General features: G+C 45.9%; 1 protein-coding gene and 2 pseudogenes across 1 annotated transcript; 2 read left to right on the plus strand and 1 right to left on the minus strand.

The window, feature by feature from the left end:
- Positions 1–6,489: 6,489 nt before the first annotated feature.
- Positions 6,490–31,325, plus strand: LOC125546761 (WPP domain-associated protein-like; annotated as a pseudogene).
- A 1,246-nt stretch (positions 31,326–32,571) lies between these two features.
- On the minus strand, positions 32,572–34,164 carry LOC125543500 (uncharacterized; annotated as a pseudogene).
- Positions 34,165–49,384: 15,220 nt separating this feature from the next.
- On the plus strand, positions 49,385–51,749 carry LOC125546760 (uncharacterized). Its single transcript, XM_048710902.2, has 5 exons — positions 49,385–49,516; positions 50,340–50,450; positions 50,556–50,841; positions 50,939–51,153; positions 51,243–51,749. Exons 2-5 carry the CDS (start codon positions 50,343–50,345, stop codon positions 51,495–51,497), a joined length of 864 nt encoding a protein of 287 aa, XP_048566859.2. The 5' UTR covers positions 49,385–49,516; positions 50,340–50,342; the 3' UTR covers positions 51,498–51,749.
- Positions 51,750–72,089: the final 20,340 nt, after the last annotated feature.

Consider the following 72,089-nt stretch of genomic DNA (forward strand, 5'->3'; position numbering starts at 1 on the left):
CAAACATGGGTCTCATGACCCAACATACAGAGCATACAAGCATCAAGCGGAAGCATAAACATGTCTGAGTATAGACAACTACAAATGAAAAGCTGAGAAGCCTGACTATCTACAAGACCCTCCCAAGGGTACAAGATCGTAGCTGAGGTAACAAGCTAAATGTCGAAGTCCACGTGGAACTACTAGTGAGACTGAAGTCTCTCTGCAAAAACATAAATTAAGCAAACGTGAGTGCAAATGTACCCAGCAAGACTTACATCAGAACTAGCTACATATGTATCAGTATCAATAAAGGGGTGGTGGATTTTGACTTCAGCAAGCCAGCTTTGACTCGGTGGCTATCCTGAACTACGACTGCAAGTAACTCTTTTGAGGTGGCGCACACGAGTCCACATATTCACCAAATCAATACACCACTATGGATCCGCTCCCGTCTCCCTACGAGAACACCATCCATAGCACTCACGCTTATCTTGCGCATTTTAGAGTATCCACTTCAAGTTATCTATGAACTGTACAGGCAACCCAGAAGTCCATTACCACGGACACGACTATTCGAATAGATGATGTTAACCCTGCAGGGGTGTACTTCTTCACACAGGCTCTCGCCACTTACCACCATGTACACATCGTGTATCTCGGCAACCTTCAAGCGGAAGCCTGGCAAGGGAGTCGGCCACGACCTGACTAACCACACAAGTCTCTAGTCCAGGTTTATCACCTATTCGGGTTCCATCCGCAAGAAGATCCGGCCGGGGTGTCGCTTACGGCCCCAAACGATGTGTGCAGGGTTCCCAATCCCTCCTTGACGGATGGCTCTATGCTTGGTACACCTGTATCGCCCTTGATGCGGCTATATCTCCCACGTGTCGAAGCACGACTTAGAGGCATAACTGCATTGAAAGCAATGTCGCAAGTGAGGTAATCTTCACACAACCCATGTAATACATAAGGGAAAAGAATACATAGTTGGCTTACAATCGCCACTTCACACAATACATGAATAAAGCATTACATCATCCAAATGCAATCAAGGTCCGACTACGGAACCAAAATAAAAGAAGAACCCCAAATGCGACAAGGTCCCCAATCAACCCCAACTAGGCTCCACTACTGATCAACTAGAACGAAACAACACAAAGGACAAGATCTTCATCGAGCTCCTCCTTGGGCTTGGCTGCGTCACCTTCTCGGTAACATCGTTACCTGCAAACTGGTTTTGGAGGTATCTGTGAGTCATGGGGACTCAGCAATCTCACACCCTTGCGAGCAAGACTATTTAAGCTTATGGGTAAGGTAAAAGGTTTGAGATGGATCTGCAGCAGCGACTAGCATATATGGTGTCTAACATACGCAAAAGAGAGCGAGAAGAGAAGGCAAAAGCACGGTCGAACCACTATGATCAAGAAGTGATCCTAGAACAACCAACGTCAAGCATTACTCCAACACCGTGTTCACTTCCCGGACCCCGCCGAGAAGAGACCATCACGGTTACACACACGGTTGATGCATTATAATTAAGATCAATTTCAGGTTTTCTACAACCGGACATTAACAAATTCCCATCTGCCCATAACCGCGGGCACGGCTTTTGAAAGTTCAAAACCCTGCAGGGGTATCCCAACTTAGCCCATCACAAGCTCTCACGGTCAACGAAGGATATTCCTTCTAGCGGGAAGACCCGATCAGACTCGGAATCCCTGTTACAAGACATCCTCGACAATGGTAAAACAAGTCCTGCAATGCCACCCAGATGTGCCGACAAATCCCGATAGGAGCTGCACATATCTCGTTCTTAGGGCACACCGGATGAGTAAGACGTCGGGTGGGCCAGCCCAGAGTTGCCCCTGGTAGCTCCGGACATCGCTCAGTTGGACCAACACTTAGAGAAGCACTGGCCCGGGGGGGTTAAAATAAAGATGACCCTTGAGTCTGCAGAACCCAAGGGAAAGAAAAGGCTAGGTGGCAAATGATAAAACCAAGGTTGGGCATTGCTAGAGGAGTTTTATTCAAGGCGAACTGTCAAGGGGTTCCCATTATAACCCAACCGCGTAAGGAACGCAAAATCCGGGAACATAACACCGATATGACGGAAACTAGGGCGACAAGAGTGGAACAAAACACTAGGCATAAGGCCGAGCCTTCCACCCTTTACCAAGTATATAGATGCATTAATTAAATAAGAGATATTGTGATATCCCAACAAGTAAACATGTTCCAACAAGGAACAACATCTCCATGTTCCAACAAGGAACAAACTTCATCTTCACCTGCAACTAATAACGCTATAAGAGGGGCTGAGCAAAGCGGTAACATAGCCAAACAACGGTTTGCTAGGACAAGGTGGGTTAGAGGCTTGGTTCAACAATATGGGGGGCATGATAAGCAAGTGGTAGGTATCGCAGCATAGGCATTGCAAAAGAGCGAGCAACTAGCAAGCAAAGATAGAAGTGATTTTGAGGGTATGGTCATCTTGCCTGAAATCCCGCAAGGAAGAAGAACGAGTCCATGAAGAAGACAAACGGACGTAGTCGAACAAATCCTCACAACACGACGTTATCGGAACTCACCCGAGAAGCAACACCAGAAAGGAGCAAACAACATAATAAACAACCATCACATAATCATGGCATGATGCACAATCGAGTATGTTGCATGTCCGGTTTAATGAAGCATGGCATGGCAAAGTGCACAAGTAATCCTACAAATTAAGTGGAGCTCAATATGCAACGAGTTGCATATTGACGAAACACCACGACAAGTTTTTAGTTCGATCTCGTTTATGTACCCAACAATATTAAATGTTGTTAAACATGGCAAGATGGTGAAGCAAAACAAAACTACCTATCTAGGCAAGTTTAAATGAGGCCGGAACAACAAAACAACAAGTCCGGAAAATCCTCTTGTGCATATTTTAAGGTTTGGTACTGTTCTGCCCTAAACCATATTTTAGAGTTATTAAACATGCAAAGTGAGGCAACCATGTTAAACTAGGAATTTTTCCACCCCATTTACATATAAAGTTTATTAAATTTGGAGTTACGGTTATTTAGTTATGAATTAAATCATTTTAACATGGCATAGGGACAAATTTAAACAAACATCATTTTAAACATGGGTGAAAGTTGAATAATATTAAACTAGACAAAATTCTAAGCAAGTTTCGTATATAAATCATTTTAAACCGATGCACGGTTGTTGAGTTATAAAATGCATGATGTATAGGGGCTTTTCTGCAAAACTGTCTTTCTCTGGAAATTAAACAAATTCACAGCAGGAAAAAAACACCTCGGGCCAAAACTGTTGGCCGAACAACAGGAAAAAAACAGAGGGGCTGCTCACTTTGGGCTGAGGCCCAGTTTGTGGAGGAGGAAGCTGGGCCGCGGGGCTTGCGGCTGGGCCGGTCGCTCGTTCTCGCTGGCACTGGAATGGGTCAACGCAGGGGCGGTACTCGTCCTGTTGCTTGAAGCAGAGGGAGCCAGCAGGCGCGCGATGGACTCTGGCGACGACGAGGCAGAGCAGCGGTGAGGCGAGGCGGGGGACCGACCGGATCCGGCAGGGGTCGGGACTAGGACGACGACGAGCACCAGCGGCAGCGTCTTGCTGCGAGGGAGAGAGAGCTGGTGAGGAGAAAGAGCAGAGAGGAAGTCGTCGACAGAAACGGAGCAAGGCGGCGGCGACCTGGACTGGAGGCGCAGGGCGAAGCTAACGACGCTAGCGCACGGGCGAGGCACAGGACGGCGGGTCCGGGTGGCGAGGTAAGAAGACCCGGTGCAGGAAGGGAAGGCATCGGGCAGCTCGGCTCCATGGCCCGGCATCTCTGGTTGATGACGGTGATGCCCTAGGTGGTCGTCGGAAGAACTCCGGCGAGGCTTGCTGGAGTCGATGAGGCCGCGAACAACATGAGGACGCTGCTGCTGCTTGAAGGAGACGGAGGCGCGGCGATGGATCGTAAGAAGAGGCCGGCCATGGCATCCTGTGGAGGTGACAGAGAGAGATAGCGGGGAACAAAGAAGAAAATAGAGAAAGGGAAGGGAGAGCAGGGAGGAAGGGCGCCGTCCTGCGTGCTCGGGGCGAGGGCGCCATGGACCGAGAGAGGGAGCTTGAGCTCCTGGTTGCTGCCGGAGGACGACGGGGTCCGGGTCGGTGGCTTCGGTTGCCGGCGGGAGAAGTGGCTCGGGGTCGTGGGCAATCGAGGAGGGAGACGATTGCGCTGGTTGGGGGAATTGGACGGATCGGATCTAGGGGAAATCCCGAGAGAGAGTGGCGGCGGCGCTAGGGTAGGATCCCTAGAAAATAGGGTTTTGTCCAGATTTAGACTAGGGACTATATATATAAGGAAAGAGAGAGAGTTTAGGGGCTAATCCGTCCCTCCAATTAAAATCGAGCGGTCGAGAGAAATACACTAGGTAGTCCAAAAAAGAAAACAGTGATGTTTTGTAGACGTTTGGGGATGATCCGGATCCAACGGTGACGACTGCCCGGGTCGGGTCTAGAATAGCTTTCGGGCGCGCGCGCGAGGAGGGTTGCGGGCTGACGAGAGAGGTTAGGTAGGGCCTGGCGGTGAGTAGTGGAATGTAAAGACGGTCTCGAGCTGAGAGAAGAGAAGAGAGAGAGCCTCGGCGACTGTTTCCGGAGACCGAAAACGTCTGACGTTAGACCGGCTATAATGCCACTATAGTTTAACGGTTGGGCTATCAGACGAACTCCGAATGCGATGAAACTTGGCAGGCGACCTACTAACAACAAAACAACACCGCATGCCAACTTTCATCCCATTCCGAGAACATTTTCCGGCCACTTATAAAATAATATTTCGGACATGCCGCGGGCGCGTGCAAGTGTGTCTGGGCTCAGAACGAACAACGGACGGAACTGGGTCAGGTCCGGACGGATGCAAGTTTTGAAAACATGATGATGCAATGCACATGATGACATGGCAAGATACAACACTCAAGCGAAAGACACGGCAACAAATAATGAATAACTGGAAGACACCTGGCGCATCGGTCTCGGGGCGTTACAACACCGTGCCACGGTGCCTAGTCTCTCCCAAGCCCACCTGCACCGGGTACCACTTGGTAGACTACTAACACAACCTACAAACACCAGAAACAAGTTGCAACTCCTGGACAGAGATCAGGTTGATTAATAAGTCGAGAGGGGCACTTAAGCATTCCAATGCGTGGTAGTAGTTGTTCATGGATCACAAACACAGAACTCAGTTCCTGAGGACGGCTTCAATGAGACAACCCACCGTGTACTCCTACATGGCCTCTCACCGATACCTTTACCAAATCGTGTTCACACACTTAGCTCACAACAGTAGGACAAGTTCACACACCTCCGATTCATCCCCGATGAATCAGATCTGACTCAACTCTAAGCAGTAGCAGGCGTGGCAAACAAGCATGAATGAGTAGGCACATCATGGCTCAAATAACTCCTACTCATTCTAGTGGGTTTCATCTATTTACTGTGGCAATGACAGGTCATGCAGAGGAAAGGGGTTCAACTACCGCAGCATGTAACACTTGAATCATTGTTGTCCTAATGTAGTAAAAGAGAGCAGAAGCGAGAGAGTGGGTTTGTATCGGAATGAACAAGGGGTTTTTGCTTGCCTGGCACTTCTGAAGATAGTATAGCTCTTCATCGGTGTCATCGAACTCATCTCGGAACATACGTCTACTCAGGGGGGAACAACCACCGGCAACAGAGAAAGAACACAATCAATGCAATGCAACAATATGATGCATGATCATGACATGGCAAAATGTTGTGGTTTGAGCTATGCAGCTATCAGCAGTTTAAATGAAGTTAGTTTGAACTCGTGGTTCAAATTCAAACTCCACATGTGATTTATTAAATGCCATTTAGTTCAGTTGTCCTAAACAGTAGCCAAAAGTTTTTCTAACATGCATGGAGAAGGTACATATGGATAGATTGGATTTTTCTGATCATTTTTCATATATAAATTATTTCATTTGGAGTTGCGGTTGAATTTCTATGGATTTTAGAAGTTTAAACATTTCCTAGAATTTCCTGGATTAAATTTAACCCAGAAAATGATTTACTGTGTTAGCCTGACATCATGTGACGTCATCAGGTCAACAGCGTCAGCCCAGGTCGAACCTGACACTGGGACCCACATGTCATAGGCTATGTACTAACAGAGAGTTAGTTTTGTTAAACTAAATTAGCCAGGGGTTAATTTAGCGTGTGGGGCCTAGTGTCAGTGGATGTGGGTTCAAAAAGTGGCGCCATTAGCCGCTAATGGCGTTGCCACATCGGCACGGCCGGAGTTAAGCCGCCGGCGACCTTCCAGCGCGGCGGAGTCCACACAGGGCGGCGCTATAGGAGGCGGCTGGGCGAGAGAAGGGCACTGGGAGGAAGCCCTCACTTGCTCGCATCCAACAAAGCAGGTGGGAGGTCGCGGGGTGGTCGGAGCTCGCCGGAGCAGAGCTCGTGGTGGCGGTCGGAGTTCGGTCAATGACAGGTTCGTCGTTGCGGTACAGTAGGGGAGGTGCTGGTGTGTGCTACGTGCTCCTGGTGAGGTACGGAGCACGGTTCCGCGCTCAGAAGTGTGCTGCGGTGGGTGTGGCCACGGCGGCGACACGGCCGGTGGGTGTGGCAGCTGGTGCGGTTAGGGAAAGCGGGGAGGTCGTAGAGCAGCTCAGTGGCCTCGGGAGGCGGCGGAGACAGCGAATCGGACGGCGGCGGCCGATGGCCGTGGGCGGGGAAGAAAGGTCGGGGCAGCTGCTGCAGGGCGCGTCCGCTCACTGGATCGACGGAGATGGCGTAGAGGTCGGCGTCGGAGCTTCTTGGCTCATCGGAGAGGCGTGTGGAGGCCGGTGGCCACACGAATGGTGGACGATGGCGACGGTCTCCTCTCGGGCTGCGCGGGAGAGAGAGCCAGGGGAGGGGAAGAGGTCCAGGGAGAGAGAGGAAAGTGAGAGGGGGTCGCGTGCCGACGTCCAGGGCGAGGGGGAGCAGATGTGTGGCTAGAAGGAGGTGGCCGTGGCTCGGCTGTGCGCGCGCCACGCGCAACGCCAGTAGGCGCGAGGAAGACGACGCGCGAGGGGCTGGGCCTAGGAGGTCGGCTGTCTACTGGGCCGCTAGTGGGCTGCTAGGAGGCCAGGTGAGTTCTCTCTCTGTCTGGTTTTTCTATTTTGTTTTCTGTTTTCTATTTTTTGCTGCTGCTTTGGCTTTAGTAAAAATACTAAAGCATTTTTGTAAAATCCTAAAAATAATTGTGACACTATTTGAATTATTTCCAACAGCTCCCAATTGTTTTCAGAAGTATTGAATCATTTAAAATATTTATAGGCACTAAATGCTCCAATTCAAATACAATATGATATAACTCAAAAGTCCATAAATGGCCAAGAAATACGCTCATCATTTTTGGTAGAGGTTTTCACCTTTATCAGAAATAATGAACATTTTCAAAGGCATTTTGGGTTCTCTAAAAAAGATTTTATTTGAACCTATTTGAGTTCTTACTGGTGCTAGGGTTTGATCAATCCCCATTCAGCTTTACATAAAATTTAAACATGATGCAACAAACAAGTGCTAGCCTAGTGCAAGGTAAAGCTAGGGATGTGACAATCGAAAACACGCCTGAAAATCATGAAACTTGGCATGGTGTCATGACATGGCACCAACATGTTGTGGTAATTTTTCTATCCGATTTGCGAAGGCGCACACATTAACAATCAACAAAGTCATTTTGGAACAAGTGTTGTCACGTTACAAATCGGAAACACATGTATTATTGAAACCGTGGGCGTTCTACTTACCAATTACGTGCCGCCAAGCATCCCCTTTTTATTGGCTAGGAGGTGCAGTGCAGGGTAGCTATTTGAGTACGGGAGGCATGTGATCAGACCCCTGCGCATGCCCATCGGAAGGAGAGCCCTTTGACCGCTACCCGCCGCGCACCTCCCTCCCAACCGCCCAACGTCTCCATTAATGGCGCTCGAGCCCCTGTTCTACGGCGTGGCTATATGTCTCACTGAACTGAGATTTAAGAGAGAAAAATGAAAATCTGAAAAGAAAGTTTTACACGGATGTTGATGTAAGATCTGATGGACCTATATAGCATCGACTGCGACTTATAGCAAGCATGATGAATATAAGGACGATGACAGTGGATAATAATTGTCTTACATATTTAGGAACATAATTAAAAAAGCCACATGTGGCAACGCCCGAAATACACAAGGGCAAAAGAAGAAGGAAGACAACAATCTGGCTCGCTGATCTCTACGTTGCTGCAGGCCGCGGGAACTAGTCTCCGCGGCGAGCGGCGATGAGCTCTTTCTTGTCCCCAAGATGCTGCTTGAGAGCATCCACGGATTCCTCCACCAACCTTCTGCGATCGATGCGCAACATGGCATTCTCGTCCATAAGTTTCTCGACGATGACACCGGTCCTCTTCAACAAGGCAGCGGTTTCCTCCTGCTATTCTGCACTTTCGGCGATCTTCGCCCTCAGCAGGTCGCGCTCGGCCCAGAGCTTCGCATTGCTCTCATTTAGTTGCCGAATGACGCCGGCAAAAGAGGCTTTCATGTCGTCCTGCAACCTCGCCCAGCCGGAGATCTGATCCATCTAGCTATGGACGATCGCATGCATGCGCCTGTAAGAGTCCTCGCCTGCCCGTGAGACATTTTCCCAGGCTGCCGTGGCGCAGGAGGACATCTCTGTTGCATTCACGGCGCAGAGGGACATCTCTTCTGCTTCCGCGGCGCGGCCGGACCAGTCTACCGCATTGACGGCGCGGCGGGACCTACGTGCTGCTTCGGCGGCATGGAGGGACATGCCGACTGGGTTCGCGGCGAGGCGGGACATCTCTCATGATTCTGCTTCCATGCTCGCATCTCCCTGGTGGCAATATCTCGACCCAGAACTCACGCTGGCCATGGCAGACGCAAAGGGAACTATAATGAATGACTTTGTTTTTGTGGATGAGGAGTTGAGGAGGAATGTGCAATCATCTTGGAGTACTAGTATTTATAACCGAGTAGTAATACACTCCTAAGTGGGAAACCGTTTAGGTTTTGATCGGTGTGAACAAGTTTGCAATTTGGAATGTGACGGGACGCATGCTCAAAATTTACTGACGGTTATAAATGCGGCACTATTTCCAGAAGGCGTAACGTGGGCACCTATTCCTTCTCGGCCGCGTACGTGGCGTTTGCATCATAGGGTGCACCGCAATAGGCAATGTCAGCACACGTCTTGTTCCAACAACCGTGCGCGCTCGTTATTACCATCGCGCACGCTTTTTTTAATTAGAATGTGTGTGCCCGTCTAGCGCACACACGTTGATCTATCTAACTGTTTTAGTTTGCTGTGGCTAATCGCAAACAGTTCATCCATGTGAAGTGTATGTCATCAATCGCAGACACTTTGATCTGGCTGACCCGTTTCTGTTCTGTTGCCTAATCGCAAACAGTTAATCCTTCTAAAGAGTATGCCCTCAATCACACACACCTTGATCTGGCTGACCATTTCTTTTGCGTTGCCTAATCACAAATAGTTCATTTGAGTGAACCGTATGCTGTATATCGCACACGCCTTCATCAGGCTGCCCGTTTCTTTTGTTCCGCCTCATCGCATACAGTTCATTGGATTGAACCGTATGCCCTGCATCGCACACGCAACAAAAATCTGAACTGTGTTTGATGGCTCCGCCATCGCAAACATTTTGCACCTTTTTTGACGGTTCTTTTACACCACCGTTTGTGATTATTGCATCACACATAGTTTCGTCGAAGGGCCTCTGATCGTAGTGTCACGTTAGCAGCATCTTGCAGTAGTGAGTGGATCACTGGACAGTGGTCAAGAACATCCTGAAATACCTGAAAAGGACTAAGGATATGTTTCACGATTATGGTTACGTCGATGCAAGCTTTGACACTGATCCGGATGACTCTAAGTCACAAACCGGATACGTATTTATATTGAATGGTGGAGCTGTCAGTTGGTGCAGTTCTAAGCAGAGCGTCGTGGCGGGATCTACGTGTGAAGCGGAGTACATAGCTGCTTCAGAAGCATCAAATAAAGGAGTCTGGATGAAGGAGTTCATATCCGATCTAGGTGTAATACCTGGTGCATCGGGTCCAATGAAAATCTTTTGAAGCAATTGCCTTGGTGAAGGAATCCAGATTTCACAAAAGAACCAAACACATCAAGAGACGCTTCAATTCCATCCGCGATCAAGTCAAGGGGGGAGACATAGAGATTTGCAAGATATGTATGGATCTGAATGTTGCAGACCCGTTGACTAAGCCTCTCTCATGAGCAAAACATGATCAGCACCAAGACTCCATGGGTGTTAGAATCATTACTATGTAATCTAGATTATTTACTCTAGTGCACATGGGAGACTGAAGGAAATATGCCCTAGAGGCAATAATAAAGTTGTTATTTATATTTCCTTATATCATGATAAATGTTTATTATTCATGCTAGAATTGTATTAACCGGAAACTTAGTACATGTGTGAATACATGGACAAACAGAGTGTCCCTAGTATGCCTCTACTTGACTAGCTCGTTAATCAAAGATGGTTATGTTTCCTAGCCATAGACATGTGTTGTCATTTGATGAACGGATGGACAAGACCCATCCGTTAGCTTAGCATAATGATCATTTAGTTTTATTGCTATTGCTTTCTTCATGACTTATACATGTTCCTCTGACTATGAGATTATGCAACTCCCGAATACCGGAGGAACACCTTTTGTGCTATCAAACGTCACAACGTAACTGGGTGATTATAAAGATGCACTACAGGTGTCTCTGATGGTGTTTGTTGAGTTGGCATAGATTGATATTAGGATTTGTCACTCTGTGTATCGGAGAGGTATCTCTGGGCCCTCTCGGTCATGTCTACAGAGTTCTCGAACCCGCAGGGTCTACACGCTTAACGTTCGATGACGATTTGTATTATGAGTTATGTGTTTTGATGAACCGAAGTTTGTTCAGAGTCCCGGGTGAGATCACGGACATGACGAGAAGTCTCAAAATGGTCGAGACATAAAGATTGATATATTTGAAGGTTATGTTTGGACACCGGAATGGTTTCGGAAAGGTTCAGGCATTTTCCCGAGTACCGGGGGTTACCGGACCCCCCTCCCGGAGTTAATGGGCCTTCATGGGCCCTAGTGGAGAGAGGAGGCGGCGGCCAGGTGGTGGCACCCCCCCAAGCCCAATCCGAATTGGACTAGGGTTGGGGGGCCTTTCCTTCTCTTCTCCTCCTCCTTCCCTCCTTCTCCTAGTGGGAATAGGAAAGGGGGGGCGAATCCTACTTGGATCGGGAGTCCAAGTACGACTCCCCCCATGGCGCGCCCCCTTGGGCCGGCCACCTCTTCTCTCCCCTTTATATACGTGGGAGGGGGGCACCCCAAAGGCACACCAAGTCTTCTCTTAGCCGTGTGCGGTGCCCCCGTCCACAGTTACACACCTCGGTCATATCGTCGTAGTGCTTAGGCGAAGCCCTACGCCGGCAATTTCATCATCACCGTCGCCACGCCGTCGTGCTGACGGAACTCTCCCTCGTCCTCAACTGGATCAAGAGATCAAGGGACGTAATCGAGCTGAACATGTGCTAAACGCGGAGGTGCCGTATGTTCGGTACTTGGATCGGTTGGATCGCGAAGACGTTCGACTACATCAACCGCGTTACTAAACGGTTCCGCTTTCGGTCTACGAGGGTACATGGACACATTCTTCCCTCTCGTTGCTATGCTTCTCCTAGATAGATCATGCGTGATCGTAGGAATTTGAAATACTACGTCCCCCAACACGCACACCACCCCAACCCCGAGTTCAGTGCCGACAGGGAGGAAAAGCTGGTGATAGGACGAACCTCGTCGGGAAGAGAGATCTGACATGGAGAGGGGGGAAGGACAAACCTCGTCGATTGTATGAGCTTGTAGCGGCTGGTGGTAGGGAGGCCGGGAGGGGTAGGGAGCAGGCCACAGGTGGAGTTGCACTGTCGCAGGGCGAAGCGGCCGATAGAGGGCACAGTTGCCAGCGGACGGGCCCGCTGGCAGGGAGGCCGCCGCCGCCATCCTGGGAGCCGGTGGGCTTCACCGGCCGCTCCTCCGGTGGTGATGAGGTGTTGGAGGGGCTGGTGATGGTGTCCTGGACTAGGGTGATAACCGTTGGCCCCGTATAGTGGGCTGGCCGAGGACACCTGGATCATCAACGAATGGGCCAAGACTGCCAATACCCCTAGGCGTGCTCAAGATTGAATCCTTCGAAGACTTGGCACATAATCAGAGTTTATCCCTAGATGTAACTGGCCTACATGTAACCCTAGTTACCCCGGTCCCTATATAAGATGAGGGGTACTATTTTTTCAAATTAAAAAACTATTCGTGATTATAAAATTTGTTCTCAAATTCAATAAATGTTTGTGTTTTCCATAATGTGTTCATAATTTTTAAAAAAATTCACATATTTCAAAACAATTCAAAAACTTGAAAAAAATTGACTTAATCAAAAAATGTTCAGGATTCATAAATTGTTCATGTTTTCAATTATTTTTCATATTTACGAAATTTTGTTCGCTTTTTTCATAAAATGTTAGTATTTCAAAATTTGTTCATGTTTTTAGAAAAATGTTAGAAATTTTCAAAATTGTTCAAATTTTAGAAAACTATTCAGGATGCCAAAAATTGTTCACCCTTTCTTCCTGTTTTTCGAAATATCTTTGGAATTGCAAAATTTGTTCATGTTTTTAAAAAATTGTTTGCGTTTAGAAAAAGAGTGAGAATCTGAAAATTGTTCATTATTTCCAAGAAATATTAAAAACTCAATAAATGACTCAAATCTGCCACTGCTTTCTATTCTTAAGTGTTCGCAGTATAAGGCGAACCCCCCCCCCCCCCCCCCCCCGGCGCTCATGCTGCACTCTTCGGGTCGCCTTCGGCGCACGACCCCTAGAGTTGCACCATGTACTTTCTTCCCCTATCAATGAAACGGTACACAACAATGCGTATTCACCAAAAAAAAGTCCTCCCGACTCTATTTTCCGGGATTTCGAATGGAGCAGGCGCCGCACAGGGGGTCAACGATTGGGCCGGCCCACTAGAGCCGAATCGAATTGAACGCAAAACCGCACGATGCAAAAATCCCGAAAAATAGAGAACCAGGAGGACTAGAGCAGAGATGATGACCTCTTGAAGGGGCCGAAGAAGACCATGGAGGACGCCCTGCTGGACATATGTTGCCTGCTCGAGTGCACGAGGATATCTCAATGTGCTTGAAGAACTGTCTGTCGGCATGGTCATTGGGCCACTAACATTCACTACACTAGGGAGTAGGGAAGATGATGCATGGTCGAGTGCACGAGGACATCTCTCAGTGTGCTTGAAGAACTGTGTCAGCATGGTCATTGGGCCACTAACATTCACTAGTAGGCGGAAGCGTGGTGACACGCCGCGCACGTCCTGATTTTTGTTTCCGTCTTTGTATGCTGTTTGTTGTTTTAACAAGAAAAAATGGAGTTAGTGGGTTTAGCGATGTGTTGGTAGCGCTAGTCTGTTTCCTTTTTCGGTTCATGCAAGTCTTCTATATTTATCTCAACATAGATTAATCTGCTTATTTCTTGGCTTTGTTTTTTGTTTTGCAGATTCTTTTTATTCATGCTAGTCCTTTTATATTTCTGTTTGTGGACCAGGCCAAATATCTATTTCATGTGTGTGCCTCAGAAGGACCAGTTTATCTGAAACCACTTTCTTTTTTTCTTTTCTTTTTTCTCTCTTATGAAAATGAATCATAAAAAGAGTGCGCCGAAAAAATATGAATGAATAAAAGAAAATAATACAGGGTGAAATAGCAACCTGAGATAACTAAAGGACGCCGATAAGTGCCACACGTGTGGGCGTTAGGGAGTCCGCCCACACATTTTGTGTGGTGTATAAAAGGAACAACCCACACACCTACGTGTGGGCAAAACAATTAGCGCCCACATGCCTCTTTTTTTCCCTCCCGATCCATCTCACACGCGTGCGTGTGGGCGAAGTTGATAACGCCCACACGCCCGTATGTCAGGCCTCGTACCTCCTGGTCCCGCACGCCACACGTGACGGTCACCGCGCGCCCGCAGTTGCCATGGTCCAGACCCTCGTCCATGTTCATTTAATTGCAGTTGCCATGTCGCTGAACTACGGTTGCCATGTCGGACAACCGCAGTTGCCATGGTTGCTCAACTGCAGTTGCCATGTATGGTCTGATCTAATGTAGTTGCCATGATTTCATAACTTTAGGAGTTGCCACATGCTAACACTAGGCAGTTGAGAGAGTTGCCATGTGCTCACAAGCATGCTAGGGCAGTTGCCATGTAAAAAGGAAGAGTTGCCATCTGCTTACGTGCACGTTAGGGCAGTTGCCATGTACATGCACGTTAGGGCAGTTGCCATGTACCATGCAAAAACATATGGCAACTCGGTAAAAGAGAGTTGCCATCTGCTTACGTGCACACTAGGCAGTTGTCATGTACCCTGCAAAACACATGACAAATTCGGGTAAAAAAAGAGAGTTGCCACCTGCTTATAAAAGCACACTAGGGGCAGTTGCCATGTGCAGTGCAAAAACACATGGCAACTAGCAGCTTGGGTGTGGGAGAGGAGAAGGGCGTGTAGGCAAGATGCCAAATGCCCACACACTAGCCCTTGTGTGTGCGTGCAAAGTGGCGTGTGGGCGAACTGCTGAACGCCCACACACCAGCCCCTCCTATGTGGTGAAACGGCCGTGTGGGCGACCGGCTGAACGTCCACACACCAGGCCAGTGCTACGTGGCACTAGAAACATGCCAAGATTCGTGCGCTCACGAACGGACGCGGATCCACGCGTGTGGCGAGATGCAAACGCCCTCACGTGTGGGCGTTAACATTTCCGTAACTAAAAGATGTATTCCGCATCCATGCATGAAATTAAATTATTAGGTCACGTTGGAAGGGAATGGGTTGCAAGAGTAGAAGTGGGTTTTTTATTTTTAGTCAAATTGGTTGATAGAACCAAACCTCAAATGTTAGTTAAGTTAATTCTGTCTGGCTAACAACGAAGAGGAATACATACATAAATTTATTTATTTTTAAAAGTCAAAGAACTCAATGGTGTCTCGCACTATAGAAAGTATTTTATCTGTTTGAACTGACATGGAAAAAAGAAAGGTACATTCTACCATTTAAGAAACTACTCCCTCCATCCCATAATATAAGAACGTTTTCGTCATTAGTGTAGTGTTAAAAACGTTCTTATATTTTGGGACAGAGGGAGTACAAAAGTGTGATCACATCACAAAAAGCATAAAATCCTAGTTGTTACAGTAACACAGGGTACATAGCTGAAACTTTAGGTGTAATCAGACTAAGCAAAAGATCAAGCATCTGAAGAAACTCTGCCATACTACACTTCCATCCTGCTGATAGATGCTGCAGAGAACAAAGTCCTGTAAGTTAAATTGTGCCTCTGCTCAGCAGAGAAAAAATAATTACGAATGGCTAGAAAAGAATCTTCAGTAGAAAAGTGTGATCACATTGCAAAAAGTATGAAATCCTAGTCGTGACAGTGGTACCTATCTATTGAATTCAGCCAGCGAAAATACTGATAACTAAAACTTTAGGTACCCACTGAAGTCAGACCACACAAACATGTCAAGAAACTCTTCTATTCATGCTGATAGATGATGCAACAAACTAAGTCCTGTAAGTCAAATTGTGCACTGGTTACCGTAGATGTTTACAGACACGAATTCCTATGCTGCAGTGCACTAATAATTTGCAGAGATGATGACCTCTTCAAGGGGACAAAGAAGACCATGGATGACGCCCTGCTGGACATATGCTGCCTGTTCGAGTGCCCGAGGACATCTCTCAGTGCCTCAAGAACTGTTTGTGAGCATGGTCATTAGGCCATTAACATTCACCAGGGAAGACGGCATAGAGACCCATTGCAGTTGTATGGGAGTAACTCGGATACCAGAGGGCATCATCTATGTAGTTTGCTATGTTGACTCGGGAGGATAGGCACTTAAGTTAATTCATGTTGGGTGTGCAATCTATGGTTACTACTAGATTGTGGATGACTCTTACGGCACTGTATGACATATGACATTAACCAGCTTATTCCTGTTTTTGGTCTTTTGTTATGAGGAAGCCTTTATATTTTGCTCTCCTGAAATCAGCTTGTGAGATGAGCATTTTGGCAGGTTTGAGATGAAAATTTCAGAGCTCTTCAGGTTGCAAAATCTTCGATTAGAACTATCATCCCTGGCACCACCGGCCTTGCGGATGCCAGGTATTCTTGGAAAAATCATTTCAGTTGTCAAATCTAATGAAAGGAGCTCGCATTTCTTATCTTGATTTGCAGCTTAAATGAACCCAAGATAAGTTAACAGAACATCACCTAAAAATTAGTGATGGATTACCGGGTGCCAATACACATGCACAGAGCACGCAATCATCAGATTGAGCCACGCAAGAAGCCTGTCACTTTGATCAAAACATGTCTGTTCAAGCTAGCTCCCAACAAGTAACAGTTTATGGTGGACAAAACTAGAAAAGAACTTGCCTCCATGTTGAACTTGTCAATGATGAACTGGCCTCCATGTTGCTTCAAACCATATTTCTCTTGGAATTGTGGTAAATCAACTTGCAGTAAGAAAGAAAGATAGTTGAGATTCTTTAGGGCGCATTCTACTACCATCATTCAATCTTCCTCGATCACTCCTGACAAAGGCTTGCTCGTCTTCGTCATAGTCCAAACTCTTTTTCATGTGACTGATGCTTTCTTGAGCGATGACTTGAGCAGACAACCTCCCTCATTCACATCAGAAATGGCAAAGATTCCCTTTTGGAAAGTAAAGTGTCGTCTAAGGCCACACTTTGTGGAGTCTTGGTCGTTGTCGTGGATAGAATTGCTTCGAGGAAATGGAATGCAGGGAAGTTGTAGCATGTCGAGCGGTGTCACGATGAACCAATGGCCGTCGGTAGAGTACTGGTCGATATAAATCTGAACAACTCATGTCCTTATGGTGCCATTTTTGTAGGAGATCTTAACCCACATGGCTGCGTTGTACGGTCTCCTTTTACATGAAAGACGGGAGAATAATTTCAAAGTTCACAACATTGCTGGGGTATTTTTGCGTGGGGTCGTCATATTGACAGTGGAAAATTTGATTATAATGAATAAAGCCGGATAGTGTTTTGATTAAAACTGTCTGGTAAAATGCACATCAAAGTTGTTGTGCGCCACAGAAGCCTTCGGGGGATCAAGCAGAACCACTGCATCATCAATTTACAGCACCCATCTGTTGGATGAAATAGTTCAGCAGCTTGCTTACAAAGATGAAGAGATAAAGTTGCTGAAAAAAGGTTGCTGCAGCTTGGAAATGACAGCTTAAGTTTGTCCGGGGTCGGGATAGAAAATTCTGAGTGGGGGTTTTCAGGGTCCCAGTATAACTTTGATGGTGCAGAAGATGTGAGTCCTGCAAAGGATGAAAGTCCTGAAGCCTCTCCTGAGGCTTTCGCTGATGCGTCATGTTTGAAGCACTTGGATAGGGAAGCTTTGATAGACCGTTTTAATAAAGAGATGAACCGTATGAAAAGGCAGCATGACACGGTCGTGCAAGAAAACATAGAAGAGATAATCATAAGGGAAAGCTCCTAAAAAAGAAGGATCCAGCCCATGAAATTTACGAAACAACAAAGATTTCGAGCAAATTAGAAATAAAGCCGGGGAAGTAATGACAAGATTGGATGGCATCAAGGCAGAAACATTTGCTGGCCAACAAGACAAGAGCAATGCTTTAGATTCTGAAATCCAGCAAATACAAGGTGCTGCCACTAATAGTCAAGTAGAAGCGTGTGCTTTTCCTACCCAGACATCACACATTGCATCCATAGAGGCAGATCACGCAAAGACAATTGGAATGTTAGAATCTGATATCGAAGATGCCAGGATGGCAACCATCATTAGAGAAGAGATACAGATGATTGAACTAAGAGAGTTCGTTAACGAAATAGCTTGGTAATGAGATGGGGTATAACATGAAGCAAGAGATTTGCTCAGTCATTCAGAATGAAGCTGTAGCGGAAGCAGTGTTAAACCTCAATTCTTAATTGTTAAAGTACAATGAGGAAAAGAGCTGCTCTGAAGCGGCATCGACTCTACAAAAGCAGGAGATTGAGAATCTGAAGCGAGCTGTTGACTCTTTCAGTACAGTAAGTGAAGGAAAAGCAGGCCTGTCAGATCGAATTGGGAGCAATGAAGAGTCATATAGATTTATTATTCTATCAACTTGATTTACTTGCAGACAAAGTGGAAAAGCAAGACTCATGTATATCTGACAAGGAGTTTGATATGATTGTCGGCAGGCTGGAGCAAGCTCTGCAGCATGTACGTCAAAATGAGATCAATTTCAGTGAGTTACATGACAGATTTAGAAATGCTACAGACTCTCTAAAGGTGCTGGAGAAATAAAATCAGTATTTACATAACGTCGTCGAAGAAAGGGAGAAAATATTCACATCAACCATTTATAAAGAAAAGGAGTTCAAAGAATGCATGACAAATCTTGTTGGGTCTATTAGAGAGTTCTAGAATCTTGTTACGCACTACTAGGAAAAGGGCTATAGATAGAATTGATACTAATGGCGCACCAGGGAAGCAGTGCGCCACTACTATATACTAATGGCGCACCTGTTGGTGATGCGCCATTAGTGTGGAAGATACTAATGGCGCACCAGAAACAGGGTGCGCCACTAGTATTACATTTTTTTTCCATTTTTCCATACATACTAATGGCGCATCAGGTAGACAATGCGCCATTACTAGTTCTAACTAGTAATGGCGCACCTGGCAGTGAGTGCGTCATTACTGTAATTTTTTTCTTATTCTTTTTATTGCAAAACTACTAATGGCGCATCGTCTCACAGTGCGCCATTACTAGTTTAAACTAGTAATGGCGCACTATTAGACGGTGCGCCATTAGTATATATATTTATATTTTTTACTTTTTTGCAAAACTTCTAATGGCGCACCACCTGCAGGTGCGCCATTAGTAACCCTGGTTACTAATGGCGCATTCCCTTGTGGTGCGCCATTAGTAACCTGGGACCCCAACAAGATATTTTGGACAGCCCCACACCTACCCACTCACTTTCCCCACTTCATTCCCTCCACCTCCTTCTCCAAGCTTTCGGCTGCCTCCTCCTCCTCACCTCATTTGCACCATAGATTCATCAAAATTAAGTGGTGAAATTACCTTTTTTTGATAGGTAAGTAAGGGGAAAGCTATCTTCATGATGTAGATCTACTTTTTTTCTCCCTAGCTCGCTCCAACAACGTGCACATGCACTTTTTGTGGCCTAGCTAGATCTATGTATGTTTGTGGTGTTGCATGTGTTTGTGGTGTTGCATATATGTTTGTGTTTGAAGGTACCGGTATTTGAAATGCGATAGTTGCCAATATTTTGCCGGAATGTTTTGATTCATTTCCGTTTCGGCGAGAATTTTGGCACTATGCATTCTTTTTGGTCCTATTTTTAGGGAAGGTCATGCCAAAAATTTTCTTGGTTCTAAAATATCGTTTTGCTCTACCCCGCAGGCGACCATGGTCCGCACGATGACTGAAGGCATCGTGAATAGGTTTTTGAGCTCCGCGAAGGCCGAGATGCTTCAAAAGAACGAGACGGAGATAAGATGTCCGTGTCGAAGATGCAAGCTGAAGAGCCTTATTGCGGACCCGGATTCCGGGCAAGTGCGGGACCACCTGCTCTTGCGTGGTTTCATGGATGGCTATCGGTGGCAAGGTGATGAAGATGACTATGAAGTCGTCCATGGCCGGGGCCGGGCAAGAAATGAGGAAGGGCAACAAGACAAGTACCACCGCGGCGAGGGCGGGCGAGAAGACGAAGAATCTCCAGGACATGATCACGACGGTGATGCTGTACACAGTCATCATGTAGAAGATGCCGTACATGATGATGAGGAAGATCAAGACGAAGGGCATGATCATGAAGATGAAGATGCCGGAGCAGACGACGATGGAGGCTAGGTGCAGGACCCTCATATTCAAGAGGTGCTTCTCAAGCAGACGGATAACGCAAGAGCTGCCACCCAAGAGAAAGCCAAGCTGGATCAACTGGAGATAGACGCGGTTACTCCATTGTATGAAGGATGCAGGCCCGAGGATACCCGCCTGAAAGTAACGCTCATGGCTCTGGAGATGAAGGTAAAACACAAAATGACCGACGCATGCTTCGACGAGAACATGTCATTCTGGCACGAACGTCTTCCCAAGGGGAACAAGTGCCCGGCCAGTTTCGAGGAGGCGAAGAAAATCGTGTGTCCTCTGGATTTACCGCACGTGAAATACCATGTGTGCATGAATAATTGTATCATTTATCGGGACGAGCATGCGGAGTCTACCATATGTCCGGTGTGCGGCGTCACTCGATATAAGAAGAGGAAGAAAGCTCCTCGAAAATCGGTGTGGTACTTTCCGATCACTCCTCGTCTGCAGCGGTATTTTGCGGACCCTAAGGTAGCAAAGCTCCTGCGTTGGCATGCGGATAGGGAGGAGAAGAAGCGGGAAGATGACGGAAATGATCCGGACATAAATAAAAAAGACAAGATGCTGAGTCACCCTAAGGATGCGAGCCAGTGGCAAGCGTTGAACTTCGAATACCCAGAATTTGGGAAGGATTCAAGGAATATCGTGCTGGGCGCGAGCACCGATGGAGTCAATCCGTTTGGCAGCCAGAGAAGCACACATAGCACCTGGCCTGTGTTTGTGTGGATGTACAACCTTCCCCCCTGGTTGTGCATGAAGAGGAAGTACATTCACATGAGTATGCTAATTGAAGGGCCGAAACAACCAAGGAACGACATCAATCTGTATCTGGGGCTGCTGAAGGAGGAGCTAGACGCTGTGGAAAACGCCAGCCAATACGTGGGACACCGCAGAGAAAGAATATTTCCCTATGAGAGCCGCACTGCTCACGACGGTGCACGACTATCTCAGTTACGGATATCTCGCGGGGCAGGTAGTCCACGGATTTTCTAGATGCGTAAGGTGCATCGATGACACAACGTATCGCCAGCTAGATAGAGATCCCGGGTCTTCGAAAACCGTGTTCATGGGACATCGAAGGTGGCTTCGCGACGATGACCCGTGGAGGAAACGCAAGGATCTGTTCGATGGTGAAACCGAACCCCGAAAACGCCCGTGTACGAGGAGCGGCGAGGAAATAGACGAGCTGTTGAAAAATTGGAAAGACTGCCCACTGCCGGGAAAGAAGCAAAAGGCGCCAGAGCCGGGAAAGAAGCGAAAGGCGCCAGAGCCGCTGCTGAAGGTATGGAAAACGAGGTCTGTTTTCTGGGACTTGCCGTACTGGAAGATCCACCGTGTGCCTCACAGCCTTGATGTCATGCATATCACGAAGAACGTGTGCGAGAGTCTGCTTGGTACCCTGCTCAACATGCCAGAGAGGACCAAAGATGGGCCGAAAGCAAGGGCAGACTTGAAATCAATGGGCATCAGGCAGGAGCTTCACGCTAATGATGATGATGATGATGATGATGAGGCGAAGCGGGACACAGAAAGTCGTCGCAAAGGCAAAAAGGCCAAGAAGACCGGAAATGACTACCCTCCCGCGTGCTTCACTCTAAGTCAGGAGAAGACCGAGTAGTTTTTCACCTGCCTCCTAGGAGTAAAACTTCCTTATGGTTACGCGGGGAAGATAAGCAGATACCTAGACCCAGCGAAGCAGAAGTTCAGCGGAATGAAGTCTCATGACTGTCACGTGCTGATGACGCGGATACTTCCAGTTGCAATCCGTGGGATTATGGACGCGCACGTCTGTGAAATGCTATTTGGCCTATGCAACTTTTTCGACGTCATCTCTCGGAAGTCGATTGGCGTGAGGCAACTCAAAAGGCTACAGGAAGAGATCGTGGTGATACTATGCGAGCTTGAGATGTATTTCCCGCCCGCATTCTTCGACGTTATGGTGCATCTGCTGGTCCATATCGTGGAGGATATCATCCAACTCGGGCCGACGTTCCTGCACAGTGTGATGCCGTTCGAAAGGATGAATGGTGTCATTAAAGGATACGTTCGCAACATGTCACGTCCAGAGGGAAGTATAGCCAGGGGCTTTCTGACCGAAGAGTGCATCTCCTACTGCACGAATTATCTAGGCATCGAGAACCCCGTTGGTCTGCCCGTCAACAGGCACCTCGGCAGGCTCGCTGGATGGGGTCACCGTGAGGGTCGCTGCGAAATGCATGTCGACTTCGAGGGTCGACTCGCCGACTTTGAAAGAGCAAACCTAGTCACGCTACAACACATAGACGTGGTCGATCCTTGGGTGGTAGAGCACAAAACCTTTATTGAGAAGACGTACAATGACCGAGGCCAACAGAGGACGGACGAAGATATACTCAAAGAGCACAACTCATGTTTCACGCGTTGGTTCAAGCAGAAGCTTCTGTCGTACCCTTTACATGAGGATTCTTCCGCGGAAGAACAACTCATATTCGCCTTGTCACAGGGCGCCGAGCACAACCTGATGACCTATGAGGCGTACGATATCAACGGCTACACATTCTACACCGAGGACAAGGACATGAAGAGCGATGGTTATCAGAACTCCGGGGTAACGATGGAATCCTACACCGGTAACGACAAGGACAGATACTACGGAAGGATCGAGTAGATCTGGGAGCTGAGCTACGCTGGAGAGAAGGTCCCGATGTTCCGTGTCAGATGGGCCAAGAGCGTCCTAAAAGAAGACCGGTATTTCACCACCATGATTATACCCGAAGCCAAATCCAAGACCGCGGGCGCAAACGTCACCGCGAAAAATGAGCCATGGGTACTGGCTTCACAAGTGGACCAATGCTTCTTCATTACAAATCCGTCAAAGCCCAGTCGTGTTGTCGTGAGGAGAGGCAAAAGGAAGATCATCGGAATGGATGGAGTAGCCAATGAGCAAGACTTCGACAAGTACGGCGACCCGAAGATCGAACATGACAACGACGATGAAGTAGCAGTATACACCACAAGAAGAAGCAGGACCACCCTACCTAAAGGACGTCCGTTCCACAGAAGAACTCCATTTGCGAAAAAGAAGGGCAAGAAGATTGTGAACAGATAGCTAGCTAAGATCGATTGTATTTAAATTGTAGCCTTCATTTCTCGGGCACTTTTTGATATCATGAATATTTTTGTATTCAATATGAAAAAATATTTCTCGGGCCTACAGAAGATCGATTGTATTCAATATGAAAAAATATTGAACATTCATGAGGACACTCGATCTCGATCCCCCTCCCTCTCGATAGCTATCCCCCTCGCCAGATCCCCCTCGCCGCCGAGCACCCCCCGCACCCCCCCCCCCCCCGCTCCACCGCCGCCGACGACCCACCGCACCCTCCCCCGCTCCACCGCCGCCGCCGACACCCCGCACCTTCCCCCGGCCCGCTCCACCGCCGCCGCCGACACCCGCACCCTCCCCCACTTTTTGAAGATATTTTTAAATAACAAATTTGATGATATTTTGAAATAAGAAATTTGATGATATTTTCAATTAAAAATAAAAAAACAAATTTGATGATATTTTCAAAAAAAAAATTGATGATATTTGATGATATCTTCTGTTCTAGTCCTCATGAAAATAACAAATTTGATAAAAAACAAATTATTAGATGCAACAAGAAATAATGAAAAAATGTTACTAATGGCGCACCAGAGGAGGGTGCGCCATTGCTGTCAGAAAAAAAAGTTACTAATGGCGCACCAGAGGTGGGTGCGCCATTGCTATCAGAAAAAAAAACTTACTTATGGCGCACCGCTAGGTGGTGCGCCATTGCTATACCTCCCCCGACTAAAATCTCGGCCCCAATCCCCGACCGATCCCATCTCACATCTCTCAGCCCCTACGCGTCGCTGCCCCGACGACCCACGACGCTGCCGCCCCTACGTGCGTCGCCGCCCCCGCGCCCCCGCGCCCCCACCACTGCAGCTCCTCCGCCGCCCACCGGACAGCAAGCCGCCGCGGCCCCCAACCATCCCGCCGCCGACGACCGCACGGGGTGCAGGACGACGACCGCCGCCGACCCGCAACCGTCTCGCCGCCGCCCATAAGCCCCCTCCTCCTCCGCCCGTCCCCCTCCGCCCGTAAGCTCCCTCCCCTAGACTGACTCGACTCCCCTGGCCTTCGCGCGCAGTTCACCATCCCGGATCTCTGACTACATCGCCTGCCCGCGTCGGCCCCTGCCCTGCGCCCGCCCAGGTACCTCTCCTTCTTCCTCCTTCCTCCTTCTCCACCCTTCCTCCCTCCCCAACCTATGCATGGTGAAAGATGAGTTCAGTTGAGTAGGCAGGAAGTTGCTGCTTCCAAATGCTTTTCTTTTCCAGCTTAAACTACCACGAATGGTTTGCTGCAATTGCTTCATGGAAGAATTTAAACTGTTTACATGGCAGTGTGTGATACAACTCTTCAGGAGGCTATAAGCATGCAAGTTGCTCAACCTCTGGACATTGTTCAGTTGCAAATGCATCTGAAGTAGATTGAGATTTCATTCTGCTTCCTTGTGCTCGCTGTAGAATGCTTCTAAATTTCATGTTTTGTCCAACTGCAGTTTCTTGAATTAACTTGCTATGCATTAGGTTGGTCTCACCCTCAGACCGATGCTGGTAATGATATGTATGTGCTATTAGATGCTGGTATTGTTCTAGTTTTAGTTGTGATGGTTTGCCTGTGGGTTTGTTTGACTCAGGTGTTTTAGTTCATGTTTCCATGTACAGATGTTTTAGTTAGTCAACTGAATCGAGTTTGAGATGTTCTGTTTCTGATGGAGTGTCAAAGCAGCAGAGTTTTCAAAACTAGATCATTTTACTGGCCATTTAGTGACAAGTTTCCTGGGAGTTGTCGACCCTTCTGCCTTTAGTTGTTGCTAGCCTAGAAGTAAGTCTCCTCATGGTTTTACTAGATCATTGAATTATCCCCGAGAGCGAAAGGGCGAAAAGCTCTCTAGCTGATTGATTATGCGTGTTCTGTTATAGCTATTTCAGCAAATTGATGTCATCCTCTATTAGCAATGTTGCAATAAGGGAACATATATATCATTAGTAAGGTTAAAAGGAAGTGTTCCATCTGCAACTGGTGTTTATTAGTCTTTTTGAGTGAGTTATCTGCATCTGCTCCTTGTGGTGGTGGTTGTTTAGGTGGGCAGTAAGAAACCATGCTTAATTTGGGGGATTGAACTTATCTTATGTATGCCATTAGAAGCAGTTCGAAATCATTATTCTCTCTTTTCCTTGCAGGTTTGGGCAACTTCAGTCGGTTGATCTTGAATCCATTGAGCCTTCACTTAGAGCTGGTACTCATCCATGTAACTCTTCACATTTCCATGTAGGATGGTTGCCTATCACTTACTAGTGTGCTAGTGCCCCTTAGTCCAAAGACTAATAGATATGTGCTCTTGAATCTTGATATGTATGTGTTCGGTAGTACCACACTTGACAATAGTCACAGTCCATACTTTATACCCTTGATATGTGTTCGGTAGTACCACACTTGATATGTATGTATAAGTTGAGCTGATTTTTGTCCATATGAAAGCAGAGGACCATATGGTCTGTGGCCTTTTCATCCATATGAAAGTAGAGGCACATTGTGGTGCTAGTTTGCTGGGGTTTTTCTCCGACCGTCGTGTCGTGATGATTTTGCAGGTACCCCGAGAGGCCCTTGAGTTTGCCGGAATGTCGATTAACTTCCGTTCCGGCAAATTCGGGTACTCCATATGTCCTATTTTCAGCAAAGGTCATGCTGAAATTTTCCGTGAATTTTAGCATGACTTTGCTAAAAATCGGACATATGAGGTACTTGCTACTAATTCATGGGCCGGGGTATCTTAGTACTTAATTAAGTAGGATCAACTGCCCCTTTATTCTTGCTGCATTAAACCATAGGTGGAAATAGAGCCAAGTGATTAGTGCCAAGTGATTAGGCCCAACCTAGGGTGCCTCGGCATCGATAAACCCTAAATGATGAAAACTTAACTTGGCTGCCCCAGATGCCTCGGGGTCGATGAGAACCTAAATGATGTATGCTTAGGCTTTTAGGGTGCCTCGGCGTCGACAAACCCTAAATGATGAAATCTTAGGCTTTTAGGGTGCCTCGGTGTCGACAAACCCTAAATGATGAGACCATGACCTTGTTCCTTGACAATAACCAACTTTTTGGCCAAACTTTTTTCCTATTTAGAGCAAAACATGGCCCACAACGATGAGGCCGGTGGTTCAGGCGGCAAGAAATTCTGGGAGCTGTCCCAGGATATGTCGTCATCATCATCGGACGACGAAAGTCTCCCGGCGGAGTGCGACTGGTGCCACGACAATCGAGGTCTGTGCGACATGCCTCACCTGGACGATGATCGGCGCTTCAGCATTAAGCTTGAGGAGACCTTCGAAGTTGAAACGGTACACAACGACGACAAGTGTTATTTTCATAATTAAGCATGACTTCAACTATTTCAACGTGTAATTTTCATCTTTTACAATTCGAGTATAGCTTATCCCATGACATGCAAGACGCTATGTCTTGGAGAGGATGGATTTTGAAGACCATGAAATTTCTGAAACCAAGAAAATTCACCTAAGGACTCATCACGATGTGGACTTTGAAGTAAATCTATATAATTCTGAGAGCGTAACCCATTTTGGTTGCAAAAATTGGGAAGCATTTTGCAAGATGTATGGTGTTGATGAGGGTATGCTTATCACCATGGATCTTGGTAATCCTGACATCAACCAAGACAATATGGACATTTGGGTCCTTGTTGATACGCCTCCAGTTCTACCGCTATGTGAGTTTCTCAAACATAGTTATTAGCTAATTTATATTGTTTATTTCAAAATATTTGACAGCTTATTTCCATTGACAGCTTATTTTTATTGTTCAAAGAATGTGCGGGAGATGGTAGACAAAACCCACTACACTGATGGCTCCGAATTAACAACTTACAAGGAGAAAAATCATCTGGTCGGATTTTGTACTGACATTGAAAATTACATTATCCACAAACAAACTCCTCAACATTATGGTAAATACGTGCCACTAGTGCATGTGTTCAACTACGGTAACTACCATGGAGATACCCTGGTAAGATTTTTACTATTACGGCATCCGTGCATCTTTTGCATACTTCTAAAACTAGTACATCATTGCTAACTATGAAGTTATTACTATGTTTTTCAACAGATAATCCCAGAGAATTGCGTGCCTCATATGATGTATCTGAAAGGTAGTGTTAATGTTTTGAACATACAGCCAGGTCGTCCTACGAATCTCAACCGTCCATACGAGATTTCTAAAAGAAGTGGAGACATGAAAATCAAAGAATGGAAAAAATGTATGGACAGTCGTAAGGAGCTTCTTGGAAGCAAAAGGAAGCGAAGCGCAAGAATTGGAGACAGGATGTTCTCCATTCTCCATAATGGAGAGTCAGGGTCTATATTGTTTTATGCTATTTTAGCTTAAATAGGGTATTTAGGTCCTGCCTAATACTGATGATCATGTGCTGATGAACAATTAAGTAGGGTTGGTTCGAAGACTATCAAGATGATGATCGTATGACTTGTTATGAATAACGAGTAGAAGTTGTATGATGATGATTAGTAGGACTTTTTAGGATTAGTATTACTTCCGACAAACTCGATACTCGCGGTCTTGAGACTTGTAATGTTTTATCTTTGTTCGGCCTTTTGAATTCGGAGACTAATATGATGAATTGTATTCGGAGACTAATCTTCTATTGTATTCGATGAATTTGATGTTGCTGTCTATATTCTGTCTAATAATATATTTTATATTCTGTCTAATAATATATTTTATAACCTGCGCAAAAATCAGAAAAGGAAAAAAAACCAAATATTCATACTAATGGCGCATCACCACCAGGTGCGTCATTAGTATACCAAAGGATACTAATGGCGCATCAACAGATAATGCGCCATTAGTATGACAAAGACATGCTTACGTATGGCCCCCCGGGAGGCACACTAATGGCACATGCTTTTACATACTAATGGCGCACTAACTGGTGCGCCATTAGTATACCAGATACTAATGGCGTACCAGTGGTGCGCCATTAGTAAAAATTACTAGTGGCGTGCTACTAATGGCGCACCGGTGATGCGCCATTAGTAGGCAAAACCGGTGCGCCATTAGTAGGCCTTTTCCTAGTAGTATACAGATCAACAAACTAACATTGCAAACAAAATTCACCACAGTGAATCAAGGTGCTTGTATTTGCATTGCATTCAGTAATGGGGGTATCTTTTTATTTTTTGTAAAACTAGATTTCTTGATGATAATTAGTTTTATCTTAACGAATCTTGCCATATGATTACCTTTATACTCCCTCCGTTCCTAAATATAAGCCCTTTTAGAAATTCCAATACGGATAACATACGGAGCAAAATGAGTGAATCTACACTCTAAAATATGTCTATATACATCTGTATGTAGTCAGAACTGAAATCTCTAAAAGGGCTTATATGTAGAAACAGAGGGAGTAGTTTATAGTACTTAACTACTTATGACTATTCTATGTTGTATTTCTGTGAATAAGGATGGTATCATTTTCTTTCACATGTTCTGTTTATTGAAAGACCAATGTAAACACCTCACGGAAGGCAATGTTCTAAAAAGGAAGACATTGCGATAAAAGGAGATATCCGAGTTAAGAGGCTCTAATCTTTAAAAGGCTGAGCTCAAGGTAAATATAATTTCAGATCCTAACGACTATTAATTAATTATTGCTTATGTTCCTTGTATATTGCTTTGCCTGCAAAATGCAACAAGGTTATAGCCCTGATAATGCCGTAAAGTGGGAGCATGGGAGGCGAGTGATGTAATGAGCTAGGATTTCTGAATTTTTCTGCAGGTGGATTTACTTGGTGATGAGGTTGAGGCCTTAACGGATCTTCTTGCAAAAATTTATATTGCGCTGGACCACTATTCTCCAGTTTTGTAACACTGTACTGGGGTAAGTCTCAATAAAATGGTCCATCTCTGATTGACGTTGGCAAAAGTTATTTGCTAAATGCACGAATTCATATAACATGGATGGTAACAGAAATTCCAATCTACTGGTATATTTCTTCACTAATAAATTTTCTCTTTGCATGCAAGTTTGAGGGTGCCTAAGATTGCCTACTGCTCCATAGCAGGCTTCCAACTGGGACAACATCATTTTCTTGCACCCATACAAATTTTGGTTTTTATTTAACTGTCAGGAGCCACGAATGAGAATAGGCCAATCCCTCGCGTCGCCCCCGTCTCAGGCGGCTCCTCAAGCCCTAGCCGCCAGGGTCACCACCACCTCCCTCCCTTCCCTCCGCCGCCGCCTGAGGATGCCGCTGGGCTAAGCTCGGCGGCCGACGGCGATTGCGGGGGTTCTCCTCCCTGGATCGCGTAGAAGGGGGTGGGGCGGGACCTCCTCACGCGTGACGGCGTGACCGCGATCTGATCGATGGCGGCGCGATAGCATGCTCCGTGCGGCAGCGTGGAAGTCTGGGCTGGCCAGATCGGGATCCTGGGGCGGCGGCCCTGGAAGGTGGCGGCGGGTGAAGCTCAGGCGACCCGCAACGGCATGGCGTGGTGATTTCCCTGGCCAAGGCGGAACTCCACTGGCGATCCGGTGGCTTTGGCTCCGGATTAGATCAGATCAGTGACGGTGACGAGCACGGGTGGGATCCTTCCTGGCAGCTCTCGTGGTTTGTCGAGGTGGGGTGGCAGCCCTCCCTCGAACTCCAATGATGGCACACACAGGCAGTGGCTGGTGTGCCAGGGCTCCCACGGTGGCAATGCTGCTATGGGTGGTCGTCGGATCTGGGAGGCCAGATCTGGGGCTTTGAAGGTGGTCTGGCCAATGCACGTGATGTCAGATGGATGCTCTTGGGACAAGATCCGGGTGAAAACCTTGTCTACGGCAGGTGGCCGGAGCAGGTGATGGTGACACCCTAGGTGGTTTCCTTCTTGGAGGCATCATCAAGGTGAAGTTCCCGACTCCTTCCACTACCTTTGGGGGAAACCCTTGATCAGTCAATCAAATGATGGCGGTACTAAGGTGTTGTTCCTCTAGTGGGGGCGTCATTCTTGGAGGTATGCATTGGCCTAAGGGACCAGTGGTGGAGCGGCGTTCCATGTGACGCATCGACGACGTGGAGTCTTGGCGGCGTGGCACTGCAGGGCCTCGGCGATGGATGTGTGATGATGGACACGTGTAGGGAGGTGGCACTGTCTGGTGCTATGGTGGCGTCGACGCCAGGCCTTGCAAGGCCGATGCGTCAGTACCTTCTCTGAAGATGGATTGGTGGAAGACGGCGGCGGCGGCCTTTGAGAGTGTGCCAGACCGGTGTGTGCCCCAGACCCGACAACGCCTTGGTTGGGGCCTTCGGCTTTAGATGTTAGGCTTTGGTGCGAGGTCTGTTTGGCATTCGGCTCGGACAATTCGGCACCCCTTCATCAAGTGGATAGGAGTAGCGATAGATGTTGCCAAGATGGTGGCTTCAGACTTACTGATGTATTACTTTGTAAGGTCTTTGTGAATAATTAATAAGATGGCTGCATACATCGCCTAGATGCAGAGGCCAGGGGTCATCCTCCTTTTAAAAAAAACTAATTGTAGCCTCTTTCACAGGTTATGCAGACCTTGAACATGATCAAGAAACACATAAGCACAGCAAAGTGAAATGCCAATGCACATACACATCAGCTGGTGAGATGTTAACAGCAGCCATGGTTTTATTGGCCTAAAGGCAGCCTTGCTGTAGAAACCGAGTGGCAAGTTGAGGGTTTTAAAGTGGATTTTTCTCGTCTGATTATCTATTGCTCCATATTAGGCTAGTGTGCTAGGAATTGCTGGTATCCATCGGGACAACATGATTTTCTTGCACCCTTACAAATTACTATGATTTTGATGTTTTTGTCGGGTACTTATTGTAGTCTTGCTTCACAGGTTATGGAGACCTTAAACATGATCAGGAAACACATAAGCACAACAAAGCGAAATGCCTATGCACATTCACATCAGCTGGTGTGACGCTAACAGCAACCTTGGTTTTATTGGCATGAAGGCGCACTTCAGGTGGTCTGCGATAACTTCTCTAGGTGGTTGATATAGCCCTTGTAGTAGAAACCAAGGGCTAGGTAGTGCAGAGTAGCTTGTTCCCCTCCGTAGGCAGTAGATTTTGCTAGTCTTTGAGCACCATGTAACTGACCCACCCAAACCATGGTTAGTCCTTCTTTGTGCTTGTCTTTGAGCTACACTCTGATGTATGGGGCTGTGTCACCTCTGCAAAGGTGAGACTTGATTGACCAAATATTCCGTTTATGTAAGAGTTTGACAAGGAAATGGTCTGAATTTGCTGTTGTCTCAGGACTACGACTCGCTGTTTTCTTTTATCTTGATATACAAGGTGGCATATATGATCTGAATTCTCTAACTGTCATTTATCTTTCTTTTTTGTTGAACACATCCATTTATCTTTCGTCAGCTATTAATAAATTTTAATAACAAGTCGATCAATACTGAAGAAATTTGCAGACAAGGAACGCAACTAAACAAATCTTCTTTTTCACGGGCAACGGCAGGAGCTCTTCCTATTTCATTAAAGCAGGGTGGAAATCTGTACATTAACTGGAAACCCAGTTACAGAGAGAAAGAAAAAAGATACTAAACACACAGAGGAGAAACTACTCGCAGAAGATTGGACCTACAACCATCATGTCGTCTCGGATCAAACAAACGACATCCTCTACCTTGGCCTTCTTACCCTCGAAAATTCTCCTATTCCTCCCCTTCCATATATGACAAACTGTGTATTACCGCCATCGTGATTTTCTTTCTGGCCTCCTTCTTTCTGATGTTCCTGGAGATCATTCTCCACCATCCATTGATAGAAGAAACAACGCACGGCGATCCCAAACCATGGGGGTGGGAGGAGTTGAAGGAGAACCAACCTCCTTTGCAAAAGGGTAGTCCAAGAAAAGGTGGTTAACCGATTCAATTTTCTGGTCGCACAGGGAACTGATGTGGCCAACCGCGGGAAGTCTGTCAGCTGTCCAAACTATGTTTTGTAGGATAAGCCAAAGAAAGAATTTGATTTTCCCCTCCGCCTTGACGTCCCAAACCCTTTGCCGCAACGGATTCTTGATGTGACCATAGAATTTCACTTCATAAACAAATCTTCTATTGATGATATTAAACCTGGGGTTTCAATATCAAATATGATGAGGCATTTGTGTTCGAGGAAACAATTTTAGTTAGCTCTTATCTCAGAAATCCACAGTTGGTTGTCTTTTCTTTCACTCTTGATATAAGATTGCCTATATGATGGTGATATGCGGCGACGACAGTTGTCTAACACTGACCATCCCTCTGAACCGGCCGGCAGCATCACGCAAGCATGATGGCTTCCTGGTCGTGCTCGGTGCATTGCAGAGAAAATGAAGGCAAATTCACGGAGAAGGAACATAATTAAAATGAAATTTCTATTGATAATATAATAATTCGGACACGTATAGCCCTAAATACCAAATTCACTCCTAGAATAGGCTAGAATCAGCCGGGCTACACTCTGATTCTGATGGCTAGCACGATTAACACTGACAGCTGAGCTACACTCTGATTCTAATGGCTAGCACCATTCTGAATCTGAGTCTCATGTCGTGGATCGTTGGTTCAGTTGGTCCACAGCAATTAGGGGCACACGGCTCCCATGGCCGGCGTCCAGTTGGCGCATCCAGACTGCATCGGCCCTGGCACCATGCCTCCTCTGGTCGCCACCCCGCAGTACGTCTCAGAGGAGCCACCGCAGGGGCCTATTATGTGAGGCTGCGGCAACTGCTGCTTCTGCTGAATCGGCGCCGGCGCCAGCGCAAATGTGCCACCACAGGGGCTTATCATGTGAGGCTGTGGCTGCTACTGCTTCTGCTGGTTCGTTGGCGGTGGCGGCGCCAGCGCAGATGAGCCACCGCAACGGCTTGTGAGAAGCTGCGGCTGCTGCTGCTGCTGGATCGGCGGCGGCGGCGCCAGCGAGCCGGTGATGGTCGTCTTGACCCCGCACCGCATGATCTCAGCAAGCAGCCGCGCTGTGTTGCACGCATCATCGAGTCCACAGTGCAGGCGGCCCTCCCAGTCCAACCCCGCCGCCCGGATCGCCTCCTGTAGGTTGACCCTCCCTCCGCCGCCGAGCGCCTCCTAGAAGGGGACTCTCAGATTGATCCACTGATCGAAGTAGGAGGGCTTCTCGATGCCCTCGAAGCAGCACTCGAACTCCAGCATGGTCCGTCAATCCCAGTCACCCCAGCTCACGATGGCCAAGCGGACGCGTCTCTTGTTCCCTGCCCCCGCCGTCGCCGCCTTCAGCCAAGTGTCGTGGAGCCAGAGCGCCTCGCCGAGATCCACGTTGCCGTCGACGTCCTCCTGCCGGATGCCGGTGAGTTCCCTGCAAAACTGGGTCAGCACAGGGTGATGTTTTGGACGAACGTACCTGCGAAACGTGGACTCGATGCGGCCGGTGGCGCTGTCGACGAGCACGGCGGGGAACTCAATGATTTCCTGGGGGAAGATCCGCGCGTCTTTGACGCACGTTGCCTCGAAGTCGACCACCACGAAGAAATCAAAATCTTGCTCCAGCCCCTGCCCGCGCGCCGCCATGGCCGCCGGAGTGTGCGCAAACTCGAGACCGAGAGTCGAGATCGAGGAAAGCTGGGATCCAAAACTAGGGCAGATTGGGGAAAGTTGGGATCCAAAGTTAGGGCAGGCACAGCTGGATCCCGCAGCTCGATCCGGGCGGGATTTCCAATCCAATTTCAATCCGATGCTCTTCGGAACAATAGTTGGCGCCTTTTTTACGTGGCTGGCGCTATTTCTATAATCTAATCAACAAAACAAAGGTTGTGTGTCAGCGTCTCCGTGCCAGCTTGCGACACTGAAGAGGATGAGCAGGAGCGGGCAAGAAGAATTCAACCCGTGGGTCTCAGCTGCGGCCCACTCGTCGTCGTAACCTTCCCCAGTGGATTGCAGGCCCGAACTGGGCCCGTTAAGGGATGTAATAGTAGTTTATATGCGTGTGGGTGGATAGCGTGTGGAGTTAGGATTGGAGTTGGTGGCTTCGGCCAACACTGTAGCTCGTGGCTGTGAGGGAGGATGGGAGGAACAACCATGGTGGTGGCCTAAATTGAGTGAACCCTAGCTCGTTGCTTACATCTGGTATCAGAGCTGTTCCGATCCTGGAGATTCCACACCACCATCACGCTACGCGATTTCGATTCCGTCGCCATCGGGAGGCCATGGAGAGTCTCTCGGCGGAGGGGAGGAGCATCCATGAGATCCTAAAAACGACGATCTCCGACGACCTCGACCAGCGATTCAAGGTACACGGTGACGATCTCCTCAAATCCATGACCAAGTTGCTTCGAGACACCACGAGCACACTCGACAGCTTGATTTCGTCAAGGATTGACGGGGTCAGGTCCGAGCTCAACCTCGACTTGGAGCAAATCAGGCAGGAGATGGAGGCGCCTGAAGGTGGGGAAGGAAATCATAGGCCGGGTAGCGCAACTGGCACCAGGGATTCGGCACCGAGTTGGGATCCCCTTACTTCTGAATTCTCTGCATAGGACCGGGTTCAGAGAGGCAAGGCGCATCAGATCTATGTATCGTCTCCAGCTCGAGGTATGCAAGAGTCTCACTCTATCAGAGATCTGCAGTCGCCACGAGAACTGGCTAGCTATGAGTCTGCGGACCAATTCAATTATGGACCACGAGTCGAGTTACCACGGTTTGATGGCACAAATCCAAGGTTGTGGCAGGCGAGGTGTGAGGAATACTTCAGGTTGTGGGGCACTTCCAACAGCAGATGGATCTCTTATGCTACAACCCAATTTGAGGGAGCTGCAGCTAGATGGTTGGAGTCAGTTCAGAGGCGATCACCGAATCTCAACTGGACCAAATTCTGTCAGCTGTTGCAGAGCAGATTTGGGCGCAACCAACATCAGAATTTGTTGAGGAAGATGTTCAGAATTGCTCAAATTGGCATTGTAGAAGAGTATGTAGAGAAATTTGCATAACTGTATGACCAGCTGACGGCATATGAAGATAATCCAGATGCTTTGCACTATACTACCAGGTTCATTGATGGCTTGAAACCGGGCGTCAGAATGGCCATAGCCATGCAAAAACCTCGGGATCTAGACACAGCATATGAGTTAGCATTACTGCATGAGGAATTGGGGGAGAGTTTGCAACCTCCAGCAACTACCTCTCAAAAAAGAACCTCCAGTGTTTCCTTCTCCAATGTCTCAAGGGGGCGTACTTCTGAAGATAAACGGTCAATTGAGTACAACAAACAAGGGAACACAAAGGAAAGGTGGACTTCCCTGAGGAATTATAGGAAGGCCAAGGGGCTCTGTTTCATTTGTGGAGAAAGGTGGTCCAAGGATCACCAATGTAAACCCACTATGCAACTGCACATTGTACAAGAACTCATTGAACATCTTCAGGGCCCAAACAATAGCATCACTGATAACTCTGAAAGTGATTCTGACAATTTGATGTTGTTGTCAGCCGCTGCATGTGATAAAGGCAAGTCTGCATTGACCTTTAAAATCAATGTTGAACTCAATAACACACTGCTGCAGTTCCTGGTAGATTCGGGGAGTACCCATTCTTTCCTTAACGAGGCTTGGATCACTTTGTTAAGCAATGTGGAGACAATTAAGAAATCTTCTGTGTCAGTAGCGGGAGGAGGAACCTTGGAATGCACCCACCAGGTCCAAAACTGTTTATGGTCTTGCCAGGGTCACACTTTTGTAACAAATTTTAAACTACTTCAATTAGGTACATATGATGGAATATTGGGACTTGATTGGTTGGCCAAACACAGTCCAATGCGAGTTGATTGGGAGCAGAAGTGGCTTACTTTCCAAGACAAAAAGGGCACTGTTACCTTGCATAGGGAAATGCCCGAGGAATGTGCTTTCATAGTTATTGCCATCTATTCTGCAGACACAACACAACAAGTGGTGCATCAGCCTGAGATACAAGCAGTGCTGGACAAGTACAAGGAAGTTTTTTCAGAACCCACTGGGCTACCTCCTAGAAGGCAATATGACCACAAAATTCCATTAGTGCCAGGTGCTAGACCTGTTTCCATCAGACCTTACAGAATTCCACCTCATCTGAAAACTGAAATGGAGAAGCAGGTCACTGAACTCCTACAGAAAGGCATGATCATGCCTAGCAACAGTCCTTTTTCTTCGTCTGCACTTATGGCAAGAAGAAGGAAGAGGGTGATTGGAGAATGGTGATAGACTTCAGGCATGTTAATGCTCTCACGGTCAAGGGCAAGTATCCTATTCCAGTAATTGAAGAACTCTTAGATGAATTGGCTGGAGCCTGCTGGTTCTCCAAACTGGATCTTAAGGCTGGATACCACCAAATTAGACTAGCTCCAGGTGAAGAGTATAAAACTGCATTCCAAACTCACTTTGGCCATTTTGAGTTTTTAGTTGTGGCATTTGGATTGTCAGGGGGGCCTGGCACATTCCAAGGAGCTATGAATTGTGACTTATCCCCGGTCACCAGGAAATGTGCAGTGGTATTTTTTGACGACATCCTTATATTCAGCAAAACCTTCCAGGATCACCTCCTACACTTAGAAGAGGTATTGGGTATATTACTGAAGAAACAGTGGAGAGTTAAAATGAGCAAATGTGAGTTTGCACAGCAACAGATTGCTTACTTGGGCCATGTCATTAGCAGCAAGGGTGTTTCTACTGACAACTCCAAGATTGTGGCAGTTCAGGAATGGCCTATTCCTAAGAATGTCAAGGAAGTGAGAGGGTTCTTGGGTTTGACAGGATACTATAGGGAATTTATTAAGCACTATGGGATTATCAGCAAACCCATGACAGAATTGCTCAAGAAGGGAGTGCCATTTTGTTGGACTTCTGTAGTGGACACTGCCTTCCAAACACTCAAACAGGCACTCACTAATGCACCAGTTTTGGTTATTCCAGATTATTCAAAGAAATTCATCTTGGAAACCGATGCCTGTGATGTGGGCATCAGATCTGTTTTGATGCAAGAAGGCCATCCTATAGCATTTGTCAACAGAGCTCTGGGCCCCAAGAACAGAGCGTTATCGGTGTATGAGAAGGAATATCTTTCTATTTTGCTTGTTGTTGAACATTGGAGGACTTACTTACAGTTCCAAGAGTTCATCATTAGAACAGATCTAAAAAGCTTGTCTAATTTGACAGAGCAGATAATCCACACTCCTTGGCAGCAGAAGGCTTTGAAAAAGTTAATGGGGCTCAATTACGAAATTATGTACAAGAAAGGCTCTAAGAATTCTGCTGCTGATGCCCTATCCACGAGACCCCATTCAGGAGAGCTGGTTTTGGCCCTTTCTTGTGTGCAACCTACTTGGTTGGAGGAAGTTCTAAACAGTTATACGCAGGATGCAAAAGCTCAAGATCTGCTGCAGCAATTAGCTGTGGCTCCCTAGTCTAAACCCAACTATCAGTTGCTGCAAGGACTTATCAGATATAAGGGTCTTATTTGGATTGGGAATAATCCTGCTCTTCACCTCAAGATTTGTCAAGCATTCCATGACAGCCCCATTGGGGGCCATTCTGGATTTCCTATGACTTACAAGCGTGTTCACTCCTTGTTCAAATGGACTAGCATGAAGCTTTTTGTCAAACAATTTGTTCAGTCATGTGTGATCTGTCAACAGGCCAAACCTGAGAGGGTAGCTTATCTTGGTCTTCTATCACCATTACCAGTTCCAACTCAAGCTTGGGTGACAGTCACCATGGATTTCATATCAGGCTTACCTCCATCAGATCAGTTTGACTATATTATGGTGGTCATTGACAAATTCATGAAGTATGGCCACTTTATACCAGTCAAATACCCTTATAATGCACAAAAGATTGCCGAGCTCTTCCTGGATAATGTGTATAAATTGCACAGCATGCCTAGCTACATTGTGTCTGATCGAGACCCGGTTTTCACAAGTCAGTTCTGGCAAATTCTGGTGAAGAGGACTGGAGCTACACTAAATATGAGTACAGCCTATCATCCTGAGACTGACGGCCAAACAAAACATGTGAATCAGCAAGTGGAATGCTTTCTTCGCTGTTTTATCAGTGCTCATCCAAAAAAATGGAGTAAGCGGTTGTCTCTTTGTGAATTCTGGTACAATACAAATTGGCATTCTGCTCTAAACAAGTCTCTCTTCGAAGTGCTCTATGGCCATAGCCCGCGGTACTTTGGTAATACTTCTGATGATACCTTGGCGCCAGTTGATCTGCATCAATGGCTTGATGCCCGAGTAGTAGTCCAACAGTCTGTGCGACAACATTTGCTCCGAACCCAGCAGAGGATGAAACACCAAGCTGATAAAAAGAGAAATGAGCGGGTGTTCGCTGTGGGGGATAGTGTTTTTCTGAAGCTGCAACCATATGTGCAGGCCACTGTTGCTCATCGGGCAAACCATAAATTGGCTTTCAAGTATTGTGGGCCATTCACTGTGCTTGGGAAGATTGGGGAAGTGGCTTATCGTCTACAACTACCAGATTCCAGCAGGATCCATCCTGTCTTCCATGTATCTCAGCTGAAACAATTCATCCGACCTCACCATCAGGTATCTGTGTCTTTACCATCAGCTGATGTTCATCTGCAGATCCCAGTTCGTGTTCTTCAGCAGAGAGTTTGCCAGCTGGGCAAGAAATCTATTCCGCAGGTGCTTGTGGAATGGAGTGGTGCAACGCGAGATGATGCAACCTGGGAAGATAAGGATTCTCTTCGACAGATGTTTCCGCGAGCACCGGCTTGGGGACAAGCCGTTTCTCAAGGACAAGGGGATGTCAGTGTCTGCGTGCCAGCGAGCGACACTGAAGAGGATGACCAGGAGCGGGGCAAGAAGAATTCAACTCGTGGGCCTTAGCTACGGCCCACTCGTCATCGTAACCTTCCCCAGTGGCTTGCAGGCCCGAACTGGGCCCGTTAAGGGATGTAACAGTAGTTTATATGCATGTGGGTGGATAGCGTGTGGAGTTGGGATTGGAGTTGGTGGCTTCGGCCAACACTGTAGCTCGTGGTTGTGAGGGAGGATGGGAGGAACAACCATGGTGGTGGCCTAAATTGAGTGAACCCTAGCTCGTTGCTTACACTGTGATTGACGAAAAAAGACAATGACTGTGATAGAAGATTCGTTCGACTCTTTTGGACCTTCACATGTTTAATTGATTTTGGTTTTTGTGCGTATCCTCTCCTTCTATATTGCTAGAAGAGAGGGAGAAAACTCATCCACCAAATTACATCTCGTGCGCCGTCACACACATTCATAATATACAAGTGATCTAATGGCTACTAGACCGCCTATACAACTCGCCAAATAGACCATGGCTCTCTCCCCTAAGTAGGTGAGTCGCCATCCATATCTTCCCTTCATTGGAAATTCTCAACGGCCACACACATAGACAATGTGGCGTCATAAAACAATAGCATTCTAGTGCTTCCACCGTTTTCACGAAACCTGCAATAACAACAAGGTGCACAAATCCTTCCAGCTATGTGGTTATGTCAATAGTGGTACACATCAAGGTAGCAGCAAGTCATTCACCAATGGATTTCAGACCACCTTGCCGCATGTTGACATAATCAAGTACCAAATTGATCTGGCGAACACACATGATATCAAGACGTAATCAGTCGTTTTCTGTTCTTGGTGGCATAGAGGGCATGTCGCCTAATGCGAGAGTCCACGCCAAGCAAGTCTGTATGAGGTCCAACACCTATTCTTCATAGCCAGCCATGCAAAGAACTTGAAGCGGAGCAGAGCGCGACTATGCTAGATTACCGTTGCAGCAAGATCGTGTTGGTGTCCAAAGAAGTGGCTTGTCATGTTTGGGCTTGCACGGTTGGCGACAACCAACCTTATGAAGTGCTTCGATACTTTCGGGAGAACAGTTGACGAGTTTTGACTCTTAATCCGATTCTCAATCGTTCACACAACTAGATTTCCGCAGCCCACGAGATCAACCATCTGAGTCTTTTTACAGAAGAACATTTGGTCGTGTTTTTAATACAAAACCAAAGGCTGTGATAATAAAAACACTAAAATATAGTACTAGTACAATCGCGACAATTAAAATATGAGTTGTCTTCGTAACAACAAAATCTCGATGATTTATTTCAATTAAAAACAATAACAAATTTATAAGTCTACTAGTTAGAGGAAGAAGAGTGACCCGTGCTTTGTTGATCTATCGGTGAGAGTGGTGGAAATCCCGGTAGTAGCCACATATGGTGATTATATGAATTGCTTGCTTGTCACCGCCATCACTACTACCGCCTACATGTCAAGATCGTGCTCCTAAATATGGTGTGCCTCCACAAGGGTGACACCACATGTCAAATGTAAAAATAGTTGTGTAGTAGTTGGTAGAAGTGCATGCATACGATTTTATTGTTGGGGACCGTAGCAATAATTCAAAAATTTCCTACGTGTCACCAAGATCAATCTAGGAGATACTAGCAACGAGAGAGAGGGAGTGCATCTTCATACCCTTGAAGATCGCTAAGCGAAGCATTACAAGAATGCGGTTGGTGGAGTCGTACACGCAGCGATTCAGATCGCGGTCGATTCCGATCTAAGCACCGAATAATGGCACCTCCGCGTTCAACACACGTACAGCCCGGTGACATCTCCCGCGCCTTGATCCAGCAAGGAGAGAGGGAGAGGTTGGGGAAGACTCCGTCCAGCAGTAGCACAACGGCGTGGTGATGGTGGAGGAGCGTGGCATGCCAGCAGGGCTTCGCCAAGCACTGCAAGAGACGAGGAGGGAGAGGGGTAGGGATGCGCCAAGAGGGAGAGAGACTCGTGTGTTGGGCAGCCCAAAACCCCCACTATCTATAGGAGGAGGGGAGGAGGGTGCGCCCCCTCTAGGGTTCCCACCCCTAGGGGGGCGGCAGCCCTAGATGGGATGGAGGGGGCGGCCAAGAGGGGGAGAGAGGGGGGCACGCCCTAGGGTGGGCCTTAGGCCCATCTACGCCTAGGGTTTCCCCCTTCTCCTCCTAGCTGCGCCTTGGGACCTGGTGGGAGGTGCACCAGCCCACTCAGGGGCTGGTCCCTTCCCACTCTTGGCCCATGCAAGCCTCCGGGGCTTGTGGCCCCTCCCGGTGGACCCCCGGAACCCTCTAGTGGTCCCGGTACATTACCGGTGACGCCCGAAACACTTCTGGTGGTCAAAACCTCACTTCCTATATACTATTCTTTACCTCCGGACCATTCCATAACTCCTTGTGACGTCCGGGATCTCATCCGGGACTCCAAACAACATTCGGTAACCACGTAGAAACTTTCCCTATAACCCTAGCGTCATCGGACCTTAAGTGTGTAGACCCTACGGGTTCGGGAATCATGCAGACATGACCAAGACAACTCTCCGGCCAATAACCAATAGTGGGATCTAGATACCCATGTTGGCTCCCACATGTTCCACGATGATCTCATCGGATGAACCGCGATGTCGAGGATTCAAGCAATCCCATATACAATTCCCTTTGTCAATCGGTATGTTACTTGCCCGAGATTTGATTGTCGGTATCCCAATACCTCGTTCAATCTCGTTACCAGCAAGTCACTTTACTCGTTCTGTAATGCATGATCCCATGACCAACTATTTAGTCACAATGAGCTCATTATGATGATGCATTACCGAGTGGGCCCAGAGATACCTCTCCGTCATACGGAGAGACAAATCCCAGTCTCGATTCGTGCCAACCCAACAGACACTTTCGGAGATACCTGTAGTGCACCTTTATAGCCACCCAGTTACGTTGTGACGTTTGGTGCACCCAAAGTATTCCTACGGTATCCGGGAGTTGCACAATCTCATGGTCTAAGGAAATGATACTTGACATTAGAAAAGCTTTAGCAAACGAACTACACGATCTTGTGCTACGCTTAAGATTGGGTCTTGTCCATCACATCATTCTCCTAATGATGTGATCCCTTTATCAATGACATCCAATGTCCATGGTCAGGAAACCATGACCATCTATTGATCAATGAGCTAGTCAACTAGAGGCTTACTAGGGACATGTTGTGGTCTATGTATTCACACATGTATTACGGTTAATACAATTATAGCATGAACAATAGACAATTATCATGAACAAGGAAATACAATAATAACCATTTTATTATTGCCTCTAGGGCATATTTCCAACAGTCTCCCACTTGCACTAGAGTCAATATCTAGTTCACATCACTATGTGATTGTAATGAATCCAACACCCATGGGGTTTGTTCATATCTTGCTTGTGAGAGAGGTTTATTAGTCAATGGGTCTGAACCTTTCAGATCCATGTGTGCTTTGCAAATCTCTATGTCATCTTGTAGATGCAGCGACCACGCGCTACTTTGAGCTATTCCAAATAAGTGCTCTACTATACGAATCTGGTTTACTACTCAGAGTCATCCGGATTAGTGTCAAAGTTTGCATCGACGTAACCCTTTACGACGAACTCTTTTACCACCTCCATAATCGAGAAAATTCCTTAGTCCACTAGTTACTAAGGATAAGTTCGACCGCTGTCATGTGATCCATTCCTGGATCACTCTTGTAGCCCTTGACTGACTCATGGCAAGGCACACTTCAGGTGCGGTACACAGCATAGCATACTGTAGAGCCTACGTCTAAAGCACAGGGGATGACCTTCGTCCTTTCTCTCTCTTCTGCCGTGGTCAGGTCTTGAGTCTTACTCAATACTCACACCTTGTAACACAGCCAAGAACTCCTTCTTTGCTGATCTATTTTGAACTCCTTCAAAATCTTGTCACGGTATGTATTCATTTGAAAGTACTATTAAGCGTTTTTGATCTATCCATATAGATCTTGATGCTCAATGTTCAAGTAGCTTAATCCAGGTTTTCCATTGAAAAACACTTTTCAAATAACCCTGCATGCTTTCCAGAAATTCTACATCATTTCTAATCAACAATATGTTAACAACATATACTCATAAAAAATTCTATAGTGCTCCCACTCACTTCTTTGGAAACACAAGTTTCTCATAAACTTTGTATAAACCAAAAATCTTTGATCATCTCATCAAAGCGTATATTCCAATTCCGAGATGCTTACTCTAGTCCTTAGAAGGATTGCTGGAGCTTTGCATACTTGTTAGCATCTTTCAGGATTGACAAAACCTTCTGGTTGTATCACATACAACCTTTCCTCAAGAAAATCGTTGAGGAAACAATGTTTTGACATCCTATCAGCAAGATTTCATAAATAATGCAGTAACTGCTAACATAATTCCAACAGACTCTTAGCATCGCTACGAGTGAAAAAGTCTCATCGTAGTCAACTCCTTGAACTTGTAGGGAAACATTGTAACGACAGTTCGAGCTTTCTTAATGGTGAAATTTACCATCATTATCCGTCTTCCTTTTAAAATCCATCTGCACCCAACAACCTTACGACCATCAAGTAGTTCTTTCAAAGTCTATACTTTGTTTTATGGCCTCGAGCCATTCGTCGGAATCCGGGCCCACCATCGCTTCTCCATAGCTAGTAGGTTCATTGTTGTCTAGCAACATGACTTCCAAGACAGGATTACGTACCTCTCTGAAGTAGTACGCATCCTTGTCGACCTATGAGGTTTGGTAGTGACTTAATCCGAAGTTTCATGATCACTATCATAAGCTTCCACTTCAATTGGTGTAGGTGCCACAGGAACAACTTCCTGTGCCCTGCTACACACTAGTTGAAGTGACAGTTCAATAACCTCATTAAGTCTCCACCATCCTCCCACTCAATTCTTTCGAGATAAACTTTTCCTCGAGAAAGGACCCGTTTCTAGAAACAATCACTTTTGCTTCCGGATATGAAATAGGAGGTATACCCAACTATTTTTTTGGGTATTCTATGAAGATGCATTTATCTGCTTTGGGTTCGAGCTTATCAGCCTGAAACTTTTTCACATAAGCATCGCAGCCCCAAACTTTTAAGAAACGACAGCTTAGGTTTCTCTAAACCATAGTTCATACGGTGTCGTCTCAACGGAATTATGTGGTGCCCTATTTAAAGTGAATGCGGTTGTCTCTAATGCCTAACCCATAAACGATAGTGGTAATTCGATAAGAGACATCATGGTATGCACAATATGCAATAGGGTGCAGTTATGATGTTCGGACACACCATCACACTATGGTGGTTCAGGCGGTATTAGTTGTGAAACAATTTCCACAATGTCTTAATTGTGTGCCAAACTTGTAACTTAGATATTCATCTCTATGATCATATCATAGACATTTTATCATCTTGTCACGACGATCTTCAACTTCACTCTGAAATTACTTAAACCTTTCAATAATTCAGACTTGTGTTTCATCAAGTAAATATACTCAGCATCTACTCAAATCATTTGTGAAGTAAGAACATAATGATATCCACTGCGTGCCTCAGCACTCATTGGACTGCACACATCAAAATGTATTACTTCCAACAAGTTGCTTTCTTGTTCCATCTTACTGAAAACGAGGCCTTTCAGTCATCTTGCCCATGTGGTATTATTTGCATGTCTCAAGTGATTCAAAATCAAGTGAGTCCAAACGATCCATCTGCATGGAGTTTCTTCATGCATATCTACCAATAGACATGGTTCGCATGTCTCAATCTTTTAAAAAACGAGTGAGTCCAAAGATCCATCAACATGGAGCTTCTTCATGCATTTTATACCAACATGACTCAAATGGCAGTGCCACAAGTATGTGGTACTATCATTACTATCTTATATCTTTTGGCATGAACATGTGTATCACTATGATCGAGATTCAATAAACCATTCATTTTAGGTGCAAGACCATTGAAGGTATTATTCAAATAAACAGAGTAACCATTATTCTCCTTAAATGAATAACCGTATGGCGATAAACATAATCCAACCATGTCTATGCTCAACGCAAACACCAAATAACAATTATTTCGGTTTAACACCAATCCCGATGGTAGAGGGAGCGTGTGATGTTTGATCACATCAACCTTGGAAACACTTCCAACATATCGTCATCTCACCTTTAGCTAGTCTCCATAGCCTTTTATTTCGAGTTACTAACACTTAGCAACCGAACCGGTATTTATTACCCTGGTGCTACTAGGAGTACTAGTAAAGTACACATTAATATAACGTATATCCAAAATACTTCTGACGACCTTGCCAGCCTTCTCATCTACCAAGTATCTAGGATACTTCTGCTTCAGTGACCGTTCCCCTCATTATAGAAGCACTTAGTCTCAGGTTTGGTTCAACCTTGGGTTTCTTCACTAGAGCAGCAACTGATTTGTCGTCTCATGAAGTATCCCTTCTTTCCCTTGCCCTTCTTGAAACTAGTGGTTTAACCATCAACAATTGATGCTCCTACTTGATTTCTACTTTCGCGGTGTCAAACATCGCTAGTTGCTCAAGGATCATCATGTCTATCCCTGATATGTTATAGTTCATCACGAAGCTCCAATAGCTTGGTGGCAGTGACTATGGAGAACCATCACTATCTCATGTGGAAGATTAACTCCCACTCGATTCAAGCGATTGTAGTACTCAGACAATCTGAGCACATGCTCAACAATTGAGCTTTTCTCCCTTAGTTTGCAGGCTTAAGAAACTTGTCAGAGGTCTCATACCTCTTGACATGGGAACTAGTCTGAAATTCCAATTTCAGTCTTTGGAACATCTCATATGTTCTGCGACGTTTCAAAAATGTCTTTGGTGCCACAATTCTAAACTGTTAGTATTACGCACTGAACTATCACGTAGTCATCAAAACGTGTATGTCAGATGTTTCCCGACATCTACAGACGATGCTCGAGGTTCAACACACTGAGCGGTGCATTAAGGCACATAACCCTTCTGTGCAGCAATGAGGACAATCCTCAGTTCACGGACCCAGTCCGCATAATTGCTACTGTCAACTCTCAACTAAATTTTCTCTAGGAACATATCTAAAATAGTAGAACCAAAGTGTGAGCTACGACATAATTTGCAAAGACCTTTTGACTATGTTCATGATAATTAAGTTCATCAAATCAAATTATTCAATGAACTCCCACTTAGATAGACATCCCTCTAGTCATCTAAATGATACATGATCTGAGTCAACTAGGCCGTGTCCGATCATCACGTGAGACAGACTAGTCATCATCGGTGAACATCTTCATGTTGATCATATCCACTATACGACTCATGTTCGACCTTTCGGTCTTCCATGTTCCGAGGCCATGTCTGTACATGCTAGGCTCGTCAAGTTAACCTAAGTGTATTGTGTGTGTAAATCTGGCTTACACCCGTTGTATGCGAACGTTAGAACCTATCACACCCGATCATCACGTGGTGCTTCGGAATAACGGACCTTAGCAATGGCACACAGTTAGGGGGAACACAATTCTTGATATTTTAATGAGGGATCATCTTATTTATGCTACTGTCGTTCTAAGCAAATAAGATGTAAAAACATGACAAACATCACATGCAAATCATAAAGTGACATGATATGGCCAATATCATCTTGCGCCTTTGATCTCCATCTTCGAGGCGCGGCATGAACTCCATCGTCACCGGCATGACACCATGATCTCCATCATCGTGTCTTCATGAAGTTGCCTCGCTAACTATTACTTCTACTACTATGGCTAACGGTTTACAATAAAGTAAAGTAATTACATGGCGTTTTCATTGACACACAGGTCATAAATAAATTAAGACAACTCCTATGGCTCCTGCCGGTTGTCATACTCATCGACATGCAAGTTGTGATTCCTATTACAAGAACATGATCAATCTCATACATCACATATATCATTCATCACATCCTTTTGGCCATATCACATCACAAAGCAAACCCTGCAAAAACAAGTTAGACGTCCTCTAATTGTTGTTGCATGTTTTACGTGGCTGCTATGGGTTTCTAGCAAGAACGTTTCTTACCTACGCAAAACCACAACGGCGATATGCCAATTGCTATTTACCCTTCATAAGGACCCTTTTCATCGAATCCGATCCGACTAAAGTGGGAGAGACAGACACCCGCCAGCCACCTTATGCATCAAGTGCATGTCAGTCGGTGGAACCAGTCTCACGTAAGCGTACGTGTAAGGTCGGTCCGGGCCGCTTCATCCCACAATGCCGCCGGATCAAGATAAGACTAGTAACGGTAAGCAAATTGAACAAATCATTGCCCACAACTGCTTTGTATTCTACTCGTGCATAGAATCACCGCATAGACCCAGCTCATGATGCCACTGTTGGGGAACGTAGCAATAATTCAAAAATTTCCTACGTGTCACCAAGATCAATCTAGGAGATACTAGCAACGAGAGAGAGGGAGTGCATCTTCATACCCTTGAAGATCGCTAAGCGGGAGCGTTACAAGAATGCAGTTGGTGGAGTCGTACACGCAGCGATTCAAATCATGGTCGATTCCGATCTAAGCGCCAAACAACGGCGCCTCCGCGTTCAACAAATGTACAGCCCGGTGACGTCTCCCGCTCCTTGATCCAGCAAGGAGAGAGGGAGATGTTGGGGAAGACTCCGTCCAGCAGCAGCACGATGGCATGGTGATGGTGGAGGAGCGTGGCACGCCAGCAGGGCTTTGCCAAGCACTGCAAGAGACGAGGAGGGAGAGGGGTAGGGCTGCGCCAAGAGGGAGAGAGACTCGTGTGTTGTGCAGCCCCAAAACCCCCACTATTTATAGGAGGAGGGGAGGAGCGTACGCCCCCTCTAGGGTTCCCACCCCTAGGGGGGCGGCAGCCCTAGATGGGATGGAGGGGGCGGCCAAGAGGGGGAGAGAGGGGGGCGCGCCCTAGGGTGGGCCTTAGGCCCATCTACGCCTAGGGTTTCCCCCTTCTCCTCCTAGCTGCGCCTTGGGCCCTGGTGGGAGGCGCACCAGCCCACTCAGGGGCTGGTCCGTTCCCACTCTTGGCCCATGCAAGCCTCCGGGGCTTGTGGCCCCTCTCGGTGGACCCTCGGAACCCTCCGGTGGTCCCGATACATTACCGGTGATGCTCAAAACACTTCCGGTGGTCAAAACCTCACTTCATATATATTATTCTTTACCTCTGGACCATTCCGGAACTCCTTGTGACGTCCGGGATCTCATCTGGGACTCCAAACAACATTCGGTAACCACGTACAAACTTTCCCTATAACCCTAGCGTCATCGGACCTTAAGTGTGTAGACCCTACGGGTTCGGGAATCATGCAGACATGACCGAGACAACTCTCCGGCCAATAACCAACAGCGGGATCTGGATACCCATGTTAGCTCCCACATGTTCCACGATGATCTCATCGGATGAACCACGATGTCGAGGATTCAAGCAATCCCGTATACAATTCCCTTTGTCAATCAGTACGTTACTTGCCCGAGATTTGATCGTCGGTATCCCAATACCTCGTTCAATCTCGTTACCAGCAAGTCACTTTACTCGTTCCGTAATGCATGATCCCGTGATCAACTACTTAGTCACAATGAGCTCATTATGATGATGAATTACCGAGTGGGCCTAGAGATACCTCTCCGTCATACAGAGTGACAAATCCCAGTCTCGATTCGTGCCAACCCAACAGACACTTTCGGAGATACCTGTAGTTCACCTTTATAGCCACCTAGTTATGTTGTGACGTTTGGTGCACCCAAAGTATTCCTACGGTATCCAGGAGTTGCACAATCTCATGGTCTAAGGAAATGATTCTTGACATTAGAAAAGATTTAGCAAACGAACTACACGATCTTGTGCTATGCATAAGATTGGGTCTTGTCCATCACATCATTCTCCTAATGATGTGATCCCGTTATCAATGACATCTAATGTCCATGGTCAGGAAACCATGACCATCTATTGATCAACGAGCTAGTCAACTAGAGGCTTACTAGGGACATGTTGTGCTCTATGTATTCACACATGTATTGCGGTTAATACAATTATAGCATGAACAATAGACAATTATCATGAACAAGGAAATACAATAATAACCATTTTATTATTGCCTCTAGGGCATATTTCCAACATTTATGTGTGAATTAGTCAAGTAATAGAAGCAATAGGAGGTAGCGTATGTGTCTGATTCCTAGTGTGAGCTATCCAGTGGTGGGCCATAACCTCCGCACACCAGAGGTGGGCCCGGCCCATGTGCTCACGTAGCCTTATCATTTCCAAGTCGATCCCACTCGGCCCCGTTTGATCCCCTTCCCCTCACCCACATCTCTAGCACCGCCGCCATCGCTGCCATCGCCACAACCACCATCGCCTCTGAGTCTAACACCGCCCACTTTACCCTTGATCCCATCGGCCGGTCCTTCTCTGTCCGCCTCAAGTCCTTGCCCCACGGCTGCCAGGTTTGCTTCTCCTCCTATCGGTAGCTTCCTTGCTAATTTGATTATCCAATCTCGTAGTCGTAGCTCTCATTGCTTCTTGATCTATTTTATGTTTGGTAGGTTTGGTTGAGTTTGTGTTCCCATCGGTAGTTTCTAGATGTTTTCTCTGGAGATACAATGAATTGTGTGGTTTGAATTGCTAGGAAAGGTGAATTTTTGATTGGATCTGGTTAGTTTGTTGTTTGGTTCTTTTGGCAAAGTAGTTAGTTGCTACTACGCAAGTAGTGCAGATAAGGTTGATAAATGATTGAGTTACTTGGATATATGCCGCCACAATTTTATGAGATTTACCATTCATTGTCGTTGCCCAATAGAAATCAGTGGCAACATAATCTGCACGAATATGGAATCATTCTACATTGCTTACTCACATAGCTAGATAGTAATATTCTCTTCCCTAGATACGCTAGCTTGGCAAGGGTCTTATATTGATAGGATTCCTTATTTGGCCCTTTTAAAAATATGCTTCCCTGTTTGGCCCTAGAGAAATTGTCTTCCCTATTTTGCTCAATGATATTCTAGTAGTCGAGCGTAGGTATTCAGATTTCTTCCTTGTTTAACCTATAGATAGCAACTACTAGATAACAAGTGTTAGTCAGAATGTCCATTGAGGATGAGTCTTTAAAAATTGCAGGGATTCAAAATGAGTGTCAATGTTTTGGCGAAAGTTGATTCATTTTCATTTTTTCAATTTTTCGGCACTCAACATTTCAACATTTTACTCATGCTAATATTTGGTGTCATTTAATAATTTATTATCATTGTTTGTCAATTTTGAACATAGCAAATGGAGTGCCTCAATTGTTTCCACACTAGTGATTTGTGCGTTGGGAACGTTGAATTGGGGAACGGTTGCTTCTACTTCACGCTTTTGGAGGGCTTCAATTGGACGGCGGTATATATCTTCTACAAATTATTGCATATCATTCATTGGTAAGCATGTCTTAAGGATTTTGCATAACAAATCTAAATTTCATTCTTCTTTTTTTTTTTGCTTCAGTGCATCCCCTGTTTTGCAAGGCCTGACCTCCTAAGGAAGCTTAATGTTGCCATGGATAAGGGAACAAGCACCACTGCCTACCTGCGCACCAAAGAGGGCTTCTCTTTCAAGACTATGATCCTTAACGAAAAAGAGCGAACATATTTTGGTTCTTCTAATTGGGGGGCATTTGCCAAAGCTTACAAATTTGAGGAAGGGATGGCTATCCACTTTGATTTTAGCAAATATTCTGATCCTGATCCTGACATCTTGGTAGATTTGGAAAACATTCCAATCCTTCCTCCGTGTAAGTTTCTTAAACATACTTGGCAATTAATATTTGTATTAGTCAAAACAAGTTGTTATCTATAACTAATTAATGTTGTTTTCATATTTTTTGACAGCTTACTTCCTAGTGCCAAAAACAACCCAGGAGATAGTTGACAACACTTACTATACTGCTGACAGCGCGCTTACTTGGAAAGAGAAGAATTACCTCGTTTCCTTTGTTAATGGTATCGAGTGGCCTACGAACACTCACAATGCTGGGAAACATTATGCATCATACGTGCCACTAGTGCATGCCTTGAACAAGACCAACATTCAAAACAAATGTCTGGTAAGAATTGTATTCAGTTTCATCTTTTCATATACTCTTCATAAATTAAATATAGTGCTTACTATATTACTATTGTGTTCTTGCAACAGAAGCCCCCAAGATGTGTTGTTCCTGAGATTATGGATGGCAATGGTGATATGAAACTTATCTATGATAACAAGACCAATTTCAAAGACACCTACTCGACTGCAGCCCTACCAGATGGACGCCTCCTAGTTAATGGGTGGAGGAGAATACTGAAGGAGTGCAACCTGGAAATTGGAGCTAGGTTGATCTCTGTGCTCCACCATGGAAGTGCGGGGATTTTCCTATTCTTAACATCCATTCCAAAAAGAGAGGACTAGTTAGAAGTTGTCAATGACCTTTAGAGTCATAGTCCCTATCAAACATTGTTTTAGGTTAAACCTTAATATGTAGTATTCAATGGTTGAATTATGTGTTGTTCATTCATGGTACTAATTAACTAGTGGATAAGGTAGCAAAATGCATGCATGTAACGATGGGTAGCAATGTGACATTGTAGCGTATTGCTATTTCTTATGGGTATCAACATAATATGTATGTATTGTGTGTGAAACACTTCAGTGGAAGCAAAATGCTACCGTGAAAAAGTTAATCCCATCTGGAGGCCTTTTCCGGCACTTTGTCGGAGGGGGATTCGATCACGGAGGGACTCTACATGAACCTTGCACTACAAAAAAATGCACTTCCGTGATGATACGTGTTTGTCACAGTAGGTCACATTTTCTGTCATGCATGCATATCCATGACGATTTTATGACAAAATCAAGATAGTCATACATGTGCTGTCATAGAAGTGTTCCATGACATTACCAAAATTATCATCATGGAAGTGTCCACTTCCATGACGATAAATCGTGCGTCATAGAAGTGCTTTCGTCAAGGGTAACCGACATGTGGCATCCATCATAATGGGTCGCGTTAAGCTATCGAGTTTCGGTTTGGATCCGATAACCCGTTAACAGCCCAGACCAATTAGGATTTTCCACGTGTAAAATTCTGAATGGCCAGAGGAACCACGTGTCGGCTCACCGCTGGGACATATGTCATCCACTGTTACACCCACGATGCGGCTATATCTCCCATGTGTCGAGGCATGACTTAGAGGCGTAACCGCATGGTGGTTTTGTCGCAAGAGGGGTAATCTTCACACAATCCCATGTATTGAATAAGAAAGGGATAAAGAGTTGGCTTACAATCGCCATTTCACACAAATAACAAGTTAAACATACATCGTCCAGAGTACAATCAAGGTCCGACTACGGAACCAAAATAAAAGAAGACAACCCCAAATGCTAGATCCCCGATCGTCCCAACTAGGCACCACTACTAATCAACCAGAAAAGACGCATAACAATGATCAAGATCTTCATCGAGCTCCCACTTGAGCTCGGTTGCGGCATCGGCACTGGTATCATCGGCACCTGCAACTACTTGGAAGTATCCGTGAGTCATGAGGACTCAGCAATCTCACACCCGCAAGATCAAGACTATTTAAGCTTATGGGTAGGATAAGGTAATGAGGTGGAGCTGCAGCAAGCACTAAGCATATATGGTGGCTAATATACGCAAATAAGAGCGAGAAGAGAAGCAACGCAACGATCGAGAAGCTAGAAGTGATCCTGAAACTACTTACGCTCAAGCATAACACAAGACCGTGTTCACTTCCGATCCCGGACCCCGCCGAAAAGAGACCATCACGGCTACAGACGCGGTTGATTCATTTTAGTTACGTTAAGTGTCAAGTTCTCTACAACCGGACATTAACAAATTCCCATCTGCCACATAACCGCGGGCATGGTTTTCGAAAGTTTTAACCCTGCAGGGGTGTCCCAACTTAGCCCATCACAAGATCTCACAGTCAACGAAGGATATTCCTTCTCCTGGAAAGACCCGATCAGACTCGGATTCCCGGTTACAAGATATTCCGACAATGGTAAAACAAGACCAGCAAAGCCGCCCGAATGTGCCGACAAATCCCGATAGGAGCTGCACATATCTCGTTCTCAGGGCACACCGGATGAGCAATCCGTACAACTAAAACCAGCGCTCAGGTTTCCCCGAGGTGGCGCTGCAAGGGGCTCTAGTTTGGACCAACACTCATAGGAGCACTAGCCCGGGTGTTAAATAAAGATGACCCTTGAGTCCACGGAACCCAAGGGAAAAGGCTTAGGTGGAAAATGTAAAACCAAGTTTGGCCTTGCTGGAGGAGTTTTATTCAAAGCGAACTGTCAAGGGGTTCCTATAACACCCAACCGCGTAAGGAACGCAAAATCAAGGAACATAACACCGAGACAGAAACTAAGGCGGCAAGAGTGGAACAAAACACCAGGCATAAGGCCGAGCCTTCCACCCTTTACCATGTATATAGATGCATTAATTAAAATAAGAGATAATGTGATATCCCAACATAACCATGTTCCAACATGGAACAAATTTCAGCTTCACCTGCAACTAGCAACTCTATAAGAGGGGCTGAGCAAAGGCGGTAACATAGCCAAACAACGATTTGCTAGGAAGGTGGGTTAGAGGCTTGACATGCCAATATGGGAGGCATCATATAATAAGTGGTAGGTAGCACGACATAGCGTTAGAACGAACAACTAGCAAAGCAAAGATAGAAGTGATATCGAGGGTATGGTTATCTTTCCTGAGATCCCGCAAGGAAGAAGAACGAGTCCAAGAAGTAGACGACCCAACGTAGTCGAACGAATCCTCACAACTCCATAACGAAACCGAAGCTAATGAGAGAAGCAACCCGGAAAGAAGCAAGCAACATAGTAAACAACCATCACATAAACATGGCATGATGCACAACCAAGTATGATGCATGTCCGGTTTAATGAGGCATGGCATGACAAAGTGCACAAACAATACTACAAATTAAGTGGACCTCAATATGCAACGAGTTGCATATTGACGAAACACCACATTCAATCATTTAGTTCACTCTCGTTTATGTACCCAACAATATTAAATGTTATTAAACATGGCAAGAGGTGAAGCATAATAAAACTACCTATCTAGGCAAGTTTAAATGAGGCCAGAACAACAAGCAACAAGTCCGGAAAAATCCTCATGTGCATATTTTAAAGTTGGTACTGTTCTGCCCTATACACAATTTTAGAGTTGTTAAACATGCAAAGTACTTCCACCATGTTAACTTATGCATTTTTTCTACCCCATTTACATATATAATTTATATAAAATCGAGCTACGGTTATTAAGTTATGAAATAAAACATTTTAGCATGGAATTTACGCAAATTAATGCAAATAGCAATTTAAACATTTCAAACGTGCATGAAATTTGGATATTGTGAAACTAGATGAAATTCTAGTCATTTTTCATATATAAATCATTTTAATCCGATGCACCATTTGTGAGTTATTACATGCATGAACTAGGAGGACTTTTCTATAAAACTGCCAAACTCCTGGATATTAGAAAAATTCGCATAACTGGAAAAAAACATGAACGGGCCGAAACAGAGGCTGGCCCAACAGTGGAAGGAAAAAAGGAGGCACTGGGGATGGCCTCACCATGGGCCAAGCCCAGATCGGGGGAGAAGGGCCGGCCTGGGGGACAAAAAACGCTGTTGGGCCTCGGCGCCCTCATGGCCCAGGCGCGGAACGACGGGTCAACGGACACGTGCGAGCGTCCTCCTGCTCGAAGCAGAGGTAGTAACAGGCGTAGCGGTGGCGGTGGTCCGGCGAGGACGTTGACGGGGCAGGGCGGGGAAGGCCGGGAACGAGCAGATCTGTGCGTGGGGAGCTCGGATTCGGCAACGAACGAGGCCGAGGAGGCCGCGACGAGCTCGGCGGTGGCTCCTGCAAAAAAATGGTGGCGACGCAGGGCTTAGAGTAGAAGGAGAGCACGGGAGAAAGGAGGAGAAGAGGAGGCGCGGGGCACTGCCTGGACGGGGCTCGGCGAACTCCGACGGCGCGGGGTTCGACTCCGGCGAGGTCTGGTCGGTGGGGAGGTTGCGGGCGGACTGAGCGGTCGACGGTTCGCGGTGAGGGAGCTCGGGCGGAGGAGCTCTCGAGCCAGGCGCGTGCGGGCTTGCGGGATCAAGCGGACGGCGGCGTGCATGGGCTCGGGCGCCTGGAGGGCTGCGGTGGTGGTGGTGGAGGCTGAGGGGGCGACGTGGCCTTGCCCGATTGGCCACGGGCGGTGTGGGGTGTCCGCGCAGCCAATGGCTACGCGCCAAGTGGCAGGGACAAGGTGGCTGGCGCGGAAACAGAGGTGGGGGCGGCGGCTGCGAGGTGGAAGAAGGGCTAGGGGTAGGGTAGGCTAGGGTTAGTCCATATTTGGAAGGTGGGATGTCTATATATAGACATGAGCTAGGGTTAGGGGGGTTATCGGAGCCTCCGACCATGATCCGACGGATCCGATCGAGAGGGGGGATAGGTAGGCCTCGGTGGGCTGGTTGTGACTGTGTAGAAGGGGTTGGGCTGAGATGAGAGGGAAGGAGTGCAGCCCGGCAACTGTTTCCGGAGACCGAAAACGTTCGACGAATTGACCGACTATATTGTCGCTATAGTTATTCGTTGGGGCGTCAAACGGACTCCGAATGCGATGAAACTTGGCAGGCGGCCTATCTACACTGTAACAACACCACATGCCAACTTTCAACCCATTCCGAGAACATTTTCCGACCACTTATAAAATAGAATTTCGGACGTGCCGCGGGCGCTTGCAAGTGTGTTTGGGCTCAGAACGGACAACGGAGAGAACTGGGGGAAATCGAACGGATGCAAGTTTTGAAAACATGATGATGCAATGCACATGATGTCATGGAGAGATGCAACACGTAAGAAAAGACATGGCAATGACGGTGAATAACTGGAAGACACCTGGCGCATTGGACTCGGGGCGTCACATCCACTCATTGGACCGAAGGCGCCTATGATATATCGACACATGGCACGGCCCAACAGAGGCCCATTTTGGTGAAAAGGCCGGCCCGTTTGACTTGGTCAGAAGGTAGCGGGTCGGCCCATGGAAAGCCTGTTAACGGCCTATTCGCATATAGCCCATTTACAGCCTGCTAAGTCATGGCCCATTACAGCTTATCCGAATTAGGCCCAGTAGCATCATCTTGGCCGTCCAATATGATTCCAGCCCGTTGTAACTTCCGGCCCATGTATGGCCCATGACGTCTTTCGGCCCATATGAGGCCCTTTGTACCTCTTGGCCCATTCACGACCCGTGGTGAAACTGGCCCATAATGAACAATGTATCGCTTTATACCCATTAACGACCCATTAGTCCGTGGGCTGTTTCCAGCCCGTATTAACTTTCGGCCTTCTAAGGGCCCATTTATTCTTGGGCTCATTTCCAGAATTTGATTACTTATGGTTTGTTACTAGCCTGTTTCGCTTGTGGGCCAAATTCAGCCCGTGGTTACAGTCGGTTTGTTTGTGGCCCATTAACCCATTGGGCTATTTTCATAGCGTCATCAAATACGGCCTATTAACGGCCTATTATGGTTGAGCCATAAAACAGACGATTTCCACTCTAGCCCGTTTACGGCCCATTTTGCGGTCCGTTATTGGTCCATGAATAGTATGGCCCATTTTTGGCGAAATGATTATACGGCCCGTAGAAGGCCCATAGATGAGACAGCCCGTAGAAGGCCCATGGATCCTACAGCCCGTAGAAGGCCCATGGATCCTACGGCCTGTAGAAGGCCCATGGATCGTATAGCCCGTGGAGGGCCATGGTCACTACAGCAGGTAGCAGGACCATGGTCACAACAGTTCGTGTGTTGCCATGGTTATTGTGGCCTAGTTATAAAAATAGGTTATTGTGGCCACTAGTAAAACACGGAAAAAGAACCACAGTGACTACAAGCAAACAACTAAACAAGACAATAAGGAAATAAATAAGCAAGAAACTAATGCTAGGCTATTACGGCTATTACACATATTACATCCATTGGGCATCAAAGTTCGCCACCAGTGCAAATATAGGGAACAAAGCAGCATATTACATACACCGGCCATCTAAATTGGACACCAGTGCAAATAAATGCGGCAGCAAAACAAGTCCATAACTGAAACAACGTTAGAAGAGCTCAAGAAACGTTATCCTAGGTATCCACCATGCTGGCAATAGGCTTAGCAATCTTATTAGCTTTGTCCTGTTTGGCGCTAAAATCCTCCAACGCTTGTTGTTGCACCAGAAAGTATGCATCTGAATGCTCTAGGGACTTTCGTGGTCCTTCCGCTTCTTGTCGCAACACAGTTGATCAATGTCCTTCAGCTTGTAGTTGAGACTCAAGAAACCGAACTGATTCAGACAGTGAGTTTGAATAGCTTATGCAAGCGGTAGTGGCCAGTAACTCGAACACTAAACCAAGACAGGACTTTGGGGTTGTCTCACTGTCTTCAAGATAGTTTTCCTTAGCTGTTTTATCAGCTTTGTTGGAGACCAACAAGGATGTCTCACTATCCCGAACCTTATCTGCATTACTTCCTTTACCATTGCTTAATAAGGCACTCTTCCCCAATATTCTGTCAGCATTCTAAAAGAAGAAACAAGCAGACACATAACAGGTTTAGCATGTACTAGTATATGAAACTCATTTAGGTGAACCAGTTCATTAGTAAGGTGGACAGGATTAAACTACCAAGTCTTCTATTGCCAAGTAGTACATAATAGAAGCATCAAACAAACATATATCTATGTCCTATGGTCACTGCATTGTCTTGCCAAATCAAAATAGAGACACGGTTCAAATCATACCAGTTCAAGACAAAGCAGCACTGAAAGAATACAAAGCGTGGGAAACTACACGACACAACAAGATTTCAGATGGGTACCACGAGTCTACATGTATAGCAACACTATTGGCTCTGTTGTGATGCTAGTAATGTGCATGATACGAGAGGTCAATTGTATACATAATTGAAATTAAAATCAACAGAGCTATTTATAAGAGTAAACCTGTTAAAGAAACATGTGTAAACATACCTATTGTGCCATTGGAGTTTTGATTGGGTCCTTCAATTTGAAAATAAGTTTGTATGAGTAAATATAGTGATACAAGAGCAAAGCAGTATGCACGATAGGAATGGAATCTTAAATGAGAACAGTTGTTCTTCAAGTTTAAGCACTTGTTCTAGATGAACAGAGTACAATAAGATGCAAGAATATAGTACTTAAAATAGAAAATGAGCTCATAGACCTTACCACATTCTTGGTTCGGGGCTAGTACAGAACAAGGCATTCCAGTCATCGTCCAGTAAATGTGTCTCAGGAGAACGTAAGGGAATTTGATGAGTTTCTTTGCCAGTGAAGTATGTTTTCTTTAGGTAATTCTTATACCGCCACCAAGCATTCTTGAAGATAGCAGAGGTATTAGCACAGGTTACCCCATCCCGAGTTTCCAAATCGGTCCTTCTCTATAGAGAAAAATGGGAAAATTTGCTGTATTATAACCATCATGGAGGTAGAATGTATGGGACAAAGCAAAGTAATTGCCATGAATAACATTACTTACACATAACTCCTGGACAAACACCTGAAACTGGCATTTTCCTTCATCTTCAGTATAATATTTCCATGATGGGAAGATACACACATAGGATTTAACAACATCAAATGCGATAGATGCTAATCTACGACTGGCTGGTTGTGCTTCCTCCACAGGAATAGGTGTACTAACTGGTGGAGTTGGGGTTTGCCGTGGTAGTACTGGCGCTTTGGGCACTGGAGCTGCCTTACTAACTACTCTTGTTTGGGAGCTCTATGGTGGAGATGGTGTTGTGTCAATAGGAACTGGGTTACTATCTACTGGGGTTGGGGTTAGATTGGGTGAAGCTGGTTCTCTGTCCATCGCATCAGGGGTATAATCTGCAAGAGTCTGGGGTATGTGTGGTAGGGCTGGTTCCCGTGCATGTACAACCGGGGTGCTATCTCCACCAAGTGGTAGCACTGTTTTATTTGAAGACCGTGTTTTTACTCCGCTAGATACTGCCATCACTTGCTCTAATTCAACTGGCTGATAAACAGGAAACATAGTTGAATGTACAGACATTGTATGAGAGACAGATGCAATAGATAGTGTGGAAAAAAGAGGGCATGAAATAGTTGACATGTATATTATTTAACTAAAAAGGGTAGCATGGCATAATTTCACATATATGATGTGTATCTAAACTGGATAGCATAGCATGACATAATTCAAAGATATGATGACTAACTAAATAGGATGGCATGAGATAATTATATGATGTCTTTAGTAAACAGGTTCGCATGACATAATTCACATACATGTTATCTAAGTAATCATGATCGCATGATTTAATTCACATATGTGATTTATATGCTAAGCAGAGGGCATTCACATATATGATGTCTGAACTAAGAACATGGTGTTGAATATTGTGTATATGATGTCTAAACTATGCAATGCAAGACACCATATGCATGATATGAGCAGTATAACCATGCCAAGTTAGAGCATACACCTTGGTGGGGGAATAGGAATGGTCATCTATCCCTGAATCCATCTCTGAAGAGCTATCGGGACCCATCAAGAGAACTTCTTTGACAGGTAGCACTATCTGCTCTGAATACCTTGTTTTCACTCCAGATTTTTCCATTACCCACTCAAATGGCTGATTCACATGAAGAGTAGTTTAATGTACAAACATTGTCGACAAATGGAAATGTAATGAAGAAAAGGATGGGCAAGATATCATTCAAATATATGATGCCTGGTTAAACAGGATGGCATTGCATATTTCACATATATTATGGCTGGCTAAAAGAGATGAGACTGCATAATTCCCATATATGATATAGAAACTAAATAGGTGGCATTACAGAACATGCCTGAACTAAGCAGATGACATATATGATGTCGAAAGTAGGCACTACAAGGCAACATATGCATGATATGACCAACATCATCATGCCAAGTTAGAGCAAACACCTTGGGGGTAAATGGGAGTGGTTAGCTGCGTCTGAATCCGCCTCAGAACAAATATATTCCTCTGGATTACAATATGGAGAGGGGTAGGGGTTTGCCATTGAACCCACCATGGAGCGATGTCTTCATGACATTGTATTGTTGTGCAAAACTCTTCTCTTTTTCTCTACATGTTCAGCATGACTGTGTACAATATCTGACATGCATACGAAAAATATAGTGAGATTATGTAAGGAGAGCATGTAGAAATCTAGAGTGATGGTAACAACCAGTGGATGGATCCAAAAATAATGGTAGCAGGCTGATGATAGCTTTAATTTAATAAAAAGACAGATGGTGATTGCTTTACTATTTGTTTCCCACCCAAGATGAACAACATAGGCATACCATAGGTGAACCAGATAATAGACAGAGATACTATTGGTAGCTGCCTCGATATGTGCCTCACAAGTAATTTTAAAACTCAGGTTTGAACATTAATTGGGACCTGACTTGGAGTCTAAGAGGTGAACATGACGATAAAGTAGCAGGTAATATTAAGCAATGCATAACATAAGCAGAAAGAAAAGAGTGCGACATCTCTTGTGGACCCGTGTACTCCTTAGGTTCGTCTGCTGAGTTGATGATGGTGATGCAGTTGCGGTGGGTGCCGGTACCTGGGAAGGAGATCTGAGGTGGCGAAAGACGATCAGGAGTCATGATGTCTGGTTTGGTGGATGCTTATGTCGATGGAGCAGCTCAAGTGAGGTGGACGGCGTCGCAGCAGGAGCAGGATAAACCACACAAAGTTTTCTTAGACACCTACCTGTAACTGAAGTAATTCTGTAAGGGATCCTTTGGCTTGCAGGATTCTAAAAATGATGGGATAGGAAAAACACCGGAATATGATAGGAATGCACATGGGAAACAGAGCATTTGTAAACACATGATTTCTGTCAACTTGGGTGTTTGGTTCATAGGAATTCGAAGAGCAGAGGAATGGAAAGAAACATTGCCAAATTAAAGTGAAACCATATGAAAGCGTGTACAGTTAGAATGTTATTCTGCCACTAATGCACTTGGTCTTGTTTTCATGCATAGGATTTTGAAAAGTAGGTCCATGTGGATGTTTTGCTCCATTCCTTTCAACAAAATGCATGAATAATTGAATAGTAGAGTGCCATAGGAAAATTTCCTATTGCTATGTTTTTCCTTTGAACCAAAATAGCCCTAATGGATCGACATGAATGTAGAGTAATAAGTGATGCGACAAGTGTACAACCTCTTTGCCGTAGCTGTGTTGACCTCAGCATCATTGGGTTGGTCGCTGAACAAGTTGAGGCAGAGGTGGTTATCGGAGGTGTGGAGAAAGATTTGAGGAATCTGTAGACGGCGTTTAGGGCACTACTCTATTGTGATTGATGGTTCCGTCATTGGAGCAGCTCTGGCGAGCCATAAGATGTTGAGGCTGAAGCAGTACAAGACAAACATCGTTAATCTCAAGTGGGATTCTAATAGCATCTCCAATAGATGATGTAAAATACATTACCAAAAAGTGATAGATGTAAAATTTACATCACCAAAAATCACCTGACTACAACAGATGAGGTAAAAACTATTGACTCTAAACTTAACTGTCAAAAATAAAATTTACTGTGGAATCTGAATGTTACTGTCAAAACTGAACGCAATGGTAGCAGAGAGGCACTTCACATGTATTTTAGGGAGGGCCTGCAGTTCATTTTAAACCTCCACCCCCTGAGCCGCCAGCCACCACCGGCCGAACCGCCGGCCCCCGCCGCCGGCGGCCGGCGGCGCTCCCGTGCCGCCTTGTCACCTCGAAACCACTCCCCACCGCCGGTCTGCCGCCGCCCCAGCCAGCTCTCTAGGCCCCCCGCGTCGAGCTTTTTCTCCGGCGATCCCCACGCCACCACCGCGCCCCCACCGCCGGCGACCACCGCCCCCACCCTGAACCCTACATTAGATAGTGGGGTACCTCTCCGGCAAGTCCCCTCCCCACTGCGGGTGTGTAAGGGCATATTTATCCCTTAGTAGTTTTGGTGATTGATGACAATGCTTTGGCGGACTAATCGTGTGCATTGAGCATTTCGGATATATCATGTCTAGGCAAGACAATTTGGTGCCCCTCGAAGACTATTGAAGACGGTGTTTCTCAACGTTTCTTTTCGGTAGTTTGAGTCGTAGGAAAGTCGTACTATTAAGAGGGGGTCCGCATTGGAAAGGTTTGGGTGGAATCAACACGTATACGCCTGTTCCTTTTGCACCACCTTTCCTTTGGCTCTTTGGAGCATTCTCCATTTCTCCGAATATCTGCAAAAAGTTTGACTTCGAGTGTTGCTGAACTGGGGCATGCGGTAGTACTGCTCCTCAGAGCAGTAGTACCGCAGGCCCCTGCGGTAGTACCGGCCTTGGGCATGGTAGTACCGCAGGTGCTCGCAGTAGTACCGCTTCTCTGACGCGGTAGTACCGTGGCCTCAGGTCTGGCTCAGCAGCACAAGCGGAAGTAGGGGCTGATGTAATTTTTTACATCCGCGCCCCACGCGGTAGTACCGCTCCTGGCTTCCGGTACTACCATGTTAGATTTTTGCATAGACCTTAACTCAGCGGAAGTTGCCATGGATGTATTTTTATACGTCCGTGCCTTCCAAAATCTGGACTATCCCTGCCTTGTGGTAGTACCGCAAGGGGGAGCGGTAGTATCGCGCCAGCAGTTCTACCGCCTTCTGCTTCGTTGCATCAGGGCTGTGTTGGATACTACTGCGTGGGCGGTAGTACTTCAGTGCCTTGCGGTAGTACCGTGTCTCCAGTGCGGTAGTACCATGCGTCGCAGGCTGAGTTGGTGGATAATGGTTGGATTTGCTCTTCCACTATAAAAGGGAGCCATCTTCTCCGAGTTGACTTACCTCTTACACCCCAAGCTCCATTGTTGCTCTAAACTCCATTCCCCCTGATCTCTCTCCCTAACCAATCAAACTTGTTGATCTCCTAGGTATTGGTTGAGAAGGCCTAGATCTACACGTCCACCAAGAGATATTTGATTCCCCCCACTAATCCCTCGCGGATCTTGGTACTCTTGGGTGTTTGAGCACCCTAGACGGTTGAGGTCATCGCGGAGCCATACTCCATTGTGGTGAAGCTTCTGGTGTTGTTGGGAGGCTCCAATTAAGTTGTGGAGATTGCCCCAACCTTGTTTGTAAAGGTTCGGTCGCCACCTTTAAGGGAACCAATAGTGGAATCATGGTATCTCGCATTCTGTGAGGGCGTGAGGAGAATACGGTGGCCCTAGTGACTTCTTGGGGAGCATTGTGCCTCCACACCGCTCCAACGGAGACGTACTTCCTCTCAAAGGGAAGGAACTTCGGTAACACATCCTCGTATTCACCAACTCCACTCTTGGTTATCTCATCCCTTTACTCGTGCAAGCTTATCTTGTGTTACATCCCTTGCTTGCTTGTTTACTTATTGTTGTTGCATCATATAGGTTGCTCACCTAGTTGCATATCTAGACAACCTACTTTGATGCAAAGTTTAAATTGGTAAAGAAAAGCTAAAAATTGTCAGTTGCCTATTCACCCCCCTCTAGTCAACTATATCGATCCTTTCAATTGGTATCAGGGCCTCGTCTCTTTATTAAGGGCTTTGCCATCCAAAGAGTATGGTTGACACCGTATACGGTGAGGAAGAGCACCTCGGTGTGATTCCGTACTCGTCTACGGCCGATGGGGAACCTCGGTCTCACATGAGGAACTCAATGTGGCCTTGGACACATTTAAAACCTCCATGACGACCGAGGTCAAAGGCGTGCTTAAGGATTTTCTTGATGGTCTTAAATTATCCATCGCACCTTTGGAAGTGGTTGATCCCACTAACAAGGTGATGGTTGCTTACTCTGACAAGGGGGAAGCTTCTAGTGATAAAGTTCCTTTGTCTAGTGGTAAATGTGGAAATGGCATCTTTGCCCATGTGGAACCTCCACTTACCTATGGAGGACCGATTCCCTCCACTAATTTAAATCCTGCCGGTTCTCCTCCTAAGATTGTGAAAAATTTGGATTTTGACGCTTGGGTCTATCACTTTAAACGTCATTTAAATCATGTGAATACTAACCTTTGGAGAATCATTGAGCAAGGTTTCTATCCACATGACCCAAGCAACTTCACCCCAAGAGAAGATGCGGATCATCAATTCAATGAGAATGCTCTCTTCATCATCCAAGATGCAATCCCTCCCGAAGATATTGCGCATCTCCGACCATTCACCGTGGCAAAGTAAGCATGGCACCATGTTGTTTCCCTTTAAAAGGAAGCACAAGCATTCAACGTTCCAACTATGAAGTGGTGCAAGATGAAGCCGATGAATTTGCTATGAATGAAGGTGAAGAACCTCGTGAGCTCTACCGGAGACTAACCACACTCGCGGTCTCACTCCGAGATCATGGGAGGAAGGATACAAATGACAATTGGATCAAGCGGAAATTTCTCAAAGCCATGATGCCTTACCATAAGTCCATGTCCTCCGTCATCCGTCAATGGCCGGACTTCCACACCTTGTCCTCAAGTGAAGTGTTGGATGAGTTTGTGGCAATGAGTATCTTGGACAAGACCGCCAACAATGCAGTATTGCGTTCTCAAAGAGCAAAGAAGCCCAACCTTGCTTTGAAAGCCAAGGCTAGTGTGTAAGAAGAGGAAGAAGAGGAGAGCAACCCCGAAGATACGAAATATGATTATCATGAGCACATGGCTCTCACTTCAAGACAATTTTGGAGCAAGAAGAACTCAAGACCCAACTTCAACAAGAGCAACTCAAGTGGCGCCAAGGGCAAGAAACGTGTGAGGACTTGCTACAATTGTGGCAATGTGAGCCACTTTGTTGCGGAGTGCCCCTATGAGAAGAGGGAAGACAATGGTGGCAAGTTCATCCAGAAGGACAAGGCCAAGTCTTTCCCCAACAAGAACCACTTCACCAAGAAGGCTCCTCCCAAGGGATTGGTGGCACAAGAAGAGTACAATGAGGATGATGATGAAGATGGTGAGACAGTTGCCATGGCCTCCGTGGCCATTGCGACAACCCCACGGGCGTCCCTCTTCAACTCACCCAATGAGAACATCACGACCAAGTGCCTCATGGCTAAAGCCACCAACAAGGTAACCCCCAACATCAAAACTACCATCATTACTCATCCTTGTTTGACGGATTGCATTGATGAAAGTGGGGGGTCCAACATGGAGGAAAATGAGTTTGTGTCTTTTATGAGTAAGCTTAAGGGTAAATCCAAGAAGCACTTCGTTGCTCTCTTGGAACAACTTGGTGAAGCCAATTACATGATCGAAGCTCACGAAGACACCATCTCTAAGATGGAGGGGCATAGTCGTGACTATGCCGATGAGATATAGGATCTCTCTAATGCTCTTGAGGAAGAGTGTGGTCATCGCTTGGCTCTTGAGGAGTCACACAACGATGACCATGCTAAATTAAAGAAAGATCTTGATCATGCTCTTGTTGTGTCTCGTGTGCTAAATTTTGAGAAGGCCAAATTTGGTGTTGATCTTGCTAGACTCAATGAGGAGTTTGATATCCTTGACAAGGCTCACAAGGCCTTGAAGAGTACTCATGCTAGTATTAAAGAGTCTCATGATCAACTCCAAATGAGGCTAACCAAGGATAAAGCCACTTTTCCTCATATGGTTTTAATTGATAACGCAAATGCTACTAACCCTTGTTGTGAGCATGTGCATCTTGTTGAGGAGAATGCAAAGTTGAAGGAGGAACTTGAGAAAGGACTTGTGTCATGCATACAAGGTGAGAAGAACCTCAATGATCTTTTGAGCAATCAAAAGGAAGTTGTGTCCAAGGAAGGGATTGGGTTCGCACCCAAGTCCAAGGACAAGAAGAAGAATGACAAGGCCAAACGACCTCCTCCTCTCATGCAAACTTTTGTCAAAGAGGGAAAGGGTGCCTCTAAGGAGAAGAAGAACAATTTGAAGGGTGGTGGTGTCAAGAAGGGCAATGCCACCCCTTCCAACAAAGTCGTGACTTTAACCCTTCCTATGTGTTATGTCATGCTAGTGATGGGCATGTTTATGCTAAATTTGTTGGTTCTCCTTATGAGTACATTGAATGGTCTATTTGGGTCCCTAAGACCCTTTTCACTAACATCAAAGGGCCCATTACAAAATAGGTACCTAAAACCAAGCATTGATCTCTTGTAGGTGTTTGCTTCCGGTGGGGGGTCATGGTTGCTCGATAGTGGAGCCACTAATCATATGACCAGAAGCAAGGACTTGGTGGTGGACGTGCAAAAGATTCCATCTATGCCCACCTATGTCGAGTGGGGTGATGCCTCATCCTCTAAGGTATTGGGGCTTGGCAAGGTTGTCATTTCTCATGATCTCACGATCGAGAAGGTCATGCTTGTTGAGTCCCTTGAATACAATTTACTTTCCGTTCGTCAACTTGCAATCATGAGCTTTGATACTTTCTTTGATATTGATACCGTGGCCCTCTTGTGGAGCAAGACTCTTAAAGTAGCCTTTGTTGGGCATGTCGAGAACGGTCTCTATGTGATTAACTTTTTGGGGCGACCCAGTAAGACCGCGATATGCCTAATGGCTAAAATTGACGTGGGATGGCTTTGGCATCGCCGTTTAGCCCATGTCAATATGATATATTTGCAAAGTATTCTCAAGGGGGACCATGTCCATGGACTAACAAATGTTAGTTTTGCCAAAGATCGTGCTTGCAGTGCTTGCATTGAAGGAAAGCTACATGAGAAGGCTCACCCGCCCACAACTATCATTTACTCAAAGAGGCCTTTGGAGCTCCTTCGCTTGGATCTCTTTGGACCTCCATCCTTTGATAGCCTTGGGGGTAGAAAGTATTTCCTGGTGATTGTGGATGACTATTCAAGATACACTTGGGTGTACTTCTTCAAGAGGAAGAGCGAGACCCAACAAACCATCATTGACTTTGCAAATGAAGCTCAACGTCAACACAAATGCAAAGATCTTGACAATAATAAGTGACAACGGCACCGAGTTCAAGAACTACACCTTGGATGTGTTTCTTAGTGATGAGGGGATCGAACATCAATATTCTGCACCTTACACCCCTCAACAAAATGGTGTAGCGGAGAGGAAGAACCGGACGTTGATGGATGTGGCAAGAACCATGATGGCGGAGTTCAAGTCTCCATACAACTTTTGGGCCGAAGCCATCAACACTGCGTGTCATGCATCCAATCGGCTCTACCTCCGCAAAGGCTTGAACAAGACTCCATATGAGACACTCACCGGTAACAAGCCCAACCTCATGTACTTTTGGGTGTTCGGATGTAAGTGTTTCATTCTCAAGAAAGGTGCTCGTTTGTCTAAATTTGAGGCTAGAGCTCATGAGGTTATATTTATTGGTTATGCTACAAACTCTCATGCTTACTGTGTCCTCAATAAGTCCACGGGACTTATTGAGGAGACATGTAACATGGAGTTTGATGAGAATAACGGCTCCCAAGTGGAGCAAAGTGGTACTTGTGATGTAGGTGATGAAATTCCTCCCCAAGCCATAGGAAGAATGGGTGTTGGTTTTATCCTACCCATTGAGGAACCCCTTGTGGCTGAAGGAGAAGGACAATGTTCCACTCAAGTGGAACCATCACCAACCCGAGACCCACACGCTTCCGAAGAACAAAGTGAAGGCCCTCAACCTCGTGAACAATACCAAGGGCAAGATCAACCTCAAGATGGAGTTGAACCACCAAGTGATGCCCAAGGTCAAGTTCTCTCCTCCGAGCAAGTTCAAGATCAAGAACAAGCTCAAGACGATGCTCAAGATGATCAAGTAACCGCCCCTCAACTCACTCCTGAGGAGGAATTGGGGTGTCATGCCACCAAGATTGCATCCAAGCTATCTACCAAGGGTCATCTCATGACAAATGTGCTTGGAAACATACAAAAGGGGTAAGCACTCGTAGACAATTGGCAAACTATTGTGAACATCACGCGTTTGTCTCTTGTGTTGAACCCCAAAAGGTTTATGAGGCACTCGAAGATCCGGATTGGCTTAATGCCATGCATGAAGAACTCAACAACTTCGAGAAAAACAAGGTGTGGAGATTGGTGCCAAGGCCGCTGGGGAACCATAACATCATTGGAACCAAGTGGATATTCAAGAACAAGCAAGATGCTCATGGAATTATTGTCCGCAACAAGGCTCGCTTGGTAGCTTAAGGCCACTCCCAAGTCGAGGGTATAAACTACGGTGAAACCTTTGCTCCCATTGCTCGCCTTGAATTATTCGTTTGTTGATTGCTTATGCTTCTCATCATAACTTCAAGTTGCAACAAATGGATGTGAAGAGTGCTTTTCTTAATGGTCCTATTAATGAGTTGGTGTATGTCAAACAACCCCCCGGGTTCGAGGATCCCTATTTCTCCGATCATGTGTACCAACTCGATAAGGCACTCTATGGCCTTAAACAAGCCCCACATGCATGGTATAACCACCTTACCGAGTTGTTGCAAGATCATGGGTTTGAAATTGGGAAAATCGACCCCACTCTTTTTTGCTAAGAAGGTCAAACGGGAGTTGTTTGTGTGCCAACTATATGTTGATGACATTATCTTTGGTTCTCCTAACAAAGCTTTCAATGAGGAATTTGCTGCTCTCATGACCTCGAAGTTCAAGATGTCCATTGTGGGAGAGTTGAAGTTCTTTCTCGGGTTCGAAATCAAGCAACGAAGAGAAGGAACCTTCATCAACCAAACCAAAATACACTCAATACATGCTCAAGAGATTCAAGCTAAGTGAAGTCAAGCCGGCTTCCACTCCAATGCCCGTCAAATGCCAACTTGACATAAATCCCAATGGTAAAGTGGTGGATCAAAAGGTATATCGCTCCATGATGTCTACTACACAACCTTCTTCTTGTAGACGTTGTTGGGCCTCCAAGTGCAGAGGTTTGTAAGACAGCAACAAATTTCCCTCAAGTGGATGACCTAAGGTTTATCAATCCGTGGGAGGCATTGGATGAAGATGGTCTCTCTCAAGCAACCCTGCAACCAAATAACAAAGAGTCTCTTGTGTCCCCAACACACCCAATACAATGGTAAATTGTATAGGTGCACTAGTTCGGCGAAGAGATGGTGATACAAGTGCAATATGGATGGTAGATATAGGTTTTTGTAATATGAAAATATAAAAACAACAAGGTAACTAATGATAAAAGTGAGCACAAACGGTATTGCAATGTGTTGAAACAAGGCCTAGGGTTCATACTTTCACTAGTGCAAGTTCTCTCAACAATAATAACATAATTGGATCATATAACTATCCCTCAACATGCAACAAAGAGTCACTCCAAAGTCACTAATAGCGGAGAACAAATGAAGAGATTATGGTAGGGTACGAAACAACCGCAAAGTTATCCTTTCTGATCGATCTATTCAAGAGTCTGTAGTAAAATAACATGAAGCTATTCTTTCCGTTCAATCTATCATAGAGTTTGTACTAGAATAACACCTTAAGACACAAATCAACCAAAACCCTAATGTCACCTAGATACTCCAATGTCACCTCAAGTATCCGTGGGTATGATTATACGATATGCATCACACAATCTCAGATTCATCTATTCAACCAACACAAAGAACTTCAAAGAGTGCCCCAAAGTTTCTATCGGAGATCAAGACAAAAACGTGTGCCAACCCCTATGCATAAGTTCACGTGGTCACGGAACTCGCAAGTTGATCACCAAAACATACATCAAGTGGATCACATGATATCCCATTGTCACCACAGATAAGCACGTGCAAGACATACATCAAGTGTTCTTATCCTTAAAGACTCAATCTGATAAGACAACTTCAAAGGGAAAACTCAATTCATCACAAGAGAGTAGAGGGGGAGAAACATCATAACATCCAACTATAATAGCAAAGCTCGCGATACATCAAGATTGTATCACCTCAAGAACACGAGAGAGAGAGAGATCAAACACATAGCTACTGGTACATACCCTCAGCCCCGAGGGTGGACTACTCCCTCCTCGTCATGGAGAGCGCCAAGATGATGAAGATGTCCACCGGAGAGGGATTCCCCCCTCCGGCAGGATGTCGGAATGGGTCTAGATTGGTTTTCGGTGGCTACGGAAGCTTCTGGCGGTGGAACTCCCGATCTATTGTGCTCTCTGATGTTTTTAGGGTATATTGATATATATAGGCGAAAGAAGTCGGTTAGGGGAGCCACGAGGGTGGGGGGCACACCCAGGGGGGCAGGCGCGCCTCCCTGCCTCGTGGCCACCTTGAAGCTTCCTTGACTTTAACTCCAAGTCTCCTGGATCACGTTCGTTCCAAAAATCACGCTCCCGAAGGTTTCATTCCGTTTGGACTCCGTTTGATATTCCTTTTCTGCGGAACACTGAAACAAGGGAAAAACAGAAACTGGCACTGGGCTCTGGGTTAATAAGTTAGTCCCAAATATAATATAAAAGTGCATAATAAAGCCCATAAACATCCAAAATAGATAATATAATAGCATCGAACAATAAAAAATTATAGATACGCTGGAGACGTATCAGCATCCCCAAGCTTAATTCCTGCTCGTCCTCGAGTAGGTAAATGATAAAAACAGAATTTTTGATGTGGAATGCTACCTAACATATTTCTCTAAGTAATTCCCTTTATTGTGGCATGAATGTTCAGATCCATAAGATTCAAGACAAAAGTTTAATATTGACATAAAAATATTAATACTTGAAGCATACTAACTAAGCAATCATGTCTTCTCAAAATAACATGGCCAAAGAAAGCTATCCCTACAAAATCATATAGTCTGGCTATGCTCTATCTTCACCACAAAAGATATTTAAATCATGCACAACCCCGATGACAAGCCAAGCAATTGTTTCATACTTTTGATGTTCTCAAACTTTTTCAATCTTCATGCAATACATGAGCATGAGCCATGGACATAGCACTATAGGTGGAATAGAATGGTGGTTGTGGAGAAGACAAAAGGAGAAGGTAGTCTCACATCAACTAGGCATATCAACGGGCTATGGAGATGCCCATCAATAGATATCAATGTGAGTGAGTAGGGATTGCCATGCAACGGATGCACTAGAGCTATAAGTGTATGAAAGCTCAACAAAGGAAACTAAGTGGGTGTGCATCCAGCTCGCTTGCTCACGAAGACCTAGGGCATTTTGAGGAAGCCCATCATTGGAATATACAAGCCAAGTTCTATAATGAAAAATTCCCACTAGTATATGAAAGTGATATCATAGGAGACTCTCTATCATGAAGATCATGGTGCTACTTTGAAGCACAAGTGTGGAAAAAGGATAGTAGCATTGTCCCTTCTCTCTTTTTTTCTTTATTTGGGCCTTCTCCTTTTTATTATTTTTTTTCGTCCGGAGTCTCATCCCGACTTGTGGGGGAATCATAGTCTCCATCATCCTTTCCTCACATGGGTCAATGCTCTAATAATGATGATCATCACACCTTTATTTACTTACAACTCAAGAGTTACAACTCGATACTTAGAACAAAATATGACTCTATATGAATGCCTTTGGCGGTGTACCGGGATGTGCAATGACTCATGAGTGACATGTATGAAAAAATTATGAACGGTGGCTTTTCCACACGATGTTAACTACATGATCATGCAAAGCAATATGACAATGATGAAGCATGTCATAATAACGGAACGGTGGAAAGTTGCATGGCAATATATCTCAGAATGGCTATGGAAATGCCATAATAGGTAGGTATGGTGGCTGTTTTGAGGAAGGTATATGGTGGGTTTATGGTACCGGCAAAAGTTGCGCGGTATTAGAGAGGCTAGCAATGGCGGAAGGGTGAGAGTGCGTATAATCCATGGACTTAATATTAGTCATAAAGAACTCACATACTTATTGCAAAAATCTATTAGTTATCGAAACAAAGTATTACGCGCATGCTCCTAGGGGTATAGATTGG

The sequence above is a fragment of the Triticum urartu genome, chromosome 3A, assembly GCF_056163025.1.
Source record: "Triticum urartu cultivar PI428250 chromosome 3A, HENAU_Tu73, whole genome shotgun sequence".
Classification (NCBI taxonomy): domain Eukaryota; kingdom Viridiplantae; phylum Streptophyta; class Magnoliopsida; order Poales; family Poaceae; genus Triticum; species Triticum urartu.

Excerpts from the sequence above, each read along its gene's own strand:
- LOC125546760 (XM_048710902.2), top strand. The coding sequence starts at position 50,343 with ATGGAGTGCCTCAATTGTTTCCACACTAGTGATTTGTGCGTTGGGAAC. Across the intron at positions 50,451-50,555 it reads AGGGCTTCAATTGGACGGCG|TGCATCCCCTGTTTTGCAAG; the intron begins GTATATATCTTC and ends TTTTTGCTTCAG. Across the intron at positions 51,154-51,242 it reads ACATTCAAAACAAATGTCTG|AAGCCCCCAAGATGTGTTGT; the intron begins GTAAGAATTGTA and ends TTCTTGCAACAG.